This window comes from Drosophila subobscura, chromosome A (assembly GCF_008121235.1).
Source record: "Drosophila subobscura isolate 14011-0131.10 chromosome A, UCBerk_Dsub_1.0, whole genome shotgun sequence".
Classification (NCBI taxonomy): domain Eukaryota; kingdom Metazoa; phylum Arthropoda; class Insecta; order Diptera; family Drosophilidae; genus Drosophila; species Drosophila subobscura.
In genome coordinates this window covers 20,901,344-20,958,554 of record NC_048530.1, presented here as the reverse complement: position 1 = coordinate 20,958,554, position 57,211 = coordinate 20,901,344, and the positions used below count along the sequence as shown (strand labels likewise).

General features: G+C 46.9%; 1 protein-coding gene across 1 annotated transcript; it reads right to left on the bottom strand.

The window, feature by feature from the left end:
* Positions 1-24,576: 24,576 nt before the first annotated feature.
* On the bottom strand, positions 24,577-57,005 carry LOC117903210 (dopamine D2-like receptor). Its single transcript, XM_034815097.1, has 10 exons — positions 56,888-57,005; positions 41,535-42,816; positions 41,289-41,479; positions 29,111-29,220; positions 28,793-29,045; positions 28,219-28,517; positions 27,032-27,316; positions 26,686-26,820; positions 26,364-26,464; positions 24,577-26,243 (listed from the first exon to the last, which is right to left on the bottom strand). The coding sequence occupies exons 2-10, from the start codon at positions 42,685-42,687 to the stop codon at positions 26,032-26,034; spliced, it is 2,739 nt and encodes a 912-aa protein (XP_034670988.1). The 5' UTR covers positions 42,688-42,816; positions 56,888-57,005; the 3' UTR covers positions 24,577-26,031.
* Between the last annotated feature and the right edge of the window lie 206 nt (positions 57,006-57,211).

The following is a 57,211-nucleotide window of genomic DNA, read 5'->3' as shown; positions in this document are numbered from 1 at the left end:
TTTCGTACGCGACGCGCTGCAAATGCAATGCGAAAGATGTGGCAAAACTTTGGAACTTTTGCGAGGCGCCAAAGTCGAAAAGTAACTTTTTTCCGCTGTTTAGCGCAGCGTCAACAAAAATTGGAAGCAACAGCAACAACTTGAGCAACAAAAACAGCAACAGGAGCATGTCAGAGCTAAGCCCTAGACAATATTACATTTGTTGACCTCAGAGCCCCTGCAGAAGCGGCGCCAGCGGCAACTTTCTTTTCGCTGCTGCAATTGCAACAAAAGTTGAACAGTTTGCGCACCGAAAGCAACAACTGCGCAAGCAAACAAAAAATCTAATAACAAAAATATAAGTACAAAAAAATAAAAAAATAAATATAAAAAGAAATGCGCCGAAAGCTAAAGATAAGGCTGAGTGTTGGCAATTAAATAATGCAACTGTGGGACACACCATTAGCAGAGTTTACGCTCAACGAACGCTCTCACAAGCCAATCACATTAGACACTGAATTTCCTTTTGAAACTTAAACCTATTATTCCAGCATAATTTGAACACCATTAGGATCTAGTTCTACTGCTTGAAGGATTTAAAAAAGTATTTTAGAGCCCAAAAAAACGTCAAAGCAAATGTTTTAGAGAACTCTTAAGACTCTGTGTAACTCTACATGTAAATGCATGTAAATATGTACAAGAAGCGAACAGGTTATTCGTTGGATGTTCACAATTTGTGCCACATTTTGCCAGGCAGCCCGCCAGTTCCTTTCTGCAACAGTATTTGTGTCCATTGCAGTGCAATAAAAATTTGTGGACCAATCAAAAAAGAAAAAGCAAAAGCGAAACGGTTGAGTGGGGATAAAAATGTTGTTAAGAAGTAGCGGGCAAGCGGCGTGCTCTAAGCCTGTCAAAAAAACTGAGAGCGAGAGACAGAAAGACAGTTGCACAGAGAAGGGGGAAGAGAGCGATGGGAGACCGCAGGCTCATGGGAAATTGGATGGTAGCCAAGAATATGAAGACGCGTGTGTGCTCCAAGGGGAAATTGTAGATATTTTTGGGCAGCTGAAATTTTATTGGAACTGGACCAGCGGCAGAAGATAGTTTTCTCGCTGCAGAAAGCAACGATTCGGGCTTTAAATATTTCAACGAAATTCCCCCATTAAAGTTGAGTCAAATTTCTGGCATATTTTAGCAACAATCTGCGTCCGGGGCGGGCGTTGACAGAAATATCTCTGAAATGCAATCCTCGAATCAGAAGTTTCTGTCCTTTCAACAAGTGCCTGGTGCCTGCCGCAAATTAAAGCACAGCCAGGCGAGAGATGGGGGGAGAGAGAGAGAGAGGCGTAACCGGACAAGCTGCTTTGGTAAAGCAAATAAATTTGTGGCATTTGTTAATTAAATTCTACAAGCTGTAAACTATATGCCCAGTCCACACACAGACAGACAAACACGCACACAAAGAAAGCAAGGACTTTGCCGTAAAGGATTTGCATATGTGGGAGGAAAACTTTTCACACAGTTGACAATCCCCAAAAGTGTGTGGCCGAAGCGGAGACTCCTCCGGCTGCTGTTCCTTTGGCAAATGTGAAAAGTTTTTCTCTGTTTTGCTCCGTTTTATTTTGTCGAGAGACCACACTCGCGGCGTCTCGCTTCGGCTTGAAAGTTGTCCAGTTGTATGGCTGATTTTATTATCCCAAATTAATATGTTGTCTGCGCAATGTAATCAAATGAAATTGAGTCCCGAGTCCGTTCTCAACAGCCAATTATGTCAGAGTTGGGTGGCCGCTGGCGATCCAATGGCTGACTCTGCCTCTGCCTCTGCCTCTAAACTGAATTAGAGCACCGGGACCGAGCACTTTAAAGTTTGGCGCCTGGCCACTTCATTAGGCCAAAGGTTCGACCAGCTCAGGTACAGCTCGGCACGTCGCTACTCGTTGCTTGTTGCTCCGTTGCGCCCACTCGTTGCCAATCAACTCGAACGGCGCAATTCATCAATGTTGCGCCAGTGGAAAGTTGTAAAATTTCATTAATTTCCACTCACTCTTATGCTCTTACACTCTCCTCGAGTCTCTCTTCGCTCACCAATTTCTAGTTTATATTCCAATCGTGTTTGACTGAACTTTAATAACTTTTTAACTTTCTTTTTGGACTTCTTTCTTTTGTCTACTCGACCAGCGACATGCCTTGATTACTACTTACAAGCTGCACGACCGAGAGAGAGAGAGAGAGAGAGAGGGAGAACCTGTCTCGCTCTTGTGTGTGTCACACACTCGTCTGAGGACAGAGAGCGAGTGAGTGCTGGGGTGTCGTGTGTTGTTTGATTGTCGCCTGTGACGTTGATGGCCATTGCGCTGTGTTCTCAGTGTCTAACTGTCCTCTGGCCCCATGATTTGTGTGACCCAAGCCCGCCCTTAGACCGAAAGAAAGCGGAAAAAAAGATAAGAAAATGGCATAAAAAACGCGTGCAAAACTTGTTCGCCAAAGTGAAAGAAAGTGGAAGAACGTCGCGCACACAAAAACAAGGGACTCGTGGACATGGCCAGCACTTACAACTTTCCCAGCAAATACACTGCACGAAATCCCCGTGCTGCGAGTGGCTCTCTGCGCTCTAATTACTGGCCCACGAGATTTTTGTCGCCGTGCAGCGTCAACGCAGTCCACGGAGTCAAGTTTTTGGGTCAAGTATTAAGCGATAATGAAGATAAATAACTTGCGAAGAAAAATACCTCAATTACGAACTTTAAGCGAACGAACGAACGAAACTACTTTGGTAATCAAATGAGCGATTATCGAAAACTTGCCAGCGAGTGGCAGCCCTAAGGGTGAGGCTGGTCAGGGGCGGGGGCTAGGGTTTGGTTTGGTTTGGCTTCGAGTTGGACTTTGGCTTTGGGTTTTGGTCTCAGGTTTGGCTTGGGTTTTGCGCTTAAGTTTTGGGCTTGGGCTTGGCGTTTGGCTGGGTTCGCTTCCGGCGCTTATGAATATTGATTGTAGCTGAAAGTCGGAAGGATCAACTTTTGATTTACGCAGCAGTTTGATTTTTGGGGTTTAAGTTTCAACGATTATCTGTAAGTGTGTGGCATTGGTTGCACTCCGCTGGCGGTGTCCATGTGCCAGCTGTGCCTTGGATCCTTCCATTCATGATCTGTGTGTCGCTGGTTTCCTGCTGCATTCAATCAAACAGTCAATCAAATAAATTGCATTCGTTATTCAGTGAAACTCAATATGCTGCAGCGCCATGCCAGGACAGACTCCTGCAACGTGTATGTGTGTGTGTTTCCATGTGTGTGTGTGTGTGTGGCACATAACCGAATTATGAAGCAAGACGCGCGCTGTTGCAGTTTTCATGCTTTCGCACCCACAGTTCCCCCTCTTCCTCTCCCACTCCCACTCTCCCGATTCCCACTTTTTGCCTTTGCTTTCTGCTTTTTGCCTTGCTTCCTTCCTTCCTTCTTCGCCTCCGACAACTGTAAATGACGCCATTTGTTTTTTCAACGCCATTTTGTTTGAGTTTTGTGCGGGATCGCTGCGCTGCCACTTGCGGAGCTCCAGCCCCAGCTCCAGCTCCAGCTGCTGCCTCTTGCCGCTTGCCTGAGCATTTTGCTGCTGAAACTATCAAAACGAAATTGTTGGCAATAAAAATGTACACAAATGCAGATAGACAGGTGGGTGCCCAGGTGGCATAGAAAGAGGCGGAGGGAGAGGCCGAGGGAGAGGCAGACTGAAGCTGCACGTTTCGCCAAGGGTTTTGCTTCTGTTTTTTCAGCCCGGCAAAACATTATTTATTGGCCACGCTTATGGGTGTTCTGTTCCTCTGCTCCCACGTGTGTGTGTGGGTGTGTGTGTGTGCAGATTGGAATTTATTTAAATATGTTTCTTTGGGCCCAGGCCCGCCTCTGCTGCCACTCAGCTGTGCCCCTTGGGTGGCGCCTTGGCCTTGGCGCGGCAACAACAAAAAAAAAAACATTTTTATGGCCCGCCATTTGCAGCTGCTGCTGACACGCCCCCCAACCAAACACACACACAGACACACACACAGACACACACACACACACACACAGACACACAGCTTGTTTATGCTTTGAAGCATTTTTTATTGTTTGCTGTTAAACACCTGTAATACAATTCTTAGGTGCAAGCAAAGGCAGGGGCAAGAGCAGGGCAGCAGCCACTAGTTGCTGGAGGGAACGAGAGAGAGAAAATAGAATGGGATTGAGACATCACAGATACAGCTACACACGCACACACACACACACACAGATGCTTTTGCAACGTGTCAAAGCAAAATACATCAAATTCAAATCCCCAGCTGCAGCAGCCAGATACATACTTACGAGTAGATACAAAAGGAAGTAAAAGAAACAGGTGACAGATGGAAACGAGAAAAGGGAAAGAGAAAGTGCAGAGATGCACAGATCCGATACACATTTAATTGGACAAAAGTATTGCCTTTGCACTTAAAAATTGATGCAGCAATGAAGCAAATAAAATGTATTTCCTTGAGCACTCAACTCAAAGATAAGTGAGTGTGATTGTGGCAATTAATTGAGTGCCAGGCAAGACTGAATTTAATTCCAAATACATTTTAATACTTATAAGAGATTTGTTCAAGATTTACAGATTTTCATCGCAGGAATACTTGACCGCTGCGGTTGGTGGTTGGAGTGGATTGTGGACCACAATTTTTGACTGTAAAAATTTGGCAAAAATACAAAAATTAGGAATACGTTTGTGTGTTTATTTTTGCATTAATTAGTTGCTTTAACTAGGCGTCATTAAAGATATTCTTCATGGCATTTTGTGCATAAAGGTTCAAGCTACAATTTATTGAACCAACAAACTATTTTATGCATTGTGCTTGGGGTTTGCTTTTTTTTCTACCTAAACGTGTCAAGCATTTTGTGCTTTCAGTGCATAAATGAATACACAAATTAATGCACATTAAAGCACAAAATACACACATTGAAAACACAAATGAAGTGCATTAAATATCATACTTTGAATTTGAATTGAATTCGTTCTTGGCGGCATTATTTCGCCATTATTTTCGTCACCATTTCCATGTGGCTTCAAGCAGCTTAAATGTTTCGAGAACAACCAAAGTACGAATGTACTTTGAGCAGCATTGCGATGGCATGGCAGAGATGCATCGAGAGATGGCCATGCCAGCCAGCCATAGATTGCTTTCGAAAGTCGCTCCAAGACCCCAAAGGCAAACAATGGCGAAGGGTGGGTGAAAGTATCTCCGTATCTCTCGGTCTCTACTCTGCGTGTATGCATTGCAATTTCATTAATTAAATGAATTACATTTTGCAGATGCTGCAGCTGCAGCAACAGATACAGATACAGATACTGCTGCTGCTGCTGGAAGGACACTTGCGGGCACACTTTTCCCCATTTAATTGCGCAAATAAACAGCATCCATCCAGCTCCTGGGTTTTGCTGCCTTAATTAATAATTTTAGTGCGGCATATTGAAAGATAAATAATAATAAAATTTAATGCATTCTGCTGCTGTCTCTCAGACATAATTTCTACGCTTGCAAAATTCGTTGCATACTTTTTGACAGCTTTCGGGTTGGGGTTGGGGTTGGCGTTGGGGTTGGGGGGCATCATCAAAGGCCGCTTGCTGCATGTGACTGCGTGTGGCACTGTGGCAGCTGCTTGTGTGCTTATCTAACATTTGCTGCTGGATTTTCATGCTTTTGCTTTCAGTTTTCCTTCTTTTTGGGTTCTGTTCTCTCTGTGAAGTTTATTAAAAGGTGCGTCTGGCTGTGCCTGTGTGTGTGTGTGTGTGTGTGTATCTGTGTGAATGTAACTTGTGTGTTTGCTCGCTGTCCGTTTCATGTGTGTATATTCATATGCTTATAAACACACATAAATTATAGGCAGACAGCAGGAGCAAGCGGGAAACGGAAGCGGCGCACACCACAGATAATACACACACACACACAGGGACACACACACACAGGGACACACACACACAGGGACACACACACACAGGGACACATTTGGTGCTCGTTTTATGGAAATCTCTCTGGCAACTGTGCCGCACACAGCACACACAAAAAACTGCTCGCAATTAGCCGCAGCTTTGCCACTGAAACACTGCCAAAAAAAAACCAAAAAAGAAAATTGTAAAAATATAAAGCATAAATAAATATGCATGTGTATGGGTGTAGCGGGCGGTGCCACGCCCACTGGCAAATATATATTTGGCATTTGAAAAGGGGCAGGGGGCTGCTGCTGCTGCTGCTGCTGCTGCTGCCCGACCGCAAATTCCCATTTCGCTGGCTGCCATTTGCCATTTGCCATTTCGGCGTTTGCTGTTTTGTTTTGTTTGACAAGCGATTGATCACAAAATGAATGCCATAAATTTAGCAACGAATCGAAACGAATCGAAACGAAATACCCAAAGGGAAATGTTAACAGCGAGCGCACAGGGTGGTGGCACAGGGCAGGGGGCAGGGGGCAAGGGGAGTGCACGGGTGGCACTGGGACTAACTTTTTGGCTTTTGATTCTGCTGTGCAAAATGCCGCTAAACTATGCAAATAGTTGGGCATTTCTCAAACTAGTGCTGGTTAGCAGCAGCGTAATACCGGTAACGGTACTCACACACACTCACACACACTCGCACACACTCACACACACCCAAAACAGCCACAGCACGTATACGCCCCGTGTGTGTGGGGCGCTGAAATATTTAAAGCAATTCAATATGGAGCTTACCACGCCCCTCGCTCTCTCCGTGTGTGTGTGTGTGCACGCGATCAAATAGTATTTTGTTAACATTTCACAGTTATGCAGCCCGTGGGGCAGGGCTTCGGCAGGGTGCAGAAGTTGGGGGCCAGAAGTTGAGCGCTGAAGTTGGGCGCACGAGTTGAGTGCTGGGTGTGCGTGCCCCAGTCCGTATCCTGAGCTTGCTGCTCCTGGCCTCGTCGCTGATTTATGCCGTCTCATTAAGGTGTACAAGCTACCATAATAAGCTTAGCCTTAGCCGTGCCATGTGCCACAGTGGTGCGCAAATTGTAAGCAAATTGTACGGGCAAGTAAGCTGCAATTTTTCGAATGGCTTAGCGGCCCACGGTGCAGAGTCCTCGAAGGGCTAAGGGCTGAGGGCAACTCCAATTCCAACTCCAACTCCAATTTCAACCGCAACTTTAGCGCGTGTTGAGCGCCTGGGTCAAGGCTGCTTGGGCCAGGGTTGCCGGTTGCCGGTTGCCAGTTGTCCTTGCCTTGAGAAAGGTTTCGGGCTCTGACTAATCAGTGGAGCTCCTGCCCCACACACCGCCCGCTGCACCACAATATGCAAATAAACGTCTTGCATTTCGCTGTGGCTTTTTGGGAGTACCCAGACTCGAGTGCTGACCAAACAAACGGCAGCCCCTCCGGAGTGCCTCGATGGCGACTTATTGCCAGCTTCAAGCGCCTCTCTCAAGCTGTGTCTCGGCCCCAAAAGTTGCCGCAATTAAGCCACAAAAATGGACGGGCGGGGGCGACCACATCAATAATTACTTGATTGTTCGTTCGCAACTCTGACTCGGACTCCTGCTGTGCCGCAGGAAGCCGCTGCTTGGCATGCTCTCAGCCTGCACATTTCCTTGGCCATCAAATATTGAATCTTCGAGTGCAGCAGGCAAATATTTTAAGTGAAACGCTGGCAAGCCAAGCTCAAGGAGACCAAATCGAGCAGCAAAATTGGAGCTGCACGTGTGGGCAGAGATGAACTAAGCCAAATGCCAATCGATGCCATTACAGTTTGCATTTCGAGGCGTCCTTTTGCGCGCACTCCTGCAGCCAGTTCAAATATGTTTTGGGGTTCAGTTGGTTCCTGCGCCCAAGCTAACAAACCAAAAGCATGGCCAGCGCTATGTACATACTTGAGAATGTATTTATGTATGTAGAATTCATAAATATGTATGCATAAATATGTATGCCTATAATTGGGCGAGTATTTTGCGCGTATTTGCGAGTGTGGAGCGTGGCTGCCTCCCTGCTCGCTGACAACAGCAGCCAATGATGAATGGCAAGGGGTACCCTACCCCAGCCTACCCTACACCACCCATTACCCTATGCCACCCATACCCATGCTGTGATGTTCGTGGCGCTTGGGAGCTGGCCTATTAGGGTGCCAGAAGTAGCGCGTTTCCAGCTGCCGCGTTTCTGCTTTGGGTTTGGGCTTGGGTTCTACGACTGAGAGGCGTAAGTATTCCTTTAGCTTTCAACTTGAGTGCCCTTACACTGTCACACAGATACACCACACACACGCGCGTACACACACACACACACACACACACACTTGGGGGCGAAACCCATTTGACAGCACTCATAATCCAATATGAGTGCATATTAACTTTAATCAGTTAGCGCACGAGTAAGTCTAGGCCGGGCCAAGAGGGAAATGACTGAAGAGGGTCGTGTGGTGTCGAGGACTGTGACTGAGCGAGCTAAGATGGGGACTGTGACTGAGAGGAGGGGTACAGGGTACAGGGTACAGGCTTGTGTCTGCTGTCATGAAAAGCAGCTGGCGGTGGGTCAGGGGTGTCAACACCAACAGACGTTTCACTTAGACACATTTTTCAATGAGTCTGCCCTTGATGTTGGCACTCTGTGTGGCTGGGCGTGGGTGGGCTGCTGCCTGTTGTTGCCGCACTTAAGTCGCGTCAAGTCATGCAATGTCAATATGTGTACGCGCCTCTCACTCTCACTCACACTCCCGCTCTAACTCTAGCTCTCACTCCAGCTCCCGCTCTCACTCCCGCAAGTCTTCCGCTTTTGCTATCGCTCGCGTTCTCCCAGTCGCCCGCTCTCACCATCAACCTTCCATTCTACCTGCCTACCTGCCAAGCGCCCGCTCTCATTCCCACCACCACTCTTCCGCTTTTGCTATCGCTTGCGCTCTCCCGCTCTCTCTCTCACTGCCAGTCGCCCGCTCTCTCTCCATTCTACCTGCTGCCTGCAAAGCTCCCGCTCTCGCTCTCGCTGCCCGTCGCCCGCGCTGTGGCTGCTCCGTTAGCTTTGTCTGCTACCTGCCATCCGCTGGGGTGTTTGGGCAAAGGCAAGCTCACGCTCAGCCTACCTGCTGCTAGGAGACGAAACCATAATTAACAGTTAGCTTTTGTTCACGCTTGCTGGCTGGAGGGTAACTGTTAGTCGTTTCGTTTGCTTTTCTTTCTCTCCGACTCTTTGGCTGTTTTGCTTTGCTTGTTGTGGTTCTTGTAAAATTTCAATTTTATTTTTGCCTACACGTGACGGCTGAGCGAGGCAGCGCCACACTATGCATCACTGTAACGGTGAGTGTGTCTCCTGCACCTCTTGTACCTCTCCCTCCACCTGTGTGTGCCGCGCTCGTGTGTGTTTGCTGTGGCATTTGTATTTGTCACTGGGGCATTTAATTTCCTTTGACAGCTTTAATTTGGTTCGTTGTCAGGCATTAAATTGTGTTGGCTGCCACTTGCCACTGCAACCACGTGGCCAGCCAGCCAGGCAGCCAGGCAGCCAACCAGTCAGCCATCCCTCCACCATTCAGCAGAGTTGTGAGACAGGGGCGTCTGTTGGGTTGCCTGGTGTTTGCGCTGAAAGTATTTTCAGTTCTCTATTTATGTTTACAGCTAGCTCTGGGTATAAAAAGCGAATCCCTTCAAAGCTGCTGCTGAATGTTGCCAGACTTGACATTGAATAAACACTGAAAATGACAGTAACAACAAGTAACAGGAAAAGCAGCAGCAGAAAAATAAGCAACTGAAGCAGAAGCAAAAGCAGAAGCAAAAGCAAAAACAGACCAACAGGCAACGGACCAACAAGCCGAAACTTAAGAAGTCTAAAATAATATTTAACTTGGCCCGGCATACATACGGGACACGAGCACCAAAAAATGTTCATTTTCATCTTGTCTACAATTTTTAATTAGTCGACTTTGCACTGGGACTGGCACTGGCAGTGGGACTGGCACTGGTCCTGTGCCGCTACGCCACTCAAACTTCTGTACATTGTATAAACAAACAGAAGACAAACACAGAGCGGCGGGCCGGGGGATAGCATTCGAAAAATATTAACATTTTCGTGTACGGAAAGGCATATGTAAATGTTACTCAGAAGCTGAAACGAAAGTAACGGCATGGAACGGAATGGAAGCGGCAAAGAACGGAATGGGAACGGGTACGGCAAAAGCACCTTTGATGTGGGGTTTCTAGAGTTTCCAGAGAGTCAAAGGCTTGTGGCAGTGGATTAATATTATTTCATAATTTGATTGTTCAGCAGCCGCAGGTGGGAGTGTGTAATTCTAGGAATATTAGAAGTGAAACCTTTACAAATAATGAAACAATTCAATAAGCCATAAGCGGCTCAGTGTTGCATAATTACAGAATTGAGTTGTAATAATAAAAGCAACAAGAAAGCAACAATAGAAGTGTGATCTAGCCTCTAGTTTAATCTCAATTGCAGCTAAATCTGAACTGTTGCCAGTGGCTAGTGCCAGTGTTGGTTAACATTTAGGCACATGAGCCGAATGCAAATTGAATCAACACAACCATTTGGCTTTCAGCTGTTTCCAGCGCGAAACCATGCCCCGCACCGTGTGTGGCATGCACACGTGCCCCGCCAACTGCTTGCTGCAGGCGCCAGCTTGCAGTCTGGCTGAAGTAACTGCTTGCAGTGTGGCTCCTGTGGCGTTGCACGAGTCACGTGCATGCCTCGCCTTCTCCTGCTTCTCACAGTCGTCGCTGCCATCAGCAAAAGTCAGCAAGCGAGAAAGCCATGCCACAGCCAGCCCCAAAATGTAATCAGCGGAGAGTTTTACCCTCCACCTTCCCCCCGCTGCTCACAGCTTTAATTACGCTTCGGGTGTGTGGTGTCGGGGGTCTGGGTGTTGAATTTATTTTTGGCAAAAAGCATGCAAAGAAGATCTAAGCAATTACAGCCTCATATTTGCCTTTTTCTTTTTGCTAATTAACAAAGGATTTTCTGTTTGCTGTCGCCCCCGTCCCGTCCGTCGCTTCGGTCTTTGTCTTTCGCTGCCTTCTAATTCGTTTTCTGTTTTCTGTTTCCTTTCTTCGCTTTCGATTTGCAACGCATTACAAAAATGTCAGCCTCCCCCCCACCAGGCCCCCCACCGACCGAACAAAGTGAAATAAAAATCAGATAATGTAGATTTTCACAGCACAAAAAGAGGCGGCTGGAGGGAGCGATGTCAGATGCGAGATGTGAGATGTGAGTTGGGTGGCCGTTGGGGAATTCCCAACAAGTCACAGGGCCTACAATGGCAGTGAAAAATTGAGTTAGCGATGGCAGGGGCCAAAACGACAACAGCCAACAACGAGTGAAACACACAGGAGCAAAGCTTTTAAGGCTGTTAAGTTAATGTCGCTTTACGATTTCAGCAGAAGCAGCAGCAGCAGCAGCACTTCCACGAAGGGGTAGAACAACACAGAGTGCAGGGGCGGGGTGGAGAGCTCTGCCCCTATCCGCAGGCAAGCAACAGGCCATCAAAGGAGCAGCAGCCGCAACATTGATGCTGGAAACAGCAGCGCCAAACACTGAGCGAAAAGGGGGTGCATAAAAATGTGTACAAATTAGTCTTCAAATCGAATTTTGCTGCAGTTTTGCTTGCAGTGTTCGCTGCTGACTGGAACACACGCAAATTGAAGTTTACCCCCGCAGCAGCCGGCACCACCCCCCCCCGAACCATTGATTAAGCTGTCAGCAGCTTCCAGGCAAAGGTCAGCTCTTGGCCAGCATATTTCTCCTGGCTGCCTATCCGATACAGATTTACCTTTAAATGTCCCTCCACCCACATACTGGCGTGGCCTGGCCTGGCCACTGGCCACTGGCCATTCAACAGGCTGTCGGCTGTCGGCTGTCGGCGGTCTGCTGTCTCTGCTGAGAGTCAAAGTGTAGTGACATTTAACGGAAATGAAGAAAATTTTTCTCATTTCCCTTTGAGTGAGCCTGGGCCCGGCGCTGGGTCAGCAACAGGAGAAGCAGCCGTGGCAAGTGGCAGCGGCACTTAAAGAGCGACTTGCTTGAAATTTGTTGCATTTGCAACTGGAACCAAAATGCTGTGCGCATTATTCGACTGCTCTGAGGGGGACTGATGCAAATTGATGCAAAATTATGTGCGCTGAAAAGTGTGTCATAATTTTTGGCACTTGCAAGCTGGCTGGCAGTGGGGCTTGGGGTCCATGCTGTGCGGTGCTGTCAACAGTGTCATTATTGTCATATTATTACCGCCTGCTGGTGCTGCTGCTGCTGCCGCCAGACATCTTCCCGACTCGCGCAAAAGTTAAGCTTATATAGTGCAAAGTTTTCTAAGTACTTGGGACAACGGTGACACGGTGATGGCTGTCTCCGCAGCTGAACCCTCAACCCAAAGCAGTGCCAGTGCCAGTGGCTGGGACAGGTGTCTGTCTGTCTGTCTGTCTGTACGTCAGCTGCCGCTCAACTAAACCGCAACAGCAGAGCCAGCGACATGTTCCAGCTGCACAAACAAACACACTGCCACACCATAGTCCTAGTCCTGGCCCTAGACCTGGCCCCAGTCCTGGCCCTAGCCACACGTACGTAATTTTTCGCCAAAACTTTTGGCCCAAGAAAATGCCAGAAGAATGTTGCCTGAGAAACTTTCTTTTTTGTGCATGTAAACTGTAGATAATGGAGGAGCAGAGACACAAAACTATTGACTGGGAAAGTTGAGCACAAAAAAAAACAAAGAAAATCGGCAACTTGATTAAGTTTCTGCGACTAACTGTGGGTTCAAGTGGCGGCTAAATGGGTGCCACAGGCACAGCTACATGGATGTATGGATGTATGGGTATATGTATGATTAGCACAACAAGTGGCGGTGGAGTTGTGGCAGTGAGTGGAGTTGCTCTGACGTCAAGCGGTGGGTAGGCGAGGGGCTGAAGGGCACACGCACACCAAAACGAGTGAAAAATTGTTGAAAAAGTAGCAATTTCCTTGATTGACGCTCATCAGAGCTACCACCGCACAGAAATAAAAGTGTAGAAAGGGAGAGGGAAGAGAGGGAGAGAGAGCGGGAGAGCGAGCGTGAAGAGGGTACGCGTTGGGCTTCTGCTTCAACTTCAACTTGGGCAAACATTTCCGGCGCCATTTCGTTTCTTGAGCTACTTTGTTGCTATACATATATACATACACATGTATATATACATATGTATATATGTATATGTATAACTTTTATAAAACAAAACAAAAATACTTATGTAAGGAGCAGTTCTGCTTTCTGCGTTCGTTCGTTCGTTCGTTGTTCCTGCTTTTGAGTGACTTGGCTGCTTTTGTTTTACTTCTGCTACATTTTTGTCTTAAATGATTGCCATAAAAAATAAGTGCACATTATTGTTACAGCAACGAGAGCGTAAGAGAGCGCAGGAGAGTGCCTAAGACAGAGAGAGAGAGAGGGAGAGCGAGAGAGCGAGGAGAGTGGCACTTTACAGTTATCCCATACGCGTAGTGTAACAAATGATTTTCACAGCATTTTTGCTTTATGAGCTTTTTAGAGCACGAACGGAACGGGAACAGCCAGCCAGCAAGAAGAAAACTCTCAAGTGATTTACATGGCTTACTTTGCGGAAATGCAATAAAAAGATAGCAGCAGCAACGAGCACACTCGTCCGCGTCCACATCAATCTGAGGAATTTGGCAAAGCAGAACATGAAAATAAGATTTCAATGGGGTGATCTACTCATAAAAAAGAAATATACTTGCGGAATTTGCGGCCAGCAACAGAGTCTGTAGAGCTAACAGAGCCTCAAGGCAAGCCAACAGAGTGTGCAGAGTTAACAGAGGCAATAGCAGCGCCAATAACAGTGGGACAGAGTGCGAACGGCAAGCAGCAGCGATCGATGATAACATTATGTGGGAGGCCACAGCGTGCAAACAGAGTCTGTAGAGTTAACAGAGCCTCAAGGCAAGCAAACAGAGTCTGTAGAGTTAACAGAGCCCACGAACAGCACAAATAACAGTGGCAGAGATTCAGTGAATTTAGGTCTGCTTTTGTGACCATTAAAAAATCCTAAAAGTAAAGGCTAGAAAAAAAAGAGTTTGCAAAAAAAATTAAATGGTTAAATTAAATTCTAGTTATTTTTTGTGTGCTTAAATTTTGAATTCATTTCTAGCTGCCTGTCAGCTGCAGCGTATCCAAGATCTGAATAAGCAGACAAGTTGCTCCTGCTGGCTATTTGTGAAAAACTCCCCCTAAAAGCGGATGCCATTTACTCCGTAGCGTACCCTTGGCGTAGTATGTATATTTTTGGCAGCCACTGTGTCCGCTCTCCAGCCAGCTCCTCGCTCCTCGCTCCTTGCCCTTCATTTATCGCAATTTAATATTCATCCATCCCTCCGTTTTTCTTGGCTATTTTTAAACGTGGCCCTTGTTACACTTGTTTATGGCTGAGTGAGGCAAAAGCTGGCTCCACAGAGTAGGGGCAAAATGGTGCAGGGAGTGGGGGCACAAAATGGCTTCAGCTGGAGGGGAAAAGCTGGCTGAAAGCAGATGGCATTTGTCACTCAGTGACACGTGGCCCGGGCAGTTGGCAATGATTTCAGCTTTGGATTGGATTGAATTGGATTGCACTGCGTAGCGGAGGGAATTATTACAACAAAGCATGGAAAAAGCACAAATTGATTTGGTTTTGTGTGGAAAGTCTTTTTAAAGCGGGTAACGCTTCCCCGAATGGATCACAGGAATGCAGGAGTCCACACAAAAGGAAGCACCTGCAGTGATGGGCCATGGACTTGGCTTTTGCAGCTAGACAGTCAATCAAAGGCTCCCGCTGCTGGGTGTGACTGCCTTGTGACAGGTGAAATAATACACGATTTACCTTCAAATATCGCCATTTCTCATCCATAACTCAATTTTCGACACCACGCTGCGTATGCGTAATATGCGAGAGGGAGAGCGAGAGACAGATGATAAATAAATGTACTCAAATAAATCAATAGCAGCAAAATAAATCGAATTAAAATCATAAATGAAAATCAAATTTTGCAATCATATTTTTCTTTTTCTCCCTATTTCAGTTCTCACGTAACGCACGTGTGAGCATGTGGCATGTGGCATGTGTGTGTGTCTGTTTGCGTGTCGATGCCATAAATTAATTAAAAACAATACAAGAAACAAGCTGCCAACATGCACACACATTTTGGGGGTTTTATTCCTTTGCTGTTTGTGAAGTAACTTCGTTTGCATAATGTTGGCTCCGCCTCGTGCTCCTGCTGCTGCTCCACCTGTTCCTGCTCTGTGGACAAGTGCAATCGATAAATGCTAATAAAAGTGCCAGCCGCACACCTACACCTGCACACACACACACACACACACACACACACACTGTTGTGTTGAGTGTTGCTGGGGCACTTTTTGGGGTTATATTATGATATTTTATAAATATAATATGAAATAAAAACAAGAACAAGAAATCGCCACGAAATAAAACCCTTGTCTCTGTGTGTGTGTGTGTGTGGGCGTACCCATCGAAACGCACTTGAAAGCAGCGATAAAGACTCTCTCACACACACACACACACAGAGGCTGAGTGGTTCTGCTTGCCACACACTAATACAAACACAAAGCATAAAAATAATAATCATTTCTAGCACTGAAAACGTCAGCGACATGCTCGAAAAAACAAAACCAAAAATCGCACATGAAGTGGGTTTTCTGCTCCGCCATAAGTAGGCGGCACGGGGAGGGGCATGGAGGGGTTGGGGCTGCTGTACGTTCATCTACGTGAGGGGCTTGGGGGTTGGAAAAGTTCGTTAGGGTTTTTTGCTGCCGCTGCTGCTGCTGCTGCTGCTGGGTAGAAGATTTGGCTGCGACCGACAAGAGGAATCAAAAGAAGGCATTCACGCCCAAGTGCACAAGTCTCCCCCCTCTGTCCCACGCCCTCTCGTTCACCCCTTCTGTGTACAGTGCGTTACAGTAATGTAAAACCGAGCAGCAGGATTTCATGTGCAATTATTAACGATTAATCGCTGCAAAAGTTTGTTTATTCGCCACAGAAAAGCTGCGTGCCATGGCAACAACAAACAGTACGCCTTATAGTTTTGTAACGCACTGTGCGCCACAGCCTGGAGCTCCCCATGTGTGTGTGTGTGTGTGTGGGTGGCAGCACTCCATTCCCGCCATTACATTACCCCTTCTCCCAGCACCTATTATGCCCCCACACGGCCCACCCGACAACTCCCTCTTGTATCTAGCCCCTGAGCCGCGTGCGATCACGAAGCGCATAAATGGCATTTGACACGTGACAAAAATTTTGAATTTTAATATTTGTACCACTGTGCTGCGTGCTGCGTGCTCCGTGCTTGTGTCCCCTGTGTTTTCTCTGTCTGTGTGTGTGTGTGTCCATGTCCGTTCCTCTGTGGGTGTGGCTGTGGCTGTGGTGGGGGCTGCGTATTAGTGTTTCCATGTGCTGCTGCTGCTGCTGCTGCTGTGTGCTTTGGTTAAACTGAATTTCATTTGGTTTTTCCTGCTCCCCCCCTCAGCATTGTTTCTTCGGCATCATTTCCTCGATGCTTGTTCTATGACTCCACCATAACCGATCCCTGTCCCGTTTTGAAACGGTAACGGTATCGGGGGCGACCAGTGTTCCGTGCGTTTTGGTCTCCTAAAATTTGTTTGCTTTGCATGTGCGAACACTTTGTTCGAATGATGCGACATAATAACTGGCAGCCAACCAGTTTACAGAACCAGAACCAGAACCGGACAGAACCGCTGGCCCATCATCAACAGTGCGGGCGAATACCCTCCTCCTCCTGCTGCCGGGCTGACTGCCCCCTGGATGCGCGCATCAACTTTTGACTGCCTATTAAATATTATGGCAATGCAAACGAATCAACAGCACAGCAGCACAAACGAAAACAGCCACACACCAACACACACACCAACAGCATCAACAGCAGTCTAACTCACACTCTCACATCAGCCCCAACGCACTATGGTCCAGATGACCTTTTCTTGGCCAAAAGGCAATTTTTAAAAGTTAAAACCAAGACGTGGTTTTTGGCGCTCTGCATTAGAAAAAGAGTGACCATCAAAGTTGCGTACCAGAAATTTGCATAGATGGCGCCACCTTCGCAAAGTCAGCTGTGAAACCCAGCGGTCATTATTGAAAAGCACGTGCAGTGAAAAAGTACCAACTTTATTGCTGTTTTAAATGTCTCATAAATTGAAAAATACGATTAACTGATCCAATTTTTTGGAAGCATTTTATTCAGTAGGTTTTTTACTACGTGTTCTGTAATGCGAACGGTATCTAGTGGTTGGCGATGTCTTCGTAATTGTATGTCAAAGTGAGGCCTTCAATACGTGTCAGTTCGTAGTAAAGACTAATTTTTGAGAAAGTTTTTTTAATAGAGTGTCACCTAGTCCCACCTTGAAACCTATTGTGTGTCGTAGACCAATAAATGATTGTTAAAATGTATATAGTCACAAATGCCACATTTGACCACAACTCTTACAATTTGCATTTATAGATCATAACCTCAAATGAGAATTTTCAATGTTTTATGCCGTTTGGAACGCAATGAAGAAGAAAATTGTGAAGTAGGGTACCATTTTGCATTGCATTTAAGCCACAGTATTAGTCACTAGCTATTTTGGAGGTCTAGAGTGTAGCCAGGGTAATATTGTTTTATAATGGAAACTGCTGAAGAGCATGCTCTGTGGGAGAAAAAATGCGATTATCTTAGATTTTTAGGTTGTTTTAACTCGTGCTACGACTTTTTTTTATAGAATCTTGATCTGCTAAACATATTCCCATCCTTTTTTTGCTTCTAACTTTTTGAGAAAAAAAATTAAAAACCGATTTTCCCTTAAAAAAAGGAGCTGCCACGCCCATTTTTTCAAAAACCTTCCTCTACTTATTCTTAACTTATATCAAAAGACTAAATCAAAAAATCTTGTTCCGTTCGCGAGTTATTCAATTTGGCCAAGAAAAGTGGTCATCTGGACCATAGTGCAACGTCAACAATAACAGCAACAAAACACAATAATGGAAGACCACATCGGGGGTCGACGCTTTAGCTACTCTTTGATTCAGTTCGAACTTCAATCATTTATTTTGATTAATTTCTTAAGAATTCTTAGTTTAAACTTTATATTAAACCAAATTGTTTTCTATTGTTTTTTTGGTATTTAGAATCATTTTTTGGCTCTCTAAAAATGATGCAACCCTCTTAAAGGGCATGCAAAAAAAATCATTGGCTGGACATTTTTGCATTTCTGGCAATTTTTGGCAATTTTTGGCGACGTGACGGCAAATAAAAGTGAAATGAAAATGAAACTATGCAAATACTCGTACAAGCGATTTCTGTGAGAGTTTATGGAGTGGTGCAAGTGGTGGTTTCGGTGGTGCTGGTGTTGCGGGTTGGTGTCAGTGGTGGTGTCGGTATTGATATCGGTGCTGGTGGTAATTCCGCTGTGGTATTGCGTTCACTTTGCGCTCTGTGCTGCTCGAGTTTTGAACAGAGTCGCCACTGTGGACAGCACTGATTTGGCTATTGAGCGAATAATAGATTTGAGTTTGAGTCAACGTCTGCTCATCATATGATGATGTTTGAGTGCTTTTGTAATACAGCAGGTAGAAAATCGCAAGCTAAGTAGCAGTGCTTTTGCATAAACAAACAACAACGAAGACACAAAGTCAGAAAACGTTTCTTGCTTAACGTAACGGATCTTCACTTTGCATTCACCTCTCAGAGAGCTGCGCAGGGCGACAGAACGCAAGAGAGGGAGAGAGAGCTTTGGCAGCTTTGCTGTCTGTTTTTTTGGTCCAGCTTTAAATCAGGTCCAGCCCTAAACCAGAGATCAGCAGGTAGAAAATTACATGCTAACGGTGCTTTTGCATGCACAGAAAACAACGAATAAATAAAGTCAGAAAACGTTTCTTGCTTCTCTGCCGCTGCGGCAGCCGTGCATACGAAGCAGCGGCGGCCGCGCACGCAGTTGTTTCTCTGCCGCTGCGTCGGTTCACTGTGCATTGGCCGAAGCTGCACAAAATGTTTACGCTGTGCTTGTGCTGACTGCGCTGCCAGAGATCTTTTTCTATGCACAGAGAGAGCATACGAGACGCTGCCCCAGCCTCTGCTTTAGTGCAGCTGCAGTCTGAGTGCTAGCTGATTGATACATAAATCTTCTACTCAAGGCATTGAATGGCATTTCGATGCTGATTAAGTTCGAGTGTTAATTATCATGTAAAGTACAATTGTTAGAGGCCAGCAGTTGGTCAGTCAATTATAGATGTAAAATGGTCGCAAGGCATTGCATAAATGTCAAACACTTCAGACACTATTCCAAATTCGGTGCTCAGTCAATGGTGAAAGTCAGTGGGACTGTCTGTCGCTAGTGAAAAACGCTGAAAAGTGGAGAACTTCAATCGAGCAGAAAAACAATGGCGACCCTTGGGTTAATTGAGAGAGACCCTTTTGGGGACGCTACTCGAATCGATCCTGGCAGCAGCCGACCAGCAAGATAATCGGATAGCAGTCAAATTATATTGAGTGTGGGACCAACCCCCGTCCATGTCAGTGGGTAAGAAAAGAGTCGACTAGTCAATGGTTCGACCAACCCTCTCTCAAGGGGTCCCAACTGTCTTCTGGCAGGCTGGAAAGTCGTTGAGCGTGAAGTTGAAACGACGCCGGGCCCCAGTAATCCACAGAGCAGGAAGGTATGCTTGATTGCACTAACCCCATCCTAGCCAGAGGACTATTCATCCCCCCACCCACGAGACACATGGCTTCATGCTACATATTAATATTTGGCCTTCTTTATATTTAAACTATTTCTGGTCGTGTGTGCATATTTTTCGATTTGGACTTTGCACCGTTGAGTTTCCGGTTGCCAGAATTCCATTCCGGGTCACAAGCTGAACCGTGCCGGAGTTCAGCCATGTGGTGGTGGGGCAGGGTAGTGGCATGGGCTACGGGGTAAGGGATAGTTAGATGCTTGGCTGGGCAGGCTCTTAGCTGTCGTAGCAACAGTCAAGGCCGAAACTATGTTAAATATTCTTCCAAAAAAAAAAGGGACAACCGGAATTCAGATTTAAATTTTAAGCAGATCAGCTACGTTTATTTTATTGTTTACTTAAGAAAACCTTTATTGTAACGGTGGAGTCTAGCTGTAAGTATAGAGATTTTTGGGCTTTTTATACGCGATACCCTCGCCTCTAAAGATTACAAGATAAGAAATCAGTGCAGGCAGCCGCGCAGCAAAATAGAATCCCAAACAAAACAAATACATATGTACATACATATGTACATATGTACATGCAAGCGCAAAATATCTAAGCTGCTTGCTCTTCCTTCTCTTTGCTTTTGTCCCTTGCTGTTCCTTTCTTCACACATAAGAATTCGTCATTGCGCTGCTTCTTCTCCCCCCTCCCACCGCAAGCCAACCCATGTGCACAGCACTTTCCCCTTCTCACCATTCACAGTTGCATTAACAAGTGGTCGCTCATCAAACGTTCGCTCTCTTGAGGTAGAAGAGGAGAGCGAAGTGCTTCTGAAAGAGAGCCGCCTACGCACTCAAATCTGCGTCGCTCTCACACTCAATTTTTCGGTGGGACAAATCATTCCAGAAATTATTGCAGAGGAGTGGTGCAGTGTTGTGATGAAGTCAGTGCATAAGAGAAATGTCAACTAATTGTGTATTATTACAAGAAAAAGTTCCCGATCACGAGCTGTGGCGGCCGTCGGCAAAATGGCAAACCAAAGGCAGAGCTGCAAAGGCAAAATGAGGAAATAATTGGAAGTGTAAAAAGTAAATAATGCATTTGTGTGGCCAACTTATTTTTGCAAGCGTTCACATAATGCGTGTGTCCCTTTCCCACTCAATAAACAAAGTGAAGAAGCAGAGGAGGAGAAAAGTAACAAGCAAGGAGAGAGTGCAGCGCGCCGACGCTCTCTTTGCATGGTGGTTGAAGTCTTAAGTAGTGATCTGACTCTCTCTCTCTCTATCTTTGGTGCTTCCACACGAATTTTAGTTCTGTTATGTCTCACCTTGTATTAATTCCGTTGGTTGTGCCGTTGCAATTTCGTTGTTGTTGCGCTTTCGCTCGAAAAGCAACTCCCGCTAACGTTAACGTTCTGGCATAATATTGCCCATAGAGTAAGACAAAGCTGAGACCTTTTTTGTGTTATTAATTTGAGGACACTTTTTCAGCTTTTACGCCTAGTTATATTTCTTATGGTATTATTATGAGTTAGTTGTTGAATTCTCTGGCCCACACATTGGGCAAAACGTAAATCACAAAGATTTCTGGTCACGAACATCGACATGGACATTGGCATATGCCTTTAATGAGAGACTGCCAACACCCTCGAAGGAGTGTGTTTGGCCGAGTATCTCTGTGTGTGTGTGTATCTGTGTAGTTGTACTTTAGCTTTTGCAATCCAAACGTTAATGGTCTGTCAATTATCGCCACCCAGTGAGTGTAACGATAAGATATCGCCTTCAGGCACAAAACATTCCTTACCCCCATTCCCCCCTTATACACATTCTCTGCCAGCCTGGTATCTATTCCACATGCAGGTCCTTGTTTCTCAACACTTTAGTACATCATTTAGTACGAATTAGTTATGGACATAGAGCACACAAGTCTCACCCTCGCCATGGCTCTGTCACTGCCATTGGCACTGGCACTGGCACTGGCATTGGCATTGGCTCTGGCACGCTACCCCCAAAAGCCCCCAAAGAAGGACGGATCGAAGGGAACACAGAAGGCCCATGCAAGGAAGGAATTCCTGAACGGAGTCGGGCCAGAGGTCGGCTCTGGTTGCCCTTTTTACATTTGTATTTATGGCCAGGGCCAAGACACAGCGCACAGCGCACAGCACACAGATCCAGAACGCACATAGAGATGATGACGCCCGGGTGGACGACGCGTCGGTGTTGAGCATAATACACACAAAAACAGAAATTGCCATTCACCAGCGACAACACAGAGAGAAATTTGAGATGCACAAACAGCTGTAGAAAGGAGCAGCATAATTCGAATATTTATTTATTGTGTGCCCTTTCGGGTGCTGCGTAGATTTTCTCGCAGTGCATGCGACCACTTCATATACAGCAGACAAAGACAGTCGGAGAGACACACACTTAAGTTCATACCTCGTTCTCAGTCTTCTCAGTTTCTATCTCCGAATCGGTTTCCGTCTCCGACTCTGTCTGACTGAGTGCCCATTAGACGTTGACGATGTAGTATGAGGGGGCAATGCCAGTTGATGGCATCTTGTGCTACTACTCGCACTCTTAAGACCCCTACCCCTACCCCTACCTATATATGGCCGTCCTTTTGGCCGTGCATTTATCTATTTAGACGCTTTTAGTTTCGGCTTTGGTTTCCAGGAGATGGCGGAATCCTCAATATCGAATTGATTTCCAGTCACTGGCGCAGACTACAAGGCACCCAGACCCAGACTCCAGACTGCAGACTCCATGGCTGCCCCATGCCTCAGGCCCCAGGCAGGACACCCGACCAACTCCATTGTTCGCTCTTGTTTGTCTTGTGTAAGTATTTTTATTTCTTTTCATGCTTATTGGAATTTTATTATCAGCTCATATAAATGCAATAAAATGTTGATATATGTGTGCGCCAGGATACGCAGGATCCTTTGTACTTACCCGCACCCCGCAGCACAATTTTCCCCCTCCATCCCCCTTTTCCCTGTTCCGTTGGAATTGAAAAGTTTTTTGCACTGTTTTTGCTTTGAAATATTTTCAGTTTTTATTTGTATTTTTCATTATTTATTTGATGTATTCTCATACTGCGCTGCGCTCCCCCCAGCAAACACTTTCCTGCCATTTCATTTCAAACTATTATTAATAATACATTTATTGTTGTTAAGTTTTCTTTTTGTGTGTGTTATTATTGCTATTATTATTTATTAGCTAATGGTAATTATTCCCGTTTTTGCATTCAGTTGTTGCCTTTTTTTCTTTGGAGCTTAGCCTACGTTTCATTTAATGCATAATCATCGTAATTGTTCTAGAAAAAAAAATACAATCAAATTTGACCATTGCAATGCATTGCTTTAAAATAGTTTTGTTCAGTTTTTCTGGCATTTGCTGTCTCTTAATTCTGTTGAGTTTTCCATGAGCAGAGACACAGATGCATACCAATCTATGTATACACAAACATTTACATACATATGGTCTGGGGGGAGGGGGGGTCTGATTATGCGGAGGGACCTTAGATGTATTTTTACTATCCTTAAACGGGTATCCTCCAAGTATCAATTCACAAATTTCATTTAAACAAACAAATCCAACAGATATTCGTAACAAATTCATCGACGCTGAAACTCAGGCTATAAAAATTTCCATAAATCAACAATATGTGTACGTGTAGGTGTTACTCTGTGTGTGTGTGTGTGTGTAAGTGTTTCTGTGTGTTTTTTGCACATTTACCAATTAGCTATAATTAATAAGCGTTTTCTTTGGAAGAACCTAACTTAGGAGCATTGTTGCATTGCATCTGAATGTTGAACAGTTTCCATCCAACGTATTTATTATTATCTATTATTATTATCCTTAGTCTATGCTTATGTAATATGACTTAGCTTATGAGAAAAAAAACACCACCATCACTCACTCCCACACACACAAACACACGCACACAGTTAGATACAGTTTTTTAGTTTTTTTTTTGTTTGAAAAGTATAAAAAACCTTTGAGCTGAAATTTCCGCTACGTTGGATTACTTTTTACTTGTTTTTAGTTGGTAGTTTGGTGAGCTGTTTGGCAAACGCTTAGTGCTTAATGCCGAGCGAGGTACACATAATCCGAGCTTAGATTCTACACAAAATATTCATTCATATCATATATGGAATTTTGTATAAAGTATTGCAATTCGCCAAATATTATGCATGCATTTTGCGACGAGCATTCAACAATTATTTGTCACATAGAAACAGTTGAGAGGACGGCCATTGAAAACAGGGACCCAAATTCCCAAAAGTGTGTCTCGACGCCGGCCAACGGACACTGACACTGACGATGACGATGCCGATTCGAATGCGGCACACTCACTGATCCTGATTCTGATTGAGAGCAAGGGGCATGGCTCCAAGCAGTTTGGAGCAGTCTCGAAACGAAGGCCAACCCGCTGTTCATTACTCTACATATTTTACACATACATGCATGTAGTATGTATGTACATATGTGTGTAGAATCCTATTCTAACGCCACTCTCTCTTTTTCAGTCAGCACTTCGCTGGTCCATGGGGCACATTCGAGAGGGCATCGCCTTGTTCGCCATCCATTTGGTGGCTGTCATCCGTTGGTTGGGTCGAGGGTTTCGGTCCGTGTTTCAAAACTCAGTTTCGATATTACACATACTTCTAGATTATTACACATATGTAGATATATTGTATCCTTAGCCACATGGTACTTCAGCTGCGTCGTCGTCTGCAGATTACTTCTAGTAATGTGCTCTACATACCCTGATTCTTCGCACTTCCTTCCAATTGCTATGCACTCTTCTTACATTCTACATTCTACATACCTATGTATGCATGAAAGCTGTAGTATACGCACACACACACATATACATATATATTCTTTAGCTTTCTTCTTTTGTGGGGAACGGGGGGATCTGAAAATGATCTGAGTATCTTTCGGGCTTTGGTATACGGGCGTACTAGGTACGCCGCTGCTTAACTTACTTAATGAATACTCTCTCTTTCTCTCTCTAGTCGCTAGTCTAGGCTACACTAAGTACCGACCTTAATGTTTTAAATGCGCTTACATCTTTCACTATCGATAGTCCACTTAAGACGCTTATTTCCTATGCATCTGTTAGCAGGGATCGCGCATCGAGGATCAGCGTCTCCAGCGCTCTTCATTTGATTTTTGGGGCTCATTTGGTGTTGTTTGTCTGCTTGTGTGTGTGTGCGTGTGTGTGTGGATGGGCAAGTCGGTGTTGGAAGTCAGTTCTCGATTGTTTACAATCAATTTGGAATACTATCGATGCATTTATCGATCAATTGATCGATCAAACTTACCGATAGACCGGATAGAAAATATATTTTATATATGGATATAATTTGAGTTACCGTCACCATGCTTGACCACCCAAAACCCAGTCGATAACTTATCGATAGCTAACAGCAGCTATCGGGCCATAACTTCCTTCATTCGCGTGTGTGGTTGTGTGTGTGTTTGTGCTGTGTGTGTGTGTGCGTGGGGCCGCTGATCTCAAGGCCCTGCTTGCCGCTAAACCTAAACTGCCTTATACTGCTTGCCCTTATCCTAAGTATATCGATACCAAGTATCGATTAATCGAAACTTTTGCCTTTAACGATATGAAATTTCTTCTCTACATTTTCTTAACTACTCAACTTGGGCTGGTGGGGGGCCTGGAAGGGGTTTGGGGCGGGTAAACGAGCAGCTCGTGCTGCGGCTCGTGATATGTGATTAGGTATCGATAGGAATTGGCATACAAAAAAGCACATAAAAGCGAATTTTCGGGTCCACTCTAAACCGAACGTTTGTGTGTAACTTAGTGGGCTACTGTGTGAGAGGGGAATCCTTTGGGTATTTGCTAAACTTAATTGTTTTTAAAATTGTACCTAGCCTACAGCTCGTAATGCTCTCAAACGACTCCAATATTGGTATGGCGATTATGTATGTCTGTACTTAGCATAGGTTGGGTAGATGTATAGTTTTATGTACAGTTCTATGTACATAGATAGACACACACACACACACATATGCTTAGTGCTATTTTAACTACGAAACAAAACCGATAAGTGTGGGATGCATGCCTCCGTGACTCGTGTATTGCCTAATTGAGTGGCGTGTATCGATCCATTGATCTATCGATCCATTGCTTACATTTGGCACTCCATTCCCCAAAACAACTACTACTTACACCTGGCTACACCCTCGATTACAGTACAGTTTTTGGTATGCTTTTTAGTTCAGTTCCGCTTAATTTTGTTTCCTGTTTCCGCTTAGTCCTGTTTCCGCTTTCTTTCTATTGCTAATTTTGTTGCTGTTGTGTTTGGTGCTGCTGCTGGTGTCCTGCTCGCCGTTTTCAATCATCCCATATGCATGATCTTCTTGAAGGCCTTGCGAAACTCTGGATTGAATATCGTATAGATCACCGGATTGACAAAGCTGTTGATGTAGCCCAGCCAGGTGGTCATCATGTAGGCTGTGAGGCCCGGTCGGCAGTCTTTATTAAATTTGGCGCACATGGCGTCCATGATGTTGCACGTGAAGAATGGCAGCCAGCAGAACAGGAAGACACCTGAGATGGCCCCCAGGAAAAAGCAGAGAGGGAAAAGCATAAACATATGGCAGTGGGGGGCATTGTGGCCTTCCACTTGTTAGCCATTTTTGGCTTGTAGTTGGCTTCCGTTGAACTTACCCAAAACGATGGCCAATGTTTTTGTGGCCTTGCGTTCCTTTTTGGCCGACGATTTTTCACGTTTCTTTTTCGAGGCCTTGTGCACCTTGTATATCGTGAATCTACACTCCATGGCACGCAAGTGGCACGGATAATAAGCGGCCCATGGTAAATTGCATTTGAGGAAGAAGAACAAAAAAAACGTAGCAAATGTAGAAGGTGAAAGTGGTTAGGCACAGAGTGGCGGGGGTCTTGACCATTGCCAACACTTAAGGCTGAACTAATAACTGTAATTAGGTACGAACGGACGGAAGAACGGACGGACGAACGGACCGTTACTCACCTTGACGCCTGCGAGTTTTTCTTATCCTTGCGCGAGGACGTTTTCGATGTGGTCGATAGCGTTGAGTCGTTGCGTGCCAAAGTCATGGCCTCCTGCACACCATAGCGGACAAAGGACAATGGCTTCATGGCGACGCTGCAAAACAACGGCAAACTTCAGGCAATGTTTGTAAAGTGTTGTAAAGTGGAGTGGAGAGTGTTGGAAAGTGTTCAAATAGAAAACAAAAAGGGGCACAAAAGAAGAGTAAACTAAAGGGCTTCGGGATGGGGTTGGGGTTGGGTTGGGCTCTTAAGTAAGTCAAATTTGACGAATATCAAAATACCTGGTGTGATCGACTGCCACTGACCTGAGTGAGGGCTCGCCGCGCTTCGGTGAATCCTCGGCGGTGTTGCGCCTGCTGCTGACACTCGAGCGCTGCAGTGTCGCTCCGCTGGGCAGGGGGCTGTCTGGGGGCGTGGCGCTGCTTACCGCTGCGGTGACGCCGGCGATGCTGCCGGTGCCGGTGCCCGTGGCCACGCCCACGCCTGCAAGGACATCGTCAACGTTTGAGGCTGCATAACCAGAATCATGATTACCATTCGGATCGGCAACCACCAGCTGTGGCTGTGTGCTGATCTGAGCCACAACGCTGCTGCCGCACAAACGTCAAAGCGGAGATTTCCATTTAAAAGTTCCCAATGATGATTGCAATGCAATCCGGCCAGGACAATCAATCAATCGATGCCACAGAGAGGCAGAGCGGCAGGCAGGCAGGCGATGATGTCGATGGGAGAACGAGAAGATGAAAATTGGGTGGCGCAACGTCAATTAAAGGCAAAGGCAGGGCAGGGCAGGTCAGGTCAGGGCATAAATTGAGTTTTAATTAAGTGACGCATTAATTGAATTATTCAGATTTATTTTTCACATCTTCTTTGGCAGCGCCTTCGTTCTTATTCGTTGTTTTTTTAAGTCCAACCCCAAACCCCGACGCATTCTGCTCTTTGTGCAGCCGGGCGGGGTCATTAATGGTTTCATTTCATCTCCTTATTGGATTAAGGCAGGCCATCAGGATGCTAATTGACTGTGTTTAACGCTCAGGCACAGACTGGAGATTGAAACGGAAGTGGGACATCGAAGTGGGACTTCGAATTGGGTCTCGAGCTGGAGCTGGGACTGGGACTCGGACTCTGACGCGGGTTTTAATCTGGAAGTTCAAGCTGAGACTTTGAACTGGAACTTAACACTGGAACTTCGAACTGCGACTCGAACTTCGAACTTTGACAGAGTTCCAGATGCAGTTTGGGCTTCGTTTTCTGTTTCGCAGCACGTTTGAGCGATTGATTGGGATTGGGATTGGCTTTGTCCTCCTTTTATGGCAAAACAATGGAGTAGAGGGGCAGACTGGCCCACAGAGCAGCTCTGCAATTAGATGGACTACATTTTGTGTGTGCGTCTCGCAGGCTCTGTTAGGTGCTTGTGGCACTTGGGAAAAATCGGGCGGTTGCCAGGCTGCACAAATTACTGAGAGAGGTGGGAGCCTTTGGGGTTACTCACTTGCCCGTCTCCTCGACGACGGTGGCCAGCATAAACTCGGTGGACTTGTCGTTCACAATCACATGACAGTCATCGATGTCCGGTGAGATGGCGTTCTCGTCCTCCTCCTCATTGGAGCCACTGGCCGTGTTCGTGGCCGGCTCGTCCGGCATGATCCTGCTGGCATGGCGACTGCTGTCGAGTGCCGTCTCCGCCAGTCGCCGTGTCTGGGCAATGTTCTCGATGACGCTGCCGCCGGTTAGCTCCGACAGATGGGGCTTACGGGCCGCCCGCTGCTTTCTGGCACGACTACGAAGTGCCTACAAGAGGGAGTGATAAGGGGAGAGTGGGTTAGTGGGTTGAACTAAGCCAGGACATGCTGCGCTTGCAGGCTGCAGGCTAATAATGCGGTTCGATGCGGTTCTTTGGTGGATTGTAAAACTGCAAAGTCAGCAGGGAATTACAGCCGGATGCAGCTGGCACTCATTCACGAGTATTCCGAGCCGTAAATCCGATTTTGATTAGCCAACAAATGGCGAACAGCAAACAGCAAACAGCAGAGGGGAATCTGCGCTTTGTTTCTCCCCTTGAATACCTTGAAAATGTTCCAGTAGAGGAAGACCATAATGATGCAGGGTATGTAGAAGCTGCTCAGCGATGAGTAGAGTATAAAGTCAGCGTTGTAGAAGGCGCACACATCCGGCTCGCGGTTGGGTGTGTTGTTGAGACCCAGAACTATCGGTGAACCGATGGCAGCCGATATTGCCCAGACCAGCAGTATCGTAAGGCAAACGCGGCGACTGTTTTTGTGCTTGGCGTACTTTATTGGCTGCGTCACAGCGATGTATCTGCGGGAAAGGACACGAATTAGCTGGTTAAAAAGTGTTACTGGTGGATTGGTGGATTGTCTTACCTGTCTATGGAGATGGCAACTAAGTTGAATATCGATGAAGTAGAGCATATCACATCCATGGCTATATAGAAATCACAAACAACATCAGGCAATGCCCAGGCACCATTTACCTGCAAGAGAAGCAAACGAAATGATTCACATTGTGCTCTTAATCTGTCGAGTCCATAAGAAAAGGAATGGAGCAGAGATTGAGATAGAAAATGAAGCACGAAAGGCAGCAGGGGATGGAGCAGGAATTTGGCCAGAGAATGGCCCAGAGAACGTCGCACACAGAACAGATTATAGGCCAGTGTTGCGGAGGAGCTCTGCTCCTGTGGCTTCTATAACAATATTTCCTTTTTTTGTATTCCCCCTTTCTCATTTTGGGGCAGAAATTAGTTTTCGAGTCTATCGCTCCATGGGCATCTACAGGCAGGACAGGCCAGGACAGGACAGGCCAGGACACGACAGCAGCCATAAAAACCTTAACAATAACTCGAAGAATTTCCCAGGCAAAGCCAAACAATTTGTAGCACACAAAAAAAGCAAACACAAAAGGATGGGCGGGGATTCTGCACTCACACACACAAAGAGACATTCATTTCTCTTGTGCTACGATCGGGGGGCTCCTTTTTTGTTGCCTGTGTGTGTTTTTGTTTGTGTTTAAAGTAGGCAAACAAAGTCAATCGTCAGCTGAAAAAACTCAAGCCAGAACCTTTACCTTGCGGAGTGATACACTTCTCAGTTGCCTTTCCCTCTGCTGCCTTTTGCTTGTGCAAAATATTTGTAAAAATCATCGGAAAGTGAGAGTCAAGTGAAAGCAGCATAGAAATGTGCAGACAATGTACAGAAATAGCACAAGTCTCGGGCATAGTCCTGCCCACAGCCCCATCCGCAATCGAAGTAAGTCTCAGAGTTGTTTGCCTGAGAGCCCCCACATAGCCGGGCTCTAAGCGAGCATAACAAAAGTTGAGCTCCTTGGCTAAAGAAAGTGGCAAAAACTTTTGCGATATAAAGACACACACACACACATGTGTGTAGATACTGACACAGATACGCACACGCATACACACGTGCAGCATTTTTTTGTACAGCATTTCTTGGCCCATTGTCAGGCACATTGCGTATACGCGGCGGCGTACGACGGCTAAGGCTTGCCTGCAGCTGAACTATAATTTATAATGTATTTTTGGGTATTGAGCATAAGTGTATATACACATAAAAAAAGCAGGGAGAAGACAGATTGAGTCTCGCTTTCTCGCTCTCTCTCCTCTAGCTCCCTGTCTGTGAATGTCGTCTATGCCACGCTCCGTGTGCCATGTGTGTGTGTGTTTGTGTGCGTGTCTCTCCTTCTTTACTTTACTTTTCTTTACTTTTTTCCTGTCGCATATTTTCCCTGCTTTATTTTTGGGTTTTCCTTTCGCTTTCATTTGCTGGCGCCAAAAGTTTTCCGCAAATCGATTAAGCGACAACTAAATGTGCTCCCAAAAATAAATATACATACTCCAGGCTCCAGTCTATAAATGTATCTATGCCCAAATATATATTCTATAGGTATATAGATCTGGAGAGAGAGTGAGTACATCCTGCTGTAACATTTGTCGCCATTATTTATGGCTTAATCATGGAAAGTTTTGACTGCGAATTGCTTTGGATTCACTCTTTTTCCAGGCATCATCATTGTGCCTGCCCCTGCTCCGAGCATTGTGTAAGCGTTTTCCAATTTCCAGCGCAAGTGTCTGCCTCCACTCTGTTTGCGTCTTTCTTCAATGTTCAATTTATGTATGAAAGGCATTTAAAGTCAGCAGCCAGACCCGCCCCGCCTCAAACTCTGCTGTCTGGCACTCGCTTTTTGTGGGTTTTCTCTCTCTTTTTTTTTTGGTTTATTTTAGAGTTCAAATTTCTATGCTATCGGCATTGTTGTTTGCGTGTGCGGTTTTTGCAGGGGCATAAAATAAATAAATTTATCCATTTGCAGCACAGAGAACCAAAAGGGACGAAAGCAGCCACACATCCAACATTGATAGCCGAATGGCGGCGACAATGACTAGGACTTGGCAACAGCTGCTCAACACTGGTTTGCTCTGGCTTATAAGAAAATATTCTCAGCCAAAGTGGGCGGCTTGGGGGCGGGCTAAGGCTAAGCTTTCTCGCTTCTAATTGGTTTTCGCAGCACTGAATTTAGTTTCAGTTTCAGTTTCCGCTTTGCTGCTGCACTGTGAACACTCAAATAATGGGTTCTTCTTCTGCAGGCTGTAATCCAACACTGTTTGTTTTCTTGCACAAATAAATCTCACAATTTGCTCCACATTTTGCCTTGGGTTGTGGCAGTCTCTGTGGCAGCAAGTGTGTCAGCCAGTAAGTGGAACTGCTCTTAATTAAATTCTTCCATCGAAAGCAGCATTGTTTATTATGGCCGCTGGCAAATGGAGCGACAAAGCTGCGCGCTGGAGTGTGGAGTGCGTGGTGCGTGGTGCGTGGTTCGTGGCATGCAACGGATCAATGGATCTCTCAAGGCAAGCAAATGTCTACCCACGTAATGAATTTAAAGTTCTCGAATGGATAAATTTAAGCTGCAACTGCCATTTGTTTCGTGTCTATTTTAATTATATTTTTATATAATTTTATTTCTTGTAAATCGCTCAACAAGTTCGAAGTCGAAGGCTGCCTGCTCGCCGTTAATTAGCCGTCATTACCAAGGCCCCTCTCGCTCAGTGGCTATATGTTTATTTAGCCCCGTCCTCTTTTCACCCTCTCTCCTTCTCTCTCTCTCTCTGTGTGCATACTTGCCTGTTTGTATTTGCTTATAAACATTTGGCAATGGCAGGTGAGGATGCTCGGGCAGAGGCGACGAAGCGCAGAGTCAGTCGGAGGCTTGTAGCTTGTAACTTGTATCTGTATCTGCGGCTGTAGCTGTATCTATATCTGTATCTGTATCTGTCCGTGTGTTTGTGTGTGTGTTGCTGCTGCTGTGGCTGCCTACCATTTCCTTTTACGCCTGTCAATTGCGCATTTTACTTACCCCGCGTGTCGATTTATTTTATTTCATTTTATTTCGCTTTTGCTCCGCCTGTTACTTGACTTTGACTCTTACGTTTGCCTTTATTTTACTTTTATTTTGGCCGCAGTGGGTTGGGCGGTTGGCTGGCTGGCTGCTCCGCCCCTGAGTGCTTTCCGAGTGCGAGACGGCGGAAGTAATGAAGCGGAAGCGGAAACGAATTACTTTGTAGCAGTTGCTAGAGCCTTGACCTTGCCTCCTCCCCAGCATTTGCGTGTGTTTTCAATTTTATGCATTTTGCCAGCACAGCCCAGGGGACACACACAGCACAGGGAGCACAGGGAGCACAGGGGGGGCACGGCGAGACCCCAAGCAAAGCGCACGTGTCGCACGTTTTGAATTTTTGCACCCAACCCCCTGCCGCACCTCAATCACTGTAGCTTCAGCATTCTCTACTTGTTGTTGCTGCTGTTGCTGCTCCCCGTTTTGGCTATTGAAAGTTTGACAGCCTCGGGCGTCACTCAAAATTGTTAGTGACTTGAAAGTGGCCCGAAAAATGTTCATCGAAGCAACAGAAAGCAGCAGCCGAAGCGGCAGCATCAAAACAGTTCCCAAATTTACACAAATAAAAACACAACTCACTTGGACTATTTGTGCACTAAAAAATAAACTCAAATTATAGCATTAAATTGGTTTAGTTCTTTGGTAAATGTTTTATGACTCGCTTTATTCTTTTTTTTTTGCTCAATCAATTATTTTGCGGGTTTTTCGTTTTGGCTTTAAATGTTGCTAAATGTTTGGAAATTTTCTTTCCTTTTTGTAACTAAATTTAACTCCCTGAAGCTACAGCAACTAAGCCCCCCCTAAGCTTGACTAGTTTTAGTTCCAATTCCATTTTTTTGATCAATTTTGTTTTCACTTTTAAATGAAAAAATCAAATAAATTTGTGGATTAAATCCAATATGGATAAAACTCCATGTGCAGCTGCGTTTTTCGGCTCATCAGCTGTAGATTTTGGTGGCATATTTTGCTTCTAATCCTGCTCTCGCATTGGCAAGTCAATTAGGAGCACTTGAGTTGTCCTCGCTGCCCTTCAGCCCTGCTGGATGTTCCCTCCACTCATGCTAAGCGGACTTTCATCTGAAGGGTTTCTGTCGGTTCGAGGCCCGGTTTGGGACTGTGACTGAGGTTAGAACTGTTGTTGGCTGTGCCAGCCATTAAAAGCTTTTTAAAATTAATTATAAAACCAAAAGTAGATGCAGGGAGAGGGAAATTTTGCACCCAAATAAAATGCCAAAGCAGCAGCAACCCCTGGCCAAAAACCCTTTTCCGGCTGTCCGTTCCCGTTCCGTTTCCTTCACGAACTTTTGCCACACGCTGAACCTTTGCCTGTGTGTTTGCCTCTGTGTCTGTCTGCCTGTGTGTGTGTGTGTTTTGTTCCCTGTTTGAATTTAACTTCAAACAGATTTTTGATACTTCAGTGGGCAACCGCAGGGGCAACGGCGGCTTAGTGGGAGCATTGCGGACAGCGGTTAAGGGTGCTTCGCTCTCTCCAGCTCCAGCTCCAGCTCTAGCTCCAGCTCCATCTCCCACTCTCTTTCTGGGGGGCGTAGCCAGTGGAGCATGCGTAACAAATTGTGCACATTATGCGGTGCAGAAAATAGTTATCAATGCCCCCACACGGCACCACCCACCCGCTACCCATGCGGGAGAAAGTTAAGTGGCAAGTTGTGTGTGGGAGGGCAAGGTTGTGCTCTGATTTGGGTTGGACACTTCCTCCAGCCTCTGTCTACTTTCTATCTACTTTTCATCTAGTTTCCCGCTCTCTATTTTGTCTCTGCGACAGCTTCATTATCATCTCATTAGAATGCGCATTATGATGTGTGTTTCGCTTTGATTCATGGACTGTGCCACGTGCCACGCGCCACGCGCTGGGAGCGGCAGTAGCTGGTAGCTAGCAGTGTTTTATGGGAAAAGTACATTCAAATTTGTGCCAAAAATCGGAGCTGCAGTCACTCAGCTTTGTCCTGCACTTCTGCTCCATTTTGCATCTTATTTGCGTGGCAGTCTCTGGCTGTATCTTAACTCCTTCCTCGCTGTTAATCGACTTTCGCTCTTCGCATATGCTTCTCCCCTTAGTTTCTGTTTCTGCGCTCCTTCTGCTCTTAGTTCTGCCCTCCTTCTGCTCTTAGTTCTTCCTTTTCTCCTCTTAGCTTGCTGTTTTCTGTTTGCTTTTGCTGTGTGTTCTTCTTGCTTGTGTGTTCCTTATGTCGCCATTGCCCCGCAGCGAGATGATAAACGAGTCAGCGGCAAACGAGTTTAGTTGGCAGGCGATAAACCAGCGGCGTGGCGGGAGGGCTACAGCAGCAGGGGGGCAACAGCAGGGTGTACAGCAGGGTGTCCACCCAAAAAAAAGACCTCCATCCGAAATTGCCAAAACTTCTGGCAACTCCTGGCGCTGCTCCCCGTGTGAGTGCATCTATCGCCAGTCTCCCTCCGTCTCTCTCCGTCTCTCTGTCTGCCATAACATTTGGCTTTTTATGAATTTTCATAATTTGGCGACTGCTTAGCATAAAAATGTCACAGCAGCTGCATAAAAATGGAACCATCCCCAGCTGATTATATAGCTGCTGATCCGGCTTCATCGCATTCTTAGTCTTTGCTTTTATGCCATGTGTCTATGTGTCTATGTGTGTGTTCGCCCCCCCCTTTTTGCCTATTTTTATGGCTGTCATAAAAGTGTACTTAGTGGCCAGGCCATGGACCCAACCATGCGGCAGGCACCGCAACGAAATGCTGCGAAAATTCACCAAAACAGGAAGGCAGGAGACAGCCAGGAGACAGCCAGGACCATGGACGGAGCGCGTAAAAGTCATCAAATAATTTGTTTATGCTGCCAAATGCTGCACTCGGCTGCCCCCAGTTGCCGCCTCTAAAAGTTGATTATAATTTGCTGCAAGCAACAAAAGGCCTGCACTTTAAGGCGCTGCGCTTAATGGTTTAATGTTTCAATTTCCAGTCACAGGACATCCTCCCACTGCCAAACGATGGGATGGAGCGATGGGGATTGTTGCCTCAGTTAGTTGCACAATAAATTGCGTTAGAGCAGGGGCCAGGGGAGCAGAAAATGGCGCAAAAGCAGCAGCAACACCTGACAGCCGTTCTCTTGCAATTGAAATTTTGTTGGCGCCCCGTTTTTGGGTGCTGGCAAATTTCGCTCAGTGCAGACTGGCAGGCAGGCAGACAGGCAGCAGCATTTTGCAGTGTGTTGGTAATAAAGTTAACGTTACCTTGGCTGCAGCAGCCAGCAGCCGGCAGTGGCAACACCCCACAGCCAACTGCGAGCCATCCTTCGAGTCAAAGCCAACAACAGGCAGCGACTATTAAACGAGTTTCGCATACATTTTCTTAGGACAGACAAAGTTAATTGAACTGGCACACACACACACACACACACACGAGGAGCAGGGGGCCAAGGCTTTTAGGGCCAAGTGACTGGCACTTGATGCTCCTGTTGCTGCTGCTGCTGCTCCTGCTGCTGCTGTTGTGGCTCCCCTGATGCCTGCCGTGGCTGCGCAGAGGCAAATTAATTGACTTATTTATTAAGTTTATTGTCTGCCTGGGCTCTTGCCTTGCCCCTGCTGTTCGTGTGTCGCCCGTTGTCGTCGTCGTCGTCGTCGTCGTTTGTCGTAACAATTTTAGCGTTTTTCTGCGCCATTTTTAATAGCGTTCGGACGCTGCCAGGCCAACATCTTGCACACACACAGGGAGCGGCAGAGATATGTACGTGGATACATACATAATACATATGTACATATTTATGTATACATAACTTATATGTACGTCTGCAAGTGCTGCTCTGATTTTGCGCGTTGCTGGGGGGGAAGCGCCTTCAACAAATTAGTTGCCATTAGCGTCAAGGGAAATTTTATTTTCTAATACATTTACAGCCTCGCCTGCGCTGTCTCTGTCTCTCTCTCTCTCTCTCTCTCTCTCTCTCCCTTTATGGCAATGCAAATAAGCGTATAATAAGCGTCGATTTTTACCAGCTAAAACGCTTAGCGCACAGATTGAAGCTGGGACTCGTTTCTCTTTCCTTTTTTGCTGCCTTTAATTATGCAAGATGCCCATAAAACATATGCCCCTACATGCCTGTATGTGTGTGCCGTGTAGGAGTGTTGGTAAACCCCAAAAAAAAGCTGCGGTCCGTGGGCCGCCGTGCCGGAAGTGCGCGCTTTGAACTCGCATGCGTGCCGGAGATGAGATTGAGATGGCAGAAGGGCTGCACAGGGGGGTGTGCAGGGGGCAATATTTTTGATAGCAGCCATTTAGCCCTTAAACCCAACTATGCCCCTCAGCCCGCTGCAAGCCGCACCCTTAACCCCCGGCAGCACTGCCTAAGCAGCTGAAAACTTTTTGTTGGCCAATTTCATGCTGTTGGATTATTTATTTGAATTGATGTGCGGCCTGCGGTTCAGTGCGGTTCTCTGCTCTGACAGGGATTTATGCACAAGCACACACACAGAGAGAGACAGAGAGAGAGAGACACACAAGTGTGTTGTGTGGAAGGAGAGCAGAAAGTGCTGCCTGCATGCCCGCCCTGCCCCCTGCCTGCTTGGAGTTTTTGGAGCGCATTCTATTTGGCTTAGTCAACAAATTGTTGCCTGCCTGCAGTCCAAGCAGCGAGCAGAGGGCACAACGGCAGTGCTGCGACTGTAGCCAGAGTAACGGACCCCAAAACACTCGGTCCAAAAGTTTTCTTGAACGATTTCTGCAGCTTGTTTGCTTAGCCACTTGCAGGCAGGCAGGCAGGCAGGCAGACACTTTGGCAACATCATCAGAGCCCAATCCCCAATCCCCTCTCCCGCCTGCCACACCCACTGAAAGCTTTTGCTGATGGAGCGGCCAAATGAGTTGGCCCCCAAACATGGCTGCTCCGAACAGCTGAGAGTAATGATCAGTTGCAGCAGCAGCAGCATCGAGGACATGGTCCAGCCTTTGAGGCCACGCCCAGCCAGCACTTAAGCTGGCTGAGGGAGCGGAGGCATTTGCCTGCACAAACCTTTTAAATGGCCATTAAAATTAAAAAACTTTACGCCCCGCCACTCAGTTTGGGTTTTGTAGCCCTGTGGGGCATTTAGCATCATCATCAGCAGCAGGAGCAGCAGCATCAGCGGCAGGTCCTTCCTCAATCCTCAGTGCTGGGTCTCAGTTCTCATCCTGGGCCCTCTCATGCCGTGCATAGCCCCTGCCCCAGCTGGCCCTGCGGCTGCTGCTGGCAAAAACTCTTTTTATTGCCTGCCACATGGCAACAGTTTTTGTTTAGTTTGGCAGCCACCTAAGACCTCCACCCCCTCCCCAACCACACTCCAACCTGAAGGTGCAACTCTGCTCCTGCTCCAGCTCCTGCAACTTGTTCCCCACTTGTTCTGTAGTTGTTTTGCAGCTGCAGAGTGATAAATGAAATGCTCTTGCCATTCAGTTTCCTGACACCTTCCAGCACTCAGCACACAGCACAGCAGCAGCACTCGAGCTCTCTCTCTCTCTCTCGCTCGTTCTGCTGCTCCCTGATTATTGGTTGAGTATCCAAATCGAAAGCCAAAGCCAAATCCGTAGCTCGTACACCCAAGAGCCAATCATCAAAATCATGCATAATAAAAATGCCACACACAATGCTCGGTACAGTGGGGCCTCCTAAGAGGCGGCCTGTCACTGCCAGCCAACTCTATTTTTAGGCCACACAAAATATGATTATTTTGCAGTTGGGGCAGGTTGTGGCCGTCGTTGGCTGTCCTTCCCTTTTCCATCGTTATTTTTTTGCTTTTTCTATCGTTTTTTTTTCTGTTTTTTTCTATCGTTATTTTTGGTTCGTTTTTTGCTCTGCTTCAAGTGCTGATTAAGTACCGTTATCGCTGGCTCATATCCTTTGCGTATTTCCAGCATAAAAAGGGACTGGCAGTGGCAGTGGCGGCGCAGCTTTCCCATTGACAGTTTCCCATTTTCAGCGGCAGCAAAGTTCAAGTGCTTGATGTGGGTGTTTGTGAGTGTTTTTTTACACAACTTGTGTGTGTGTGTGTGTGTGCGAGTGTGTGTATATTAATCATCATATTTGTATTTCTTTTTTGCCATTGAATTTATGACAAATTTTAATGGCAAAAAAGTGACTGAAGACTCGCTTAACCCGCTCAAAGCGAACTTTCCACATGCAACTGACACAATTTTGAATGTTTTTTGGATTCTCAGTTGGAGTTTCTGTCTGCCACACTGCGTGGACAGCAGTCCAGCGCTCATTCCCGCTTCCTTTTCTCCCTTGCGCCTTTGACAGGCATAATCAATGAGGATTTCCGCACACAAAAACACACACAAAGTCAGCACGAGAGGAAAGCGCATACAAAAGCAATTAATGGACGGGACATGTGTAAGACAGGGAGAGACACAAGCAAACACACACACAGGGCCCCCCCCTTAACCCCTTCACCCCCCCACAGCACTGCCCTGGGCAGCAGCACAAACTCGGTCTTGATGAGATTAGAGCAATGAACACGAATGATGCTGAACTTTGGGCACGAGGCTACTTTGACTTGTCCCTCCAGGACACTGTGTCTCCAGGACTTTGTGTGCTTGTGTGTGTGTGTGTGTGTGTGTGTGTGTGTGTGTGTGTGTGCACGCTTTTACACTTTCAATGACCACTTGAATGTCAACAAAAGCTTTCCCACTGACATATACAAGCACTTAAAATAGAAAAGCGCTGCCCAGCCCCACCCACCGCACACACACACACACACAGGGCGAGGGAGTACGTGTGTGTGTGTGTGTGTGGCTGTGTATTTGTTTTAGCCGCGACTTAAAACGAGCCACAGCCACGACTCCTGTGTGTGCCACATTGCGTATGAGTAACATGTATTTCGCGTATGTGGCCTGCCACGCCCATAGCGCGCCCAACCTCGCCTGTGTCATAAGCAATAATTTTGCCATTGTTGGGCAAGGCTCTCTGGGTGGGAAGGTGGGAGCTGGGGCCTGCCAGCTGGGAGGCTGTTCTGCGCACATTTTTATGAGTTAAGTGCTGGCACGAATGCCAACACACACACACACACACACACACATAACACAGTGGAATGGTGCTGCCAATCTGCCTTACCTTTTGCTTAGCCCTGCCCCAGCGTCTTGCCTCAGTCCGCCAGTCTCCCTGTGGCAGCGACACGACTGTGGCTGGACGTGAACCTGAACCGGGAGCGTGCTACTGGCCCCCACTTGCCCGTATTGTTGTGCTGTTGTTGACGCAAATCCTCTTAACTAAATCAATTTTCATTTGTGTCTGTGTCTGTATCTATAGCCATGTCTGTTGCTGTATCTGCAGCTGCTTCTGTGTGCGTTTCCTGTGCTCCCTTTTGCTGTATTTGTGCCTGTGAAAATGCCAACAGACTTTCGGCCACAAGCTAAGGAATTCTTGCCACTTGTACTTGGAAGGTCGCTCTGCTTTCTCTGCCTTTCTAGAGAGAGTGAGAATCAGATCATGGCTGCAGCGTCCCGCCCAGAGATCTCCCAGCCCCATGTGGCACTTCACTTTCTGGCTGCAGTTCAGTCCTCAAATTATTTCCACACAGCTAATACTGCAGCTGACAAGCATTGCCTTGCTCAAGAGTGTGCTGCATGTGTGTGTGTGTGTGTGTGTGTGTTGGGGGAGTGTAATTAACACCTGACACTGGCACAGGCATGCGAGAGATGCAAGAGCGGGGTCGAGTTGCGTTGCGTTGGGTTGCCTGCACGTGGAGCAGCTCGCATTTGATGCTTTTAATGACAAGTTAATTTGCTCTGCCTCGCTTACCATATTCATGTGTGTGTGTGTGTGTGTGTGTGTGTTGTGTGTGTGTGTGTGTCATTTGAATAGCTCTCCATCCATGTGCTTGCCTGCCATTTAGAAGGTCAACAAGAGGCGCCGCAACAGGCAGTTGCTCAGCCGCAACCACAGGCCGTGGCAAAGGCTGATGAAAGGAGACAAGCTTCAGCTCCAATTTGATCAGAGTTCTGTCGCCTCCTCGCTCATATAAATATCCCATTCGAGGACTTGTTTGTTGCACTCTTTATGCACTTTTTAAAACCCTTTTTAAGCCTTCACTGGCAGCGCCGTTTAGCGCTGTGATTTTGATTTAAATAAATAATTTACGTACAAAATATTAAATTATGCTCGAAACGAGTTGCTGCTGCTGCTGCTGCTTGTTTTCATTTCGCTGACAAGTTGCCACATTTGTTATTGCCGAATGACACAGTGACAGGAGACACTGCGAACTGCTGTCCACTGTCGCCCAGACAACCAAACTGCTGCTGCTGCCACACACTCAGCCCAGCTCCTGTCCCTGGCTGTTTGTTAATTTCATTTGACTTTCGAGCGTTTTAATTACGTCTGTCCGCTGCTGCTGCTGTTTGCAATTGCAATTGCAAAATTTTTATAAATAAACACACAATTAATTGTGGCAGCAGCAGCAACTTGCAACCAATTAAGGCAGCCATCAGGCAGACCGGACAGGCAGGAGTTTCTGCTGCTGCTGCTCCTCTGATACAGCTTATATCCTGCTGCTGCTGCTGCTGCTGCTGCAATGCTGATGAGTTGGTCTGTGGGCTGCTGCTCCATCAATCTGTCAGTCTGTGAGTCCAGAAGGAATCGCAGCCTAAGTCGCTGCCATGCGGGTTGGCAGTCAGTCAGTCAATCGAAACAATCAATCATAGAGAATGACAGACAGACAGACAGACAGCAATGTTGGCTTAAGACAAAGTCGTGGGTCCAGTGGCTGCTCAAGCATGCCCCCCACCAGTTGCCACACAGTTTCTCCCACCCCCCCGGAGCACTTCTTTCCCTTGGATTTCCTCCGTTGCCATCCCTCGGACTCTGGCGCGGTCTCTCTCTCACATTGATTTATATGCAGGCAGCGCCCAAAAATTGAATGTTATTGCTTGAATGGCCGCCAATTTAGTAAAAAGCCACGCCCCCGCCCCCGAACAGGATTCGTGTCTGGCCTGTGGCCTGTGGCCTCTCACTCGCCCGACTCCGGCCTCCATCCCGCTCGGTTATTTATGAGCGTGTTTATTTATTATATGAGCCAACACTTGATAAAATTAAACGCAAATGGCTGGCAATTTTGCATTTTGATTTCGCCAAGCGCCACACATAGGTGGCGCTGGGGCAGACTGATGGGGCAGACTTACCAGAAAGTAAACGGCAAATGGCATCACAACCACGGCGACCAGCAGATCGGCAATGGCCAGAGAAACTATAAAATAATTCGTGACTGTTTGCAGCGAGCGCTCGCGGCAGACGGACAGGATGACCAGGATGTTGCCGAAGAGGGTCAAGATGGGAAACAGTATCAAGATGAGCGCCCAATAGTTGTGGTCCACTGCAAGAAGGACAATTAGCGGAAGGACTTTTCATCCTCAGTGTGTTCGACTCACCAATTCTCAGCTCGCCACAGGACTCGCCGGCGGTGAGATTCAGCGTTGTTTCGTTGCTGCAGTTCTGCCGGTAGGCGTCCAGGAACAGGCCGGTGAGATTCTGCTCGAGCAGGATGCTGCCGGCACCGCTGCCGCTGCCGCTGCTGCTGGGTGTTGTTGTTGCTGCGGCAACTGCGGATGTTATTGTTGTGCCCGAAACCGTGCTGCCATTGTAGTTGGGGAAATAGTCGTTAAAGTTCTCCAGCAGCAGCATAAACGAGCTGCCACCACCACCACCACCGCCACCTCCTCCTGCTGTTGTGAGTCCACCTCCTGCTGTTGCCACTCCTCCTCCTCCACCTCCACCGTTCGTGCGATTCCTCAGCGTCGCCTTGGCCAATGTGGCCGTTCGCTGCAGCAGCTCGACATCCCCGAAGCCGCCCAACAGACCATAATCCGTTTCTGCATCGGCCACATTGTCCAGGGCCGCCTCCTCCCCGCTGTCGATCAGCGCAATGTCGAGTGCTTCCTCCCCGGCCCCGGTGCCGGCCTCCCCGACGCCACCCAGCTGCTGCTCCACAAAGTTGCGCAGCGCATAGAGGCCGTCACCGGGCGCCTCCGCCTCCGCCTCCGCCTCGTCCACCAAGCTGGAGTTGGCCCGACCGGGCAGCGTGCCATTCAGCGTCTCGCCCAGATCGAGGCTCAGCCAACCCAGGGTATCGTTGGTGCTCGAGGTGGCTGTGTCCGTGCCCAAACCCAATTTCGTTGCCATCGCCGCTGTCGTGGATGTGGATGTGGACATGGACATGGACATGGACGTTGACGTGGACGTTGCGGCTGCAGTGGCATTCTCGGCACTGGCCGAGGAGCTCAGCAGCCAGTCGCTGATGTCGTCGATTAGGGCGTAGCCGGCATCTGCATCTGCCTCTGCCTCTGCCTCCGCTGCCGTTTGCGTCTCGTCCTCATACAGCGGCAGTTGGTAACCAGCCGTTGACGTCGGGGGGGCTCCATTCCCGACGCCACCCTCCCCCAGTCCTCCGTCGCTGCGGTTCCCATCCGCCGAACGGTTCAGCAGTTGGTTCATCAACGCTCTCCCGGTGCCCGTTGTGGTTGTTGCTGCTCTTTCCGCTGCTCCTGCTGTTGTTGCCGTTGCATTGACTCGGCTAGCGGCCATTTCTGTCACGTTTGCCGCTTTACGCCTCCGCCACTGACTGCCTGTCAGGGACCCGAGACCTTTAGTGGGGCGGAGGCGTGGCTAGAGCCACAAGCTGCAACTGCAACGCCAGCGGCATTTTCACTTTAACTGCAAAGAGTGAGAGAGAGAGGAAGAGAAAGAGCAAAGATGAGAATTGTGTTTTATAGTCGAATTATTTAAATAACTAAATGCCTTGGTTTGGTTTTGGTCCAGCTTTAAATCAGGTCCAGCCCTAAATCGGGGATCAGCAGGTAGACACTTGCATGCAGGCTAACGGTGCTTTTGCATGCGCAGACAAGAACGAAGACACAAAGTCAGAAAACGTTTCTTGCTTCTCTGCCGCTGCGGCGGCTCTCTCTCTCTGCACAGACCCAACTCACACGAAGCTTTTGCGCTGTGCTTGCGCCGACTGCGCTGCTCGTGATCTTTTTCTATGCACAGAGACGGAGCGAGAGCGAGAGCATATGCTGGCAGAGTGCTGACCGAAAGATCGACGTCTAATAGCAGGTAGCTGCGGGTGGAATCCACCAACAAATGTAAGCTGCGATCCAGGCAAGTTATTCGCTTACACTGTGCGACAAATGGTACACTTTTGCATGGATTTTTTAGTCGAGCAGTTTTAGTAGACTTATTTACTTGATTTGTATTATGATGCCATATTTATGGGAGAGCCTCTCCCCTCTGTCCACTCTCCGCACCCCTGTCTGCCGTGTAGTTTGTTGCTCCTTGTGCCAAATGCAATTATCTATCCCACACCCTTTCCCCATACCTCCCCTAGTCCCGTGCCATTTGCCACGCCCTCTACTGTTCTACTGCCGCATGTTTAATTAACTCTTTAATCAATTTATTGCCAATTATTCGACAAAAAGGCGACTGGCGCGCAAATGGTGTAATTTAATTAAATTAGCAAAAGGTTTTTGTGTGTGTCTCTCGCCTTGCCGTTGCTCCTCCATCTCCCTGTTGCTTACTCTCTGTGTTTCCTCTGTTCACGCTTCTCTCTCTCTCTCTCTCTCTGCTGTCTCTGATTTGCTGCTCTAGCTTTGCCTCCTTGCACATTTTCAAATTTCCGCTTTTGTATTTGCCAATTGACGCTGATTAAAGCCGGCCCCATAATTAAAAGATGGCTCGTTGCCGCCTAATGAGACTAAAGTACCAGCAAGGAGGGGAAGTGGGCTCGAGCTCGAATAACCTGAGGTAAGCGAAGGCAGATGCTGCCCAGTGGCTTTTGTGAGCGGCACTCAACTTTCAATGGGTCAAAAATTAAACCGAAACTACGTCTAACTGCCAGTTGCTCCCAATCTGCGTCCGAGGGATTCTCTCGCAGCGCCGAGATTGCCGCACTAATCAAATTTTTGGCACACAACCAAGACAGGCAAAGGAAGTGCCGCAATGCTGCAGCGTTCCCCCCCATTCTCCTCCATGCCATTGTTTGCTCGTGTGCGTGGCTCTTAATTACGCCAGCAAGTGGCGAAAGAGAGGAACTAAAAGACGAACCCCATCCGGGCCTCCACTTGGGACTCAGCTCCAAGTCGAGTAATTAATTTCACTTTCGCCTGAGCGATGCCTCTGAATATGCCCAACCAACACGCAATCCATAAAGCGGAATCAGAGTTGAGTTCCCTCTCCGTGGCGCTTCTCTGTTCTAGGTTCAGAGTTCTCTCTCTCTTAGTTTGTTTGGGTTTACTTCTGCTGAGATGGAAGTTGCTTGGAGGGGAAGTAGATTGAAGGATGTGCCTAATGCCTGCCTAGCCGCTAGTTTCCCGCTTGAAGAGTCTGGCCTCACCCGAAGAAGCAGCCATGGGAATGCATTTTCATGTCAATTTTTGGTGACGTCAAATCAAATTCGAACCAACAGCAGTGGCACGTGGCACGTGGCACGTGGGGGTTCTCGCCTAATCACTTGACCCCACTCAACCTTGAAGCATTTAATATATGATGTGGCCGCTGCTGCGGCTGCAATCCAATCCGAGAGCAATCCAAACCAATGTCGTGGCTCATTAACAACATCCGGACAATGGGAAGGCATTTCCCCTACCCCCTACCCCCAGCCCCCTTCAGCACTCCTGCAGCGCACCGCACGGCACTCAATAAATCAGCAAGTGTAATTATTTCCAACGCCATCGTCGCGTCGAGTCGAGTCGAGTCGCGCTGCGAGTCGCTCGCGTGCGACAGTCGACAGGGGCTAGGGCGAGGTCCTGCGGTGTGCGGTAGCAAAGTGAAGCGAAAGTTTGTCAGCAACCATTTTTGCTCTCGTGCCCCAGCCGGGGTGCCAAGGTCAACACACATGGGGCTGTGGCTGGGGCTGGGATTGAGATTCGAATTGGAATGCTGCCCCCTTCCCGGCTGCAGGAAAAACTTTCCTTCCTTCCTGTTCGCTCATTTTATTCACAATTATTTTTGTAATTTTTCCTCTGCGAAAGTTTCTGCGCATTGGTTGGGGTTGGGGAGTCGACACGTAGGTCAGGTCAAGGGGCGCCGCTTCCGATGGGTACAATTGCAGTCCGGGACATCCGATCACGTGGCCAGCGCTAAGAACTGTGACCCCAGTGTGGAGTGCTTCAGAGAGATAAGCAAATTGGTTTCACATTCTGCAAGCGGAAGACAGGGGACACAGGAGACAGGACACAGGACACAGGACACGCGACACGGGACACGGGAAACATGTTGCCCCTGAGGGCGGAAGGAATCACGACACCAAAAACCTATCCATGTGTCCCATGTGTCGTTGTTGCCCGCCTGCCCGCCTGCCTGCCTGCCTGCGGGCTGGAACAGATGCTGCCGCCTGCCCAGGATAACAGCATTTCATGGCTAACCCCTCGCTCTCTCTGTCCCTCTGTCTGTCTCTGCCCGCGGCAAGTGCTTGTTAACTAGTTATGCGGCGGCTACACTGTCCGAAACTTTAAACATTTGACACCAGTGTCAATGAACACACAGGAGGCGGGAGCAGACAGGAGACAGCAGAGACACAAACACAGTCACAGTCACAGTCGGAGGGGCAGAGCAACAGCCACAGCCACAGCCACAGCTTCATGGCAAGTTTTTGCGACAGTTGTGCGACATCAGCATGACATTTGATTAATTCCATTAGTGCCAGTCTCAGTCCCAGTCCCAGTGCCGGTTCGTAGCTGTAGCTCGTGTCTGGCTGAGGAATGGGAGAACGAATGAATGATGGGGGAGGGTGGACCGGAGTTAAGGCTGTGACAGCAGGGCGCATGAGTTATGCCACGTATCCGCAGCGTTGACTGGCTGCCAAACTATTTTCTTAAGCAACTTAGAGCAGAGATATCAGAGCGTAAGTTATGCCCAACGAATGCGATTTCCTGGCTTAATTATTTTGAGGGTTATCGATAAGCCGATAGGCCAACGATGACTTCCATTGTGCACCTCTGGTGGAGCATGTGGAGGATCCTCCAGCGCTTGTGTTCCGTATGCTGGCCGCTTGCCAATCAACTTGTTTCGAATTCGGTTTAAGGATTCTGCTGACTGATTTCCTTTGGTTACAGCTTTAAGCGCTGGCCTTAGGGGTCTGGGGGCCTTCGAATGGGGTTGGCTGACAAAAGGGGAAGCGCGACTAGATATATTTTTGTATATGGGACAAAAACCGCTTATCGCTTCAAGTCTACTCAAGCGTCAACAGAGCGATTCATTCGAGAATTTCTTATGCTTCAATGAACCAGAAGTGTCGTCGTTGTCGTTGTCGTTGTAGTCGTTGTCCACAGCTACAGGGACAGCCAGAGCCGCAGGGACATCGACAGGCACAGGCACAGCACTTCCACTTCCACTTCCACTGCCACTGTGCCATGTCGTTCGCATCGTTGCTATATTTATACATACTCCTCGGATATATATTTATATTTATACATATATCTGGCATATCCAGTGGATATTTGCAGAGGTGTGTGTGTGTGTGCAAGTCATCTGCAGCCCCTGCCCCACACTCTCCGCCCCCTTTCCCCTTCCCATTATCATCATTTACACAGCCTGGCCAATGGTTTCCCCTTTTTTTAATATTTTTTGTGTGTTTTTTTATGCCAACGCATTGGGTTTTCCCTGCTGCTCCTCCTCCCCCGGCAGTTATTTCTTTTCTTTTATGCTCAGTTTTCTTTTTTTCTGTTTTTTGTGTGTGCCTGTCTAATGGAAAATTATTGAAAAGAAAAGCCAAATTGCACGCTCAATTTTCTGCGCTGGGGTGGCGCTGGGGCGTTGGGTGGACTTTTTGTCATGTCCTGTTATTTCTTTGCTTTCCAATGAATTTCTTTTCTGATGCAGAAAAAGTAAAGTGAGTCCAAATTGACGGAAAGGAGTGGTTCTCGACTCGCACAAAAAAAGAAAAGAAACCGAAGCAGACCAGAAATAAATTCCCAACAGTCGATCCCAGTCACCGCCCCTGACTCCACCTCAGCAATCTGAGCAGAAAAGGACAACCGGACAAGTGGGTTGGACCAAGGACTCGTCGAAACACTCGACAGCCAAAAGGAAGAGATTACCAAGTCTTTATTGGATTATAATTCGTACGGGAAAAGGCCTAAAAGTGGCCAAGGGCAGTGGAGACAGAGAAAGCGAGAGGGAGAGGAAGAGGAGTGTCAGTTGGAAGATTGACAAATGTGATTCTCTCAGCCCTGAAGCTGAAACATATTGTGCGGGGCAGCAGCACTGTTAACAGCCCAGAACAGAATGCACTTCCCCTCTTGGTTAACAGCCTGTAGCCACTCCCGTTTACAGCCCGCTGCCGTTCCAGTGTGATGCTCTGTTAGCGCTCCCGTCTACAGCTCTGTTAGCGCTTCCGTCTACAGCTCGGTTGGCGCTCTACAACAGCGCACTGTTAGCTCACTCTTACGATCCACACGATCCACATAGCCTGCTCTCCGACTGTAGCCCCTCCCGTTTACAGTGCTTCCACTGCGAACACTCACGATCCACCCGATCCACAAGCAGCACCCGGCATGTAAACACACATTAACTGCGCTCATTCTTCCACTTCTATTCTGAGTTGGGTGTAGACTTCAGTTTAAATATTCAATTATTAGACATTTGCTGGTTGGACAACGGAGCAGCAAGCCCGCATTTTGTTGGCTGTGACAGAAGGTTAACTTAACTGACTTTAAAGCTGCCTTCGGGCAGGCAGCCGCTTTAAGCTTATGATTTATTCAAGCAAAACGTTTTTGCATCACAAAAGGGTGCAAAGCAGAGCAGCGCAGAGCAGAGCTCCATGGGCCGCTGACCACGGACCGAAAAAGAGCAACAAAGTGACGCACTGGAGGGTTGGGCCACTGGGGAGGAAGGCTCCGACCTCCCCTCTGGCTGGCGGGTGGAACAGAATTATGCAGCAGGGCACAAAGAAAGTGGCAGAAACGAGCGACGCGAAAGAAAGAGAACATAAAATGAGCAGCGAACGGGGTAAAATTGCCAAACAAAGGCCCGCTCACAATTGACGCGGGCCGAGCAAAGGGTGCCTCAGGGATAAAGGGGACAAGGGGGCAACGGGGCCAGAGACTCCAGGCCGGACCGTGCCAGGGTCTACACTTTACATATATTACAGGAGCCCCACCGCCTACACACAGCGAATGGCATTGGGACTTTCAATACGCTCTCGGACTCAGCCCAAATGTGGCTGCCGCGTCCCACCCCCTTTTTGTTGTTGCTTGTGGCTTTTGGCAACAAAAATCAATTTGGCTGAAACGTTTGGTTTATCTTCAGCATTTCGCTCAGTGTGGCCATCCTGCAGGACGCTGCGGCACTCGAACAAAAGGCGGAATATCTTTCATTAACTAATTAGCTTACTTTTCCCATTTGGCAGAGGGACCGGGGGACCTGCGGGACCTGCGGGACCTGGAGACTCTGTCCAATCTGTGTTTGGTTTTGCCTTTGTCTAGTTGCTGCCACAGCACCCGCTCCCACTGCTGGCAACGTTCATGGCTGTGAAAGGATAACGTGTAAGACAGTGGATGCCATAAAATACAACTACTTTCGGCTCCAGCTGCTGCTCCTTTTGCGGCAGCACTGCTGGCACTCTGCTCGCCCTACCACGCTGCTTCACTGCTCCTCTTCCTGCTCCTCTTATCAGGCAGTAGTTCCTGTCCAAGGGGTATGCTCCATTCCAAATTGAGCCAAGAAGCGGCACCTTTAAGGGCATATTCCCAGTGCATCCCAGTGCCAGTCATGGATATCTGTTAGATCTGCTAATTATAGCTAGTAACCCTCTATCTTTCGGGGCATCCTTTGGTCGCAATTATAACTATTTATTATCCTTCGCTCGTTTCTTTATGTTACTCGCTCGCTCGCTTCTCCCTTTGTTATTTCACGCTTTTGAATTCTTTTGGGGCATGCTGAAGCTAAATTTGTTCAGCATCCTTCATCATCATCCACAGTCCATCCGTCCGTCCGTCCGTCCGTCCGTCCGTCCGTCCGTCCGTCCGTCCGTCTGTCCGTCCTGCTGCGTGTCCGTCCAGCCATTGGTGCCAGCATCTGGCATACACTCCGCATACACCGGGTCCCCGCCATCGTTGCTGCCTCGTTGCCATACACTTTGATTAAAGTGAAAATAAATGAGGGTCCTAGGCAACTGCTGTTCGGCTACTGCACACACCCCCAACCCCCAACCCCCCCAATGCCACTCAGTCTGCTGTGCGTCTTTCTCAGTTGCTTTCCCTTTCCCTTTCTCCGTTCTCCGTTCTCTCTTCTTTTTTTTGCTCTTTGTTTTGCTGCTGCTCCACCGCGGGGAAACTTCATTAGACGGCTACAAAAACATGGGCCTTAAACGCTGCCAGTGCCGAGCTGGAACCTCCAGGACCAGCTCCAGTTCCTGTGTATTGGCTACAATTAAATAGACCAATATGACGGCCAGCAGCAGCAGCAGCAGCAGCAGCACGAGGAGGAGCAACACCAGCACTGGGACGAAAATTCATTTGAATACGGGCCACAATCGAGCGACTCGCCCTGCCCCTGTCCCTGTCCCGTGCCGCCCTCCATCAGGCACAAATTAGTCAAAGCAACTGCCGGCTGAACACTGAAATTGCCGATGGGCCGGCGAGCGAGAGAGACGGACAGCTGGAGGCAGTTTCGGTACCAGTAGCAGAAGGCTGCCAACAGATAACTGACGGAGGCCTGCCCCTCTGGAGGAGGAGGGAAAAACAGAAGCAGGAGCAGGCGAGGCAGGAATGAGATTGAGAATTGGGAAAAGGCTGTTCTGTTCTGTTCTGCTCTGTGCTGTTCTGTGCCCAACGTATTGGCTCGAGTACAGCGCATGGGCCAAAATACAATGGCCAATAAATTGCTGGGGCCGCCTTGCTCATTAAATGTATGGAAACGCACACACACACACACACGCACACACACACGCACTGTGCGAAAATGTAAGCGTTAAGTTGAAGCTCAAGCTGCGATCTGCGAGTCTGTATTTTTTGCAGTGTACTCCACGTCGTCCCCCACGTTTAATTCAATAATATGCAGCGGCAACTCGTTTGTCATTTGATGTGTTCGCGTGTGTGCGTGTGTGTGTGTGTGTGTGGCACGTACCCAAACCCCCGCCAACAGGCAGGGCAGACAGGAAACGTGCAGCAGTCCACAGGAGCCGCACAGCAAGACAGAGAAGACAGAACGCCTGGCATCAGCTGCATTGGCAACAGCTTCCTGGGATTTTGTGGCACTCTCTCTCTCTCTCTCTCTCTCTCTCTCTCTCTCTCTCTCTCTCTGTCCGTGTCTGCCTTTCATTTTGATGTTCCAGTTGACGCGTTCAAGCATGTCGGAGAAGGCTTTCAATTTCTTATTTCCTCGCCTGTTGTCAGATTTTCATACGGTGTCATGTCCCTCATGTCTCTCAATGTCGCTTCAGCCCCACTTCAGGCTCTACCTCTCTCACTCCTCTGGTTCCTGAATCAATAATTTCATTTCCTGCCTGTGCCTGTGTGTGGGCGGGGCAGGGAGGTGGCAATGCCACGCCTGCAGATCCTTTAAACTGTCGAAGTCCCGAGCAACATTTTGCGTTGCTTCTTTAGTGAAAGTTGCGAGACAGAAGCGAGGGTCCAGGGTATGTGCTAGTCGGCTTACATTCTAGCTAAATGCTGCTGCTGCTGCTGCTGTGCCTTTTTAAACAATAACTTCATTTTGCCGGCCACTTTTTAGTATGGCAATGTAAATATGTGCACGATGGCAGGGAAAAATGGGTGGAAACCGCAACTAAATTAAATGCAATTAATTACAAAAATTGATCAAGTGTGCGCCAAAAACAGCGCCGCGCAGGCAGCAGGACAGCAGGTCAGGAGTGCCCCGGAATATGTGCACAAACCTAAATACATTCTATGTACATTACCATGTGCATACTTACATACATAATTACATATTCCACGTACCTAGCCGCTGGGCAGCGTTGAACGTGCAAATTAATTGCCAGTTTTGTGCATAGAAATGAAATAATGAAGAAAAAACCAGCCGCAGACCACAAGATACTTTTCGTCTGGTTGTTATTTTCTGCTTTCAGTGGCAGAGCGAGGCAGGAGACATGAGGGTAAGCTCTAGGGTGGACCACCTCTAGTTTTCGTATCGACAAACTGCGCGAAATTTCATAAATTTCACTGGCGCTGGCCAAATTAAAAGGAAAATCGGCCAGGCCACGGCAAAAAGCCAACAAAAAGTTGAATCGTTAAAAAGAAAAAACAACAAACAAAAAAGCGGACGAACAAAACTTTTACAAAAGGCATTAAAAATTAAAAAAAAACCAAAAACAAAAAAAAAAAGCGGTGAAGCCCCCAAAGAGCGACGAAGAAGACGAAAAGGCAAGTGTGCCAACAGGCTGGCAGGCGGGTCAAAGCAACAACAAACAAAACAAAATATAATATAATAAATATATTTTATGTACATATATTCCATGTTCCATGTGCCGCCCCACCTGAGCCGACCCCACGCCCCTTCCCGCCCGAAGCTTAATAATTCTCTTCTCTTCCTTTACCTTTGCGGTTCGGGTCAAGTTTTATTTCATTTCATTTATATTTATTTATTTTTATATATTTATTCTTTTCGACTTGTGGTTTTTCTTTGCTTTTTTTGTATTTTCTACAGCAGAAAATGTTAATAATTGGCTTGGCCTGTGCAGGGGCGGAAGGACCTTACCATAAATTGCTTGGGATATTATCGTTGCTGGAACATCTCCTCCACCTCTGATTCTGATTCTGATTCTGCCTCTGACTCTACCTCTGCTCCTACCTCTGCCTCCTTCCTCTCTGTCTGCCAGCGTCTCTCCCACTCTCTCGCTCTCGAACTCAGAATTGATTACAGTTCATTTCATTTTGGCTTTGTTTATTTCCCTCAGCTCTCTTTTCATTTGCCGACCCGTTACACGGGCGCCCCATTGCGCGAAAACGCCAGCCCCGCGCCCCGCACCCCGCGCCCACTCCCTTCAGACCTCAACCTTCAGCCCACAGCAGCAGCATTGATATGGCCAGCGATTTTTCCATTTCAATATTTATTTGTGTGAGTTATTATTATTATTATTGCCGCGAAGCGATGTCCTTCGTCCTTCGTCCGTGGTCCGAGCGTACTCAAATATTAATTTCGCGCTTTTTTCCACCGCCCTGGCCCCTACCCTGCCCACTGCCTCTGCTCCCACCCACACGCAGCTTTGTGTGCGAATTTGCATTTGTATGGAGCGTGGCGAGGGGCTGAGAATTTTGGATGCTGTTCAAATACTCGTATTGCCGTGATTGCAGCTGCTGTGCTGTACAATTGTACAATTCTATTGAAATACAAAAATGGTGTAGCAATTTGTTGAACACTTTCAACACTCGAGATTGTTGTACGTTTTAAAAGCAATTTTTAATGATTTTTAGCACGGATGCACGGAGCTACCACCTCGAGCTGCAAGAAGCTTCCTAATAGAACAAATTGATAGGAGCTAGCAGCTCGAAGCCATCGTATTTATTATAGGCGATGGTTCTACGGTGAGTTTATAATTAATTTACATAAGCAAAGTGAAGCTGCAACGCCCACAGGCAGCACACAACTGGAAGTCTCTACTCTTGCCACATTTCCGAGTGGGGGAATGTGTGTTATAAGCCATTCTCTGCTCTGCCCTGTTCAGTTTTGTTTTGTTTTGTTCATTAGCATTATGAGGCATATCCATCCATCCGTGTTTATCTTCAATTATGTGCGTGCTACCCACTTGATCTGCTTGGCAAACGGACTGAAATGCATGGCCAAATGTCGGTGCATATTATGGCCAAAAGTGTGCAAAACATTTTCCAGGCGGCAGCAGCACCACCACACGGAAACGGCAACAACAACAAAAAATGGAACAAATGCAATTAGTGATTTTTGTGCAAATTTCATTTCATCGAGTGGGAAAAGTGCGGAAAGTGCGGAAAGCTCTGCAAAATGAAAATGAACACCCAGCTACACAGCTGCGTGTACGAGAATTATTTGTATGGAAAAACCACCTACCAAAACCGCTCGTTTGGCAGCTCCAACAGTCAGTCAGCTATGCACCTCCCCCCCCCCCAACCATATGGAGCCAGCCGAATTTAATTGAAGTTTGTTGCTGTCGGATTTAGCAATACTTTGTTGTTGTTGTGGGTTCGTTCTCGTATTGCTTTTGCCATTGTGTTCCTGCTGGCTGACTGCCAGATAAATGCGCATTAAATGGAATAAGCAGCGGCGATAATTGCATAAGTTTGATTAGTTGCTCAAGCTGATTTAATAATGCAGAAGCCACCACAGCACAGATCCACAGCGAGCCAATTAACGCAGCCTAAATATTTGATATCGGATAACATACTCGACGCACCCCCTCTCTCTCTCCCTCTCTCTTGTTTATTGAATCGAAAGTAAACGGAATTGAGTTGTGAATTAATAAGGCATCAGCTAATTGATATCTCCACTGGCGGAACGAAGGGAAGATGTTCAAATGGGTGGAAAATGAACTGCATTATTCAGGGGTATAATACATATATCATTGCCAAATTGATTGCTGCGTGCTTATACATATATATGTATATATTTAAATACATAGCTAAATGTTTGATCGCATTGACATCTCCAACATACAGTAAGCACACATATTATTCGTACACCACCATCACCCTAGTTTGAACACCTATAACTTGGCGTACGGTCAACGTAAACAGGAAAAGTTAATTTTGTATCAAAGATCAACATATCTACTATATGTTTATGAAAAAAGATTCTAATTTTCCTTTATGGTATCCTTATAAAAATTAACTTAAGCAAAAAAGACCTTTTTTTTCGCACATAAATTATTCGTACAGCCGTCCGATTCCTTAAGTAAAATTAAAATATTAAAGGTAAAATGAACAATGAAAATTTTTGTTTGCTATATTTAGCCTTAATGATAACTAAAAGCCCTAGAAACAATCTTTCCCCAAGCTATTGATGCCCCATGAATTAATAGTGACCCCCTCCACAAGCAGTACCGGTTGCAATAACTCCCTCGATGTAATTTTGGGCTTCCGTATCCTTTTCTACAAATATTTTTACACAGGCTTCATGGAACTCAAGTTTACTAACCGTAGTGAAAGTTTCAGCTAGTTGCAGTTTTAAATGAGCCAGATTTGATCCAAAAAAGATTACATTTTGTGTAATTTTTTGGGATGGGTCAAGTTTAACTTCGAATTATGACCAAACGGAATGATACATGGATGCCAATTGTCACTCAAAATAATGTTTAATACACCCTTTTTTATATTTCCATTACATAAGACCATTCGTAAAGCTCCAGTTAAAAAACAACACAGGTGAAAAACTAGGCACCCTCTAATGACCCATACGATTTTTTTCCAGATATGTTAAATTAATTTTCCGGAAGACTTTTGGAGAAACCCATGGCCAGATTCATTTCTAGAGAATGAGAATGACTAGTGAGTCCATCTAAGACAGATTTTTGATTGGTTGGCCTTGCGAAAGTTCATTTAGCCCATGATGAGAAAATGGTGGTCCCTCCTGTATGGCATTTCGGAGGGTGCCTAGTGTTTCACCTGTGTTGTTTTTTAACTGGAGCTTTACGAATGGTCTTGTTTAATGGAAATATGATAAAGGGTGTATTAAACTTTATTTTGAGTGACAATTGGCATCCATGTGTCATTCCGTTTGGTCATAATTCGAAGTTAAACTTGACCCATCCCAAAAAATTACACAAAATGTAATCTTTTTTGGATCAAATCTGGCTCATTTAAAACTGCAACTAGCTGAAACTTTCACTACGGTTAGTAAACTTGAGTTCCATGAAGCCTGTGTAAAAATATTTGTAGAAAAGGATACGGAAGCCCAAAATTACATCGAGGGAGTTATTGCAACCGGTACTGCTTGTGGAGGGGGTCACTATTAATTCATGGGGCATCAATAGCTTGGGGGAAAGATTGTTTCTAGGGCTTTTAGTTATCATTAAGGCTAAATATAGCAAACAAAAATTTTCATTGTTCATTTTACCTTTAATATTTTAATTTTACTTAAGGAATCGGACGGCTGTACGAATAATTTATGTGCGAAAAAAAAGGTCTTTTTTGCTTAAGTTAATTTTTATAAGGATACCATAAAGGAAAATTAGAATCTTTTTTCATAAACATATAGTAGATATGTTGATCTTTGATACAAAATTAACTTTTCCTGTTTACGTTGACCGTACGCCAAGTTATAGGTGTTCAAACTAGGGTGATGGTGGTGTACGAATAATATGTGTGCTTACTGTATGTTGGATTTGCCATCTCCAGCTTAGGAACGAGAAATCGTAGAAGGTGGTGTGCTCCCTCATTTTCGGGTCTTCTTCACGCTCAAACAGCAAAGTCTGCAGTTATATTTGCAGAGAGCGCACGCAAAGAGAGAGCGCGTGGCCATAAAACACCACCTTGCAAAATGGGTACGAGCATGCTTTCTATCTCGCTTTTACGCACGCGAACGAGCAGCTGAGTTACGCTCTCAGCTTCGCCGGCTACCTGCTGACGCTAGAGAGAAGCGCACGTAAAGCTGACTGAGCGAGCGCCTGAGTTACGCTCTGAGCTCTGCCGGCTAACTGCACTTCGCCTGAGCGCGCGCCTGAGTTACGCTCTCAGCTTCGCTGGCTACCTGCGAGCAGCGCAAGTGGGAGCATGACTACACACATCTGCACATATGTATGTATGTACATATTTATGCATGCAATTCTGGACGATCAGCGTGCATGCAGCGACGTGCACAGTAAGCATTGACAGGCATTCTTTCTGCTTGCATAATTATCTTGTACTCTGTGCGGCACTTTTTCAACACCTGTAGCAGCTCCTCTTCAACATCACTGACACTTGAAATTCATACTCCCCCCGCAGTCCGTTTTTCAATTCACATTTTTCGAACCCGAAAGTCCCCCCTGCCGCTTTCAGCACCACCTTTCAGCCTGCTGCTACCTTTTTCTAACCAAAAAGTACAGTCAACATTTGGAAGTTTATGCGACTCAGCGGCTCATTTAACACCGAAGACGATTTAATCCCGACCTCTGCCACTGCCACTGCCACTGCCACTCGCTTCCTTCCTCCACCGGTGGCAACTGATTAGTAGTAGATTGTTGTTGTAATTAATAGCTGGGGTGTGGGGTTTCGGGGGCCTTGGGGCGGGCATCCCTTATCGTTCAACGCCCACCGCCCATCGCATTAGAGCTGGTTGCCTGGCAGCGGGGTTTCCGGGGTGCGTCGTAACAGAAATCTGTCATAAATGGCAGTCCAGAACAGAGCAGAACAGACCGGGAAAATGCAAATCACAATGAACCTTTTTTCTTCTTTTTTTTCTTCTCCTTTTTTTTCGGCCCTGTTCTTTTTCTTGTTATTTTGATTTCCCTTTTCTTTTTCGGTTGTTATCCCCCCTCCACCCTTTTCTTTTTTGGGATCTACTCGTTGTCGATGTCGTTTTTCTCGTTGTCGATGTCGTTGCTGGTGAGGCCACAAATATGCGCATAATTAATTTGCCGGCTGCTTTTTTCTTTCTGTTTCTGTTTCTGTTTCTGTTTCGAGGCTTTGCTGAGTAGATTAAATGGCATTTTGTCAAAGTGTATTCCGTATTTTAATTAACCCCCCAAAAAGGAAGAGCCTCCGCGCTCCCGCTTCCATTCAGCCATTGATTCGCTGCCCGCCCATCCATTCATTCGCTCGCCGAGCGACAACCAGCCCAAAAGGATGCTCAAGTCTCTTGAATACTTAAGTTGTTTTCTTACCGAATCCTATTGTCCGTGGTCGGCACTCAGTATCGATGCTGCTTCGCCCTATATTTCCCTCTCCTGTCGCAGCGGACGGGCGGCTCGTATCGAATCCAAGTAAGTAATGCCAAAGTATTTAGTCTGCAAGGAGAGAGATGGAGAAAGTGAGCAACAAGCAAATGGAATTCTTCAGGCAGTCATCATACAAATTGCAAAAGACATCTGACAGCATACTCCGACAGGATGCTGCTCCCACAGGATATGCCTGGAGCGCCAGCTGACAGTGGGAGCTTGAAGCTCAACTTGTTCTTAGATTTTATGTTCATGCGTTGCATGCAACAC

What these genes read in the sequence shown, in the direction of transcription:
- LOC117903210 (XM_034815097.1), bottom strand. Translation starts at nt 42,687, where the DNA reads ATGGCCGCTAGCCGAGTCAATGCAACGGCAACAACAGCAGGAGCAGCG. An exon ending in CTGTGGCGAGCTGAGAATTG is followed by an intron (nt 41,480 to 41,534) that starts GTGAGTCGAACA and finishes TCCTTCTTGCAG; the next exon opens with TGGACCACAACTATTGGGCG. An exon ending in CATTTGCCGTTTACTTTCTG is followed by an intron (nt 29,221 to 41,288) that starts GTAAGTCTGCCC and finishes CTTCTCTTGCAG; the next exon opens with GTAAATGGTGCCTGGGCATT.